This window comes from Cetorhinus maximus, chromosome 21 (assembly GCF_964194155.1).
Source record: "Cetorhinus maximus chromosome 21, sCetMax3.hap1.1, whole genome shotgun sequence".
Classification (NCBI taxonomy): domain Eukaryota; kingdom Metazoa; phylum Chordata; class Chondrichthyes; order Lamniformes; family Cetorhinidae; genus Cetorhinus; species Cetorhinus maximus.
Genome location: NC_135899.1, coordinates 25184665 through 25256347, shown reverse-complemented (window position 1 = coordinate 25256347; position 71683 = coordinate 25184665). Strand labels below are relative to the sequence as shown.

The window sequence follows — 71683 nt, the reverse complement described above, 5'->3', positions numbered from 1 at the left end:
TCACTGAGTAGGCGAGCAGTGGAGGTTTACACCTGAAAAGGTGGCAGTGATTTTAACAGGAGCCATTGAGCCTAATCCCACTCCAGGAACAGCTGGGAGATGTCAAGCACAGAAATATTCAACAAGCTTGTTACTGATCTTGTCACGCTATCTTACAGTTGGAGCGAAAACCTTTATCTTCCCATCACCAGTCACATCAATGTTCACTATATCACAACAGTCCCGGCCAAATTTTATGCAAGACACTTAAACAGAACACTCGTGAACTTTATACATTTTCATCTCTGAATGTAAAGAGTTTATTGTCTTATAATTTAGATGAAGGTCCATGATTACCAATCCATTTGAAAAGAGGCCTTTCAACCAAAAAGGTTTGAGAACAGTTGCTCTAGAGCTGATTGTCAGGATTGTAAATGGTATAGAAAATGATGGAAAGTACTGTTTTGAATTACCAACAAATGCACATGACAATGAAGAATGTTATTGAATGGTAATTGAAATGACACAAGTATGTAGGCTATTTATTCATACCAGGAATATCTTTGTCATAATTGTTTATTCTTGCAATATTTTATTCTTGAGAAGAGGGCATTTTTCAAGAATTTTGATGTTATGGGGTGAGATCAGCTCTGGATAAACCCATCCTGTTTAAGGTTGCGTAATGCTTTACTGGGAATTGAGAAACTTCAGTTTGTATTAGTACATTACTTGAGAAAGAACAAAATATATTCTCGCTACCTGAGTGATAATCTAGGAAGGAAACAACTGAAAGGGTCAAAGAGTACTGTATAAGGTGGTAACTCCCTACCTGCTACCAAATTATTGTCCACACGATGCGCATGACCATCTATTCCAGCAGTTAAGCCAATGTCTTCACATCTGACTTCAAAGTATTCATGGTGAGATGATGATTAACTGAAACCTCAGGCAACTGAACTAGGTGAAGCTGCATTCTCTCTCTATGACATCTGTCCTCAGACACTGAGTGTTCCTGGTATCAGTAGTGACTGTGCTTCCCACAGCACTGCAGTATGCTGACACTGAGGCTACTGGGTTTTAATGGAGCTAACCCTAAATTTGCACTTCAGGACTGTGGTAGGGGAACAAAATGATGGAATTTTCATAATCTGGAAGATTTTGTTTGTTCATCAAAGTAATTTAACCAGCTGCATTGTCATATTTAACTTTATTAATTCCTGGATGGCCTATTTATTGTATTTAAACTTGTTTGTATTTAAATTTGGCAGTTAGTGTGCCAGACTGTACTATTAAAATCAATAAATCATTGAGGCAAATGATGCTCATTGTTATTTAGGTACAAACTGAACAAACTCTGAGTGGAACTGCGGAAGTCTGGAAGTTGGGTGTCCAAGAAGCACTGCTTCTCCGTAAGTTACTCAGAAATGGCCTCTTGCCCTCTGACTCACACTGTTCAATGCATTTGAACCTTAACGTTCCTGTATTTGAGCCGTAGCTACAGACTAACCTAGCCACAGATACTTGGGGCTTTTCCACTTCAGTCTAAGTATGCTTTCTGTACAGCATGAGTCTTAATTACTGCCAAACAACTCCTTTGGAACTGAAAATTGTCCTTTTTACTATTAAGAGTTGAATGAATAAAATTTGAATATTTAAATAAAAATATAACATTTTACTTTTTCTCTTTCTCTCTCGCACTTTCAATCCAATCTTTCTTTCCTTCTCTTTCAAACCTGTGCCTCCTGGTTCAGACTCTGCACTGCTTATAAGCTTCTTTAATTTGATTGGTTAAAAGTGACACACTTGCTGGGTCCCAGATGCCCTGTAGAGGGCACCACACCATGCCATGTTGATGTCCCACTTCCCATCCAGAAGTTTGTGGTAATGGGCAAATTTGTTATTCATTTGCCAGTTACAGTAAATTCTGACCCATTAGGTATTTGACAAGAAGTGATTGACGTGGTTAGAAATTCACAATGGAATAGTTCATCCCCAAGTACTTATACAACATAATGGTGCGCCACAGTTGACTGACTTTAATGTGCCTATTTAAGAATCCCTTAAATGTTGTTTCCCACCTTACAGCAGTGAGTCTACTTCATTGGCTGTGAAGCGTTTTGGGACATCCTGAGGTGGCAAAAGATGTGGCATAAATAATTAAATTAAAAACAGAAAATGTTGGAAATGCTCAATTGGTCTGGCAGCGTCTGTGGGTAAATAAGCAGAGTTAATGTTTCTGGTAGATGTCCTTTCATCAGGACTGCATGCTTTCTTTCACCTGCAGGGGTGGAGTACATATGAATTAGGAGCAGAATAGGTCCCTTGAGCCTACTCTGCTATTCAATAAGATCATGGCTGACTGTTTGCAACCTCAATTCCACATTCCAACCTACCCCTGATAACCTTTCATCCCCTTCCTTATCAAGAATCTATCTACCTCTGCTTTAAAGACTCCACTTCCACTGCCTTTTGAGGAAGAGAATTCAAGACTCACAACCTTCAGAGAAAAAAAATTCTCCTCATCTCTGTCTTAAATGGGCAACCCTTATTTTTAGACTGTGACGCTGGTTCTAGATTCTCCCACAAGAGGAAACATCCTCTCCACATCCACTCTGTCAAGACTCCTCAGGATCTTATCTGTTTCAAACAAGTTGCCTCTTACACTTCTAAACTCCAGCGTATACAAGCCCAGCCTGTCCAATTATTTCTCATAAGACAACCTGTCCATTCTTGGTATTAGTCTAATAAACCTTCTCTGAACTGCTTCTAACATCATCATTCCTTAAATAAGACCAGTACTGTACACAGTATCACAATATCTTTACAGTGCAGAAGGAGGCCAATCGGCCCATCGAGTATGCACTGGGTCTCTGAAAGGGCATTCCACCTAGTCCCACTCCCCTGCCTTATCTCCGTAACCTTGCACATTCTCTCTTTTCAGGTAGCAATCCCATTCCCTTTTGAACACCTCGATCAAACCTGCCTCCTCCCCCTTTCAGGAAGTTTGTTCCAGACTCCAATCACCCTCTGGGTGAAAAAAAATTTCCTCACATCACATTTACTCCTTTTGTCAATTATTTTGAATCTGTGCCCTCTACTTCTTGATGTTCTCTTGAGTGGGAACAGTTTCTCACTATTTATCCTGTCCATACCCCTCAGGATCTTGAATACCTCCATCAAGTCTCCTCTCAGCCTTCTTTTCCCCAAGGAAAACAGTCCCAACCTCTCCAATCTATCTTTATAGTTACAGTTCTTATCCCAGGAATCATTCTTGTGAATCTCCTCTGTACTCTCTCCAATGCCTTCACAACCTTCCTCAAGTATGGTGCCCAGAACTGGATGCAGATGTGGATCTCATCAGTGCCTTGTACAACTGAAGCATAACTCCTACTTTTGTATTCAATTTCCCACGCAATAAACAATAACATTCCATTAGCTTTCCTAATGACTTGCTGTACCTGCATATGAGGCTTTTGTAATTCATGCACTTGGACACCCAGATCCCTCCACATCTCAGGGCTCTGCAATCTCTCACCAACTAGATAATATGCTTCTTTTTTATTCTTCCTGCCAAAATGGACAATTTCACATTTTGGCACATTATTCTCCATTTTCCAGGTCTTTGCCCACTCACTTAGTCTCTCTATATCCCTTTGTAGTCCCCTTATGTCCTCTTCACAACTTACTTTCCTACCTATCTTTGTGTCATCGGTAAATTTAGCAGCCATACCTTCAGCGCTTTCATCCAAGTCATTATATAAATTGTAAAAAGTTGAGGCTCCCGCACTGATCCCTGTGGCACACCACTCATTACATCTTGCCAACCAGAAATGATCCATTTATGCCTACTCTGTTTCCTGTTAGCTAGCCAATCTTCTATCCATGCCAATATGTTACCCCCTATACCATAATCTTTTATTTTCTGCAATAACTTTTGATGTGGCACCTTATCAAATACCTTCTGGAAATCTAAGTACAAAATATCCTCGGGTTCCCCTTTATCCACAGCGCATGTTACTTCTTCAAAGATCTCCAATAAATTGGTTAAACATGGTTTCCCTTTCACAAAACCATGTTGACTCTGCCTGATTGCCATGAATTTTTCTTGAGTGCCCTGCTAAAGCATCTTTAATAATAGCTTCTAGCATTTTCCCTATGACAGATATTAAGCTAACTGGCCTGTAGTTTCCTGCTTTCTGTCTTCCTCCCTTCTTGAATGAAAGAGTTACATTCGCTATTTCCCAATCTAATGGAACCTTCCCTGCATCTAGTGAAGTTTGGAAAATTAAAACCAAATGAGTACATGTAGCATTCCTGTATGAATTTTACCAACCTGAGTGTCTCTCCAGTTTGACATTGGTGTTAATGCAGCTTGTCTGTGGGATGTACAGGGCTGGGGAAAGGGAAAATGGTGATGATTGAATTTGGGCCATTTTACATGGTTGTCTTTGTGTCCTTGTGGGAAAGAAATCTGCTTTCTTTACTTGGTCTGGCCTACATGTGACAGACCCACAGCAATGTGGTTGACTTTTAACTACCTGCTGAAATGGCCCAAACAAGCCCAATTTCAAGGGCAATTAAGGATGGGCAACAAATTCTCGCCTTGCCAGTGACACGAACATCCATGAAATAATTTTTAAAATGTGGTTTCAGACAAGTGAAGTGCCAGAACTCCAAGAAAGAACGTTGATGCAATAATTTTCATTAAACGATTTATGAAATCCCTGTGAGCTGTGAAAATGTTAGTCAAAACAGTGTAGCATGACAGCCTCTAGAAGACATTTATGCATAGACCAAGCAACTCATAAAATTGAAGTCTGTGGGGATCGGGGAAAGCTCTCCACTGACTGGAGTCACGCAGAGCGCAAAGCAAGATAGTTGTGGTTGTTAGAGGCCAATCACCTCAGTCCCAGGGCATCACTGCAGGAGTTACTCAGGGTAGTGTCCTAGGCTCAGCACTGCTTCATTAATGACCTCCCACCATCAGAAGGTCAGAAGTGGGGATGTTCGCCAATGATTTCACAATGTTCAGCACCATTCATGACTCCTCAGATACTGATGCAATCTGTGTCCACTTGCAACAAGATTTGAACATTCAGGTTTGGGCTCATGTAAGCGTCAAGTAACATTCGTGCCACACAAGTACCTGGCAATGGCCATCTCCAACAAGATAGTGACTACCCCGCAGCCTCTTGATCTTCAATGGTATTACTATCACCAAAACAGTGTATTGAAGATCTGAGGGGGAATGCCTTGTCTCTGTCACTCAGCTTCTCTTTCCCCACCCCCACCCCCTTTCTATTTCTAGCGGTTTCTTTCTATACTTCATCTTTTAATATATTTCAAAAAACACCAATGTGATTTAGTGTGGGGAGATTGGGAGGGAAGGAGTGGGTATCATTTCCCACTGGATCCTTCCAGCCCTGTTTGTGAGGTTTGGTGTGAGCTGTGGATGGAGGGGATTGTTCTGTTCGACTGATGCCTGTTGCCTCTGAGGTTTAGTGCAGGGTTTATGTGTGGGATCAGCACCAACTAATGTTCCTCTCTTTCTGATATCCTGGGCCAATATTTATCCCTCTGGCAACGTCACCAAAACAAACAGATCTGAATAATATCACGTAGCTATTTGTGGGATCTTGCTGTGTACAAATGGCCTGCGAGCATTTCCCACATTACACCAGGGGCCTTTATATGTCCCCTTTTTCTAAAGCACAGCTTGCCAAACTTTGAGTCGGGGTCCCAGAAACAAGGTTTTCGGGTCGCTTGGACTGAATGCTAACAGCTGTGAGGCCCCTTTAAATCCTTGCTTTTTTTCCCCTTATGGGTATGGTCTAGCATACAGACCCTTGAAGACTGATCACTGCTGCAAAATAAAAGCCTGTGAAAAGGTTGATGTGTTTCTTTTTTTTAAAAAACCCTTCAGTTGAAACAATTCCCACTATGCTGAACTTTTCCACCCCTCCCCCAGCTCAGGAACTAAACCACCCCCTGGCCCAGCTCTGGAGCTTACAGCACCCCACCCCGGGGCCACATGAAGTCTGAGGCATTAAAAGCAATGTTGTTTGTACAGCTGCATCCCCGCTGTCAGCCACAGGGTGGCGGTGGATTGGAGTCCCTGGAGAAGTATGTCTCGCCACCATTTTCATAGGGGGCAGTGTGCAGCAGAAGGCATGTGCGGCTGCCATCTTTATGAGGGGCAATATGCAGCATAAAGTGTGTGGCCTATCATGGGCCAGGGTACTGGCTGAGTGGGCTTTATCACTGAATCTTCAGTCACTGGGTGGGGTGTATGGAGGGCTTGACTGAAATCAAGGAGGTGTCAGCTGTGGCTCAGTCCATAGCACCCTCGCCTTTGACTCAGAGGGTTGTGGGTTCATGTCTCACTCCCGGAAACCAAGAACTGTGATTGTACTCGAAAGAGTTGCAATCTGTGACTGTTGATAACTCGAAAGAGTTTCTGGTAAAACAGCCTGACAGCTGGTGACTTGCTTGACTGAAATCAACATAATTATATGAAATAAGTTTTACCAGATGCTTTAAGCCATAAATTTCACACTATGATATGTATCATATGGCTAAAAACAAAAAACTACTGCGGATGCTGGAAATCCAAAACAAAAACAGAATTACCTGGAAAAACTCAGCAGGACTGGCAGCATCGGTGCAGAAGAAAAGAGTTGACGTTTCGAGTCCTCATGACCCTTCAACAGAACTGTTCTGTTGAAGGGTCATGAGGACTCGAAACGTCAACTCTTTTCTTCTCCGCTGATGCTGCCAGGCCTGCTGAGTTTTTCCAGGTAATTCTGTTCTTGTTTTGTATCATATGGCCTTAGTTCAACCTAGCCCAGCCAAAATTGGGAGTGGGGGAGGGGGACAGAAAGTGAGAAAGGCAGGAAGAGGGAGGGAAAGAAAGCAGAGGAAAAGAGAGACGGAGAGAAACAGAGACAAATTCAGAGAGATAGGGAAAACCTGAGAGAAAGAAAAAGCCAGAGAGACAGAAGAGTGAGAGACAGAGTAAGAGATAGAGAAATAGAGTGAGACAGAGACAAATTTCAGATAGACAGACTGAGAGAGCGAGAGACAGAGTGAGAGAAAGCCAGAGAGAGAAATGCAGAGAAAGAGAGCACGAGATAAAGACAGAAAGAAAGAGAGACAGGAGGAACAGAAAGAGAGACAGAAAGAGACAAAGTGAAAGAAAGAGAGATTAAGAGAAAGCAGAGCGACCAACCATCCCAATTTTGCGGGACAGTCCTGTATTTGAGGCGGTTAACCCAAGTCTCGATTGTTTGCTGCAAAGATTTTAGATCTCTGATTTTCGTTGATGTGCAGCACGCACCTGTGGACCTGCTCCTGGTGGCCTGATCCCACTGCTCCGCCAGCACCCCCAATGCCCACCCCCCCACTCCCCCATCAGTCTCCCAGTGGGGATTGCACATCTCCAGCACCCACAGGATAGCACAACCAACCATTCCTTTCCCTCTGCTCCTGCAGTTCCCCATGCCAAATTGTCCCTTATTTCTTCCCCCCCCACACCAAGAGTTGGTCGTTCTGAAACAGAGAAAGACAGAAAGAGGGAGGAGAATTAGACAGAGAGTGTCAGAGAAAGATAGGGAGGCAGAGTGGGCGGAACAGCCTCCTCTTTTGCTATAACCAACCCTGACTGAATACAGAAAACAAACCCCCAAATCCCCTCGTAAAATAGAAATATGATGACCAAATCCCAGTTGCACTCTCAAAACTTGGTGTGCACTGAGCAGAAACATTGGCTGAGTTTTCCTGACTCTGTGATAGCAGATGTGGAGGTGTGGTTGGCAGGGGCGACAAAATGGGGGTGAGCTGCGTCAGGACAGCTCCTAGACACATTCCAATCCTGAGGAAGTTCCCCATGGATGGATGGGGAAGCTGCCCATACCACTGAGGCTGGCAGCCCAGTTAAGCTCATTACGGAGCCAATTATATCAGGCTTTGAGGGCACATCAGCATTGCCACCTGTGGACTGGCATACACCCTACCCCATTGGAGGTTTCCATAGGGGCAAATTCCCTGCTGCTTTCTGGGGGGGGGGGGGGGGGGAACATGCATCAGAGTTGGATACGGGTCCCCCAAAGTGGAAGCTGCCACCTGGAAGAGCCACATTCATGATCCAAACGATCCACCCGTAGGGGTTTCCCCACCCCTTTGAGGAGCCAGGTGGCTTTCACCCCTGATCATTTTAATACACGGCTTTGAGGGGGATGCCTTCATGTTGAGTTGCCCTCGTGGTCCCCCACCTCCCTCAGCTGTTGTCCCCCTCTCCCGGTGGGGCTGCCAATTCTTCAGTGCTGCCAGTTTAATGCCACCATCCCAAGTTTGATTCACCAACCCCCTGAAAAAAATTAGCTTATAACTACCATTTGTGTGTCTCTCTGTCTTTGAAAAGCCAACTGAAACAATCATCAGTGCCCCATGAAGCAGCAATCCCAAATACCCCAACATGCTCTCTTACCACTGTGCCTGCATGAGTCTCCCTTAACCAGTCTTCTTTCTGTCCCCTCACTCCAACCTCTACTGCCTTCCTGGACCTTAGCAGATCAATAATTATCATCATTTCTCGCATAACCCTCCGGAATATCCACTCACAAGACACTTGTCAACCCAACCAAACGACTGCATTCATATCTTGACTGATGGGAACACCACCACCTGGATGTTCCCCTCCAAGTAACTCGCCCTCCTGACTTGGAACTATATCACCGTTCCTTCACTGTCGCTGGGTCAAAATCCTGGAACTCCCTCCCTAACAACACTGTGGGTGTACCTACACCACAGGGCCTGCAGCGGTTCATGAAGGCTGCTCACCACCACCTTCTCAAGTGCAATTAGGGATGGGCAATAAATGCTGGCCTAGCCAGCGATGCCCACATCCCATGAATGAATTTTTTTTAAAGTGGCTGATATGTCAGCACTCTTATCACTGTGTCACACTTTTGACTCTCCCCTACTCCTTTGGTACCTTATGCATCTTGGAGCACCTCATCTTGTTCCACTCCTTTCCCAAACCTTTTAAGTCATCACTATCCAACTGGTGCTGGCAATCAATCCACTTGTGGGAGAGGCTAGAGCCAGGAGACAGAATTTAAGAATATGAGATCTTGCATTTAAGACTGAGATGAGGAGAATTTTTTTCTCTCAGAGGGTCGTTACTTTGTGGAATTCTTTTCCCCAGAGAGCAGTGGAGGCTGGGTCATTCAATTTATTCAAGGCTGAGTTATCGACAGATTTTTGATAGACAAGGGAGTCAAGGATTGCCGGGGCCGGGGTGGGTGAGGGGGGGTGGGGGGGGGAACAGATGACAAAGTGGAGTGGATTCCATGACCAGATCAGCCATGATCTCATCAAAAGACGGCGCAGGCTGGAAGGGCTGAATGGCCTACTCCTGCCAAGTCTTGTATTCCTAAGCCCATTGCCAATTAGCTCTGATGTCAATGGAGAAACCCAGGCTCCTCAACAAAGGTGAGAATTAAAGTTTGCTCAGACTTTTTTTGGGGGGGGCTGGGGGCGGGGTAGGGGGTTGGGAATAATGCCACTACTGTTCTACAGACAATGGATCATTTCCATCCGCTGAAATGAGCTCCATGCACCTCCACCTGCTTCCTGGTCTTCAGAAGGAATTGGCCAGGAATTTGCTCTGCCCTTGTCACATTATTCTGGGTGTGGCACTTCAACCAGCAAATCTAAACAAACAGATAAGTGGAACTGGACAACCTCAATGACATGCTACATGTGAAACTCGATAAGAGTGACTTCTAACTTCAAATACTTACAACAGGATTCTCCAGAACTCCAATGATGAAGGTGAGGCAGACAAAGTGGTTTGAGTGAGAGTGCAGTTGGCTATTGATATAATTTTGTGGTTGTTAATAAACACTTGTGGAAACAAATGTATTTTTAATATTTTCCAACAGAGGGAACGTAACCCAATATATATATACCCTTCGAAAATCTATAGTGGCTATATTTTTATTTCCTCCCTGCCAATATGCAGCCCCCATTATTTTCCTCCCTGCAATTATCACCGGGCAATTATTCCTTCGCTGTGTAATTGTCCTCCTGCCACTTGTTTTGTAGCCGGCAAATTCCATGTGTCACTTTTAACTCCGAATTTGCTCACTTAAATATTCTCTCAGACTCCCAAATAATACCCAACCCACCATGAAAACAGCCCCCGGACTCCTTCCAACACCAGCCACCACCTCCCACCCCACCCTGTATCTCTCTGGACTTCTGTATAAATCCAAACTCATATCATCAGTCAGCTATTAACTCATTTACGTTCAGCATTTAAAACATGTAGCAGTGACCCCTCAGTATTTCAAACATGTACAAACACCCTGTCCCCATGCTCATTCTAATTACCCCCATCTGAAACGAACAGCAGCCTCCCACCCCCTCTGTATAATCTCCCCCTTGATCAGCCCCCTTTGCGATTCCTACCTTCTGAAACTCCTGCCCCCTCTCCTGATGTGTAAAGTCTTTCCCTGCCCCTTGTGCAACTCACTTCCCCTGGCGTGGGTCTATCTCATGAACAGTCTTTCAATTCACTTGTGATTATTTCTTGAAGAGTCTGTGGGACTGGATCAGCCCAGACCTGCTAGAAGTGTACGAGAGTATGCTCCTGGCCGGCAGCATGTCAGAATCCATGTGGAAAGGCATCATCACCCTCATCTACAAGCACAAGGGGGAAAGGAAGGAAATTAGAAATTGGCAACCCATTTCACTGTTGAATGTGGACTATAAGATTCTGTCCAAGGTCATCGCCAATTGGGTCAAGTCCGCTCTGGAATTGGTGATCCACCCTGACCAGACCTGCACTGTGCCGGGCAGGAAGATCTCTGACAACCTTGCGCTGCTCAGGGATATGATTGCCTATGTGCGGGAGAGGGGTGTGGATACCTGCCTCATCAGCCTGGATCAGGAGAAGGTCTTTGACAGAATATCGCACACCTACATGGTGGATATGCTCTCCAAAATAGGGTTTGGGGAGGGAATCCACAACTGGATCCAACTGCTCTACACTAACATCAGTAGCGCAGTCTCAATCAATGGGTGGGAATCAGATAGCTTTCCTATTAAATCTGGAGTCATGCAAGGCTGTCCTCTCTTGCCTGTCCTGTTTGTGTGTTGCATAGAACCCTTTGCTGAATCCGTCAGGAAGGATCCGGGCATAAGAAGAGTGACAATCCCAGGCAGTGGAGGCACTCAGGTCAAAGCCTCCCTGCACATGGACGATTTCGCCGTCTTCTGCTCAGATCTGCTGTTGGTGCGCAGACTGATCCACATCTGCGACCAGTTCGAACTGGCCTCGGGAGCCAAGGTAAATTGTGGGAAGAGCGAGGCCATGATCTTTGGAAACTGGGCTGACCGATCCTTTGTCCCCTTCACCGTCAGGGCTGACGGTCTGAAGGTGCTGGGGATATGGTTCGGAGGGATCAGAGCATGCGTTAGAAACTGGAAGGAGCGAGTGGCTATGGTGGAAAGAAAACTGGGCATGTGGGAGCGACGCTCCCTCTCCATTGCGGGTAAGAACCTGGTCATCAGATGTGAGGCACTCTCGCTGTTGCTGTACGTGGCGCAGGTCTGGCCCATTCCAGACTCCAGTGCGAGGGTGATCACCCGAGCCGTCTTTCACTTTATCTGGAGGTTGAAAATGGATCGTGTCCGCAGGGACGCAATGTACAAGCCTCTAGATAAAGCGGGAAAAAAACGTGCCCAACATCGCCCTCATACTGATGGCCATCTTTGTGTGCGGCTGCATCAAGCTGTGCGTAGACCCTTGGTACGCAAACACCAAGTGTCACTACCTGACCCCGGTGTTGCGAAGGATGGGTCTGGTCACGCTGCCGCGGAACGCTCCAAGTAGTTGGACCGTGCCGTACCACCTGTCCCTCATGGAAAAATTTATGCAGAGAAACACCTTTGACCACAAGTCAATCAGGCAGTGGTTGGCACGAAACATTTTAGAGGCCCTGCGGGAAAAGGAGGGTGGATCCTGTGGGATGGTTCCCCGAGCAGACTGTCAAAAGTCATTTGGCAGAATGCCTCATCGCCAGAACTTTCCAACAAGCACCAAGATGTAGCTTGGCTGGTGGTGAGAAAGGCCCTCCCCGTCAGATCCTTCCAACACGCCAGGAATCTCACCCCCTCTGCACGTTGCCCTCGAGGTGGCTGTGGTGGGGACGAGACCGTTGTTCACCTCCTTGTGGATTGTGCCTTTGCAAAGAAGGTCTGGAGAGAGATGCAGTGGTTTCTGTCGAGGTTCATCCCGAGCAGTTCTGTGACACAGGACTCTGTGCTCTACGGGCTGTTCCCAGGGACACACACCGAGACAAACATCAACTGCAGCTGGAGGATCATCAACTCAGTGAAAGACGCTGTTTGGTCTGCCCGAAACTTGTTGGTCTTCCAGTGCAAAGAGTTGTCCCCGACTGAGTAGTGCAGACTGCCACATTCTAAGGTCCGGGACTACGTGCTGAGGGACGCACTAAAGTTTGGGGCAGCCGCCGCAAAGGCGCAATGGGGAAAGGTCGCTGTTTAAGACCTTTCTGCCATAGTGCACTGAGGGGCTGGGATTTGTATAGACCCCTTGGACTGTACGACTCACAAAGATTGCATGTAGCAAACACTAAATGTATCATAATTGTATTGAAGCACCTCAGAGTGCAACATGATGTATGCCGATAGTGCAATGGGATTGGAGTTGTCTGACTGCATTGACCATATTGAAATGACTAATAGTCATTGAATGTATTGATGCACCTCGTGATCTATGTGTAAAAGTTGAATCTGATTGCACTTTCTGTGAAAGCCATTTAGAAATGTTTTGTAATGTTCTTTCAGGTATTTTATGACTAAAGTGTATTTTTCCAAAAACAATGTCTTTAAAATATTAATTTTTTAAATTTCCATTGAGCAAGTTCTTTATACAACTTAAAAATCTCAAACGCATGTCACATTTCACAATGGAAAGTACAAATTCAGCAGTGGTTGCTTCTGTTAACGTCTTAAAAAGACTAAAAACACCTTGCTTATAACCCTTTAAGGGGCTAGTCCTTACTTTGTCACTTGTTTTCTTTAATTTAGTTTATTTGGTTGCTGAAAAGAATAAAAAAAACATTGCTGGTTGAAAGATAATTCCCGAATGATTATGAGCATTATGACAATTGGACTCCGCCTGATTAGCTCAAAGGTCACTCAAAACTTGAGAAGGCACAAAGATACGATATTTGCACAAAGATATGGTCTTCAAAAATGTCAATTTTAAGTGCATTTTCCAATGAACTGATCGCAGCAAGCATGCATGAAATAACAAACAGGTTTCTCAATTATCTGGCAAATAAACATACAATGAAAACATAGACACAACATAAAAGTGTTTTTTTGATTTTAAAGTTAAGAGTTTTTGGAAGAGTTTAGGAGTTTGGAGTCTCTGGAAGGTGAATTCTAAAATATGAGTTTACTTGATCAAATCCAGAGCATCAGCATTGAAAATTGCATTCTGTTTGGACCCTGGCAGCCACTTTCCATTTAGCACAAGGAACATCTTCCTTTTTGAAAGGCAGCATTGGCATAACATTAGTCACCTGGGGCCACCTCCACACAGAGGGATTCCATGAGGTGGAGCAGGGGTGGTGGAAGAGGTGGGGTGGAAGAGCTAAGCACCCAAGCTGCTGATACACAACCACTTCCTCAGAAGTAATTTTTTTTTTGTAAATTTGGCAGCAAGAATTCCTTTTAACAGCACCGAACAAACACGCAAAGTCTACTGCTTAGAAGGACCAGGGCAGCATTTGTTGCATATCTCTAACTACCCTTGAGCCTCCTTCTTGAGTTGCCCCAGTCCACCTGGTATTCCTGTTCAAATCACTACAGAAAAGTTGGCCAACTGAGTGGCTTGCTCGGCCATTTCAGTGGACTGTGTCTCCTGCCAAAATGGCTGCTGATACAGCAAGCCAATGACGTCATTTGCAGGAGTCACAATGCCAGTTGGATCTTAGTCTCACCCTGTTTGAGCACCACGGCTCAGGGCATGGCTTCCCCACAGCTTCTGGAGAGTAGGAGGGACAGGCCCAAGTCCAGAACACAAACTTCATTTTAAGGCCCGGATTAAGAGGCTCCAGAATGGGAGATTTAGAAACTGCGGGGACGCCACGGCTGCGCAATAACTCCTCCCACCCCCCACCCCTGCTGCCAATCAAGTGGGGCTGCTTTATCCTGGACGGTGTCAAGCTTCTTGAGTGCTGTGGGAGCTGCATTCATCTAAGCCAGTGGGGAGTATTCCATCACACTCCTGACTTGTGTCTTGTAGATGGTAGACAGGCATTGGGGAGTCAGGAAGTGAGTTACTCATCACATGATTCTTACCTCTGACCTGCTCTTGTAGCCACAGTATTTATATGGCTAGTCTAGTTCAGTTTCTGGTCAATGGTAACCCCCAGGATGTTGATAGTGGGGGATTTAGTGATGTACCAATGGTTGGATTCTCTCTTGTTGGAGATGGGCATTGCCTGGCACTTGTATGGTGCAAATGTTACTTGCCACTTGTCAGCCCAAGCCTGGATATTGTCCAGGTCTTGCTGTATTGGGACATGGACTGCTTCAGTATCTGAGTTGTCGCAAATGGTGAACATTGTGCAATCATCAACGAACATTCACATGGAGCGAATCAAATTGGCTGAAGGCTGGCATGTGTGATGCTGGGGACCTATGGTGGAGGCTGACATGGATCATCCACTCAGCACTTCTGACTGAAGATTGTTGCAAATGCTTCAGCCTCATCGTTTGCATTGATGTGCTGGGCTCCTCCAACATTGAGGATATAGAGACACTTGGAGCCGTTGGCCAGTTAGCTCAGATGGTAGAGCATGCTTCTAATAATGCCAAGGTCACGGGCTCAACCCTTACCCTGGCCAGCATGCCTGTTCTGACAGAAATCATATAAAGAGATACTTAAGTGACACTGTGCTATGCTGGAAACTTAGGAGCTACATATTTGTAATGTTTCACTGTGTGAATCAATATAAAAACGGAGTGAAGGTTGACTTCTGCTCTTCTCCATCACTAACAGTCTCCAAGACGTTTTTAAACAGTCAATTCCCCAACGTAACAGGGGTTATTTTCAGTGGTTCCTGAGACCGCCATGGACAGAAGAACGGGTAAACTTTCTCTGTAAATTCAGTGAGAAACGTATAGAGGTGCTCTTTCGTATCTGCATTGTGAAACGAAACAATCTCTTCGTCATAGTTGAGAAAAATTCCGATCTTCCTGAGTTTCTCATTGAGGGTCAGCAACACCTTTTTCACGGTTTTCGCCTCATACTTATCCCAGTAACATCCAATGACCCAGTATCCGTACTCATCATTGAGGGTAATCCGTCCCTTCCGTTCCACTGACTCCTTGGCCACGCCCAGGTCCCAGTTACAGCTCTCTCCCACCTCCACTTCCCAGTAATGTTTCCCTGCAAGGAAGCCTGCGCTGGCAAAGACAAACGGATAACGTTCAAACCGGTTTGGGTTTTCAGTGACTTCCCGCCACCCTCCGCCATCCTTCACCATCGTCCGATCCTGCGATACATTGAGGTTTCCATTTGCTGTGTCGGGATCCAGACTAACTGAAACTGCAACAAGAGCACTATTAGGATCTTTAGTGATTGAATGCGTCATTCCTACACAAAGCAACAACATTGTAAAACATGCCCGTTCCAAAGGAGGCCAAGCCCAAGTCAAGGGAATCCTCATCACTGACCAGTGACACAGGAGACAGGAGTAGGAGTAGGCCATATGGCCCCTCGAGCCTGCTCCGCCATTTGATACGATCAGGGCTGATCTTGGGCTTCAACTCCACTTCCCCCCCACCCCCATAACCCTTAATTCCCCAAGACACCAAAAATCCATCTCGCCCAGCCTTAAACTTAGTCAATAATGGAGCACCCACAACTCTCTGGGGTAGAGAATTCCAAAGCTTCATAACCCTTTTTGAGTGAAGAAATTTCTCCTCAGCTCAGTCCGAAACGATCGGCCCCTTGTCCAGAGACTGTGACCCGTGTTCTAGATTCCCCAGCCAGTGTCTAACCTGTCAAGCCCCTTCAGTGTCTTGTATGTTTCAATGAGATCACCTCCCAATCTTAAGCACCATAGAACATAGGCCCAATTTACTTAACCTATTTTCAAAGGACAAGCCTCTCTGGTCAAATAGCGCACCAATATTCAACCTATCCCCCACGCTCCAAGCCCTCGGGCCCATTTATGAGCAATTCAACAGAACTTTACAAGAGAACAACTGAAGGAATACAAAACGTACTTTGTTACATCACAGCCCAGCAGCACACCACACAATTGCTAGCTAGTGGCAGTGCACTAGGAAACTGGATGGGTCAGAGTGAATGCACTTTGAATCCGCGTCCAGTAATTCCAGGCAATCTTTGGGTAAATGGTGAGACAGTGGACATCTTGCCAAATTTACAGATGTGATTTCAACAACAACAACAATTTGTACTTATTTCGAGCCTTTGAAGTAATAAAACGTTCACAGGAGTATTAGGAAACGGAATTAGACAAGGAAGCACATAAGGAGATATCAGGACTGATGGCCAAAAGCTTGGTCAAAGGAGATAAGAGGTTTTAAAGAGTGTCTTAAAGTTAAAAAAAAAGAGGTAGAGGGTTTTAGGGAGGGAATTCCAGAGCTTCAGGCCCAGGCAGCTAAAAGCACAACCGCCAATGGTAGAGCAATTAAAACCAGGGATGCAAAGGAGGCCAGAATTAGAGGAGTGCAGAGATATCGGAGGGTTGTGGGGCTGGAGGATATTATGGAAATATGGAGGGGTTTGAAAACAAGGGCAAGGATTTTAAAATTGAGGCGTTGCTTGACCGAGAGCTAGTGTAGGCCAGCGAGCACGTGGGGTGAGGTGAATAGGACTTGGCGTAAGTAAGGACACGAACAGCACTTTTGGAGGACCTCAAGTTTAGGGAGGCAAGAAAATAGGAGGCCAGCCAGGAATGTATCAGGATAGTCAAGCCTGAAGGTATTAAAAGGTATGGATGGAGGGTTTCAGCAACAGATGAGCTGAGGCAAGGGAGGAATCAGGTGACGTTATAGGGATGGAAATAGGTGGTCTTAGTGAGGGCATAAATATGTGGTTGGAAGCTTATGCTCGGGGTCCAAGATGACACCAAGGTTGGGATCAGTCAGGTTTAGCCTCAGACAGCTGTCAGGGAGAGGGATAGAGTTGATAGTTAAGAAAGAGAATATGAAGCAGGGACTGGAGAAAATGATTTCAACCTTACCGATATTTAATTGGGGTAGATTTGTGCCAGTCAAGCAGTCTAGTAATTGGAAGGCTATGGGGGAGTTTAGAGAGGTGGTGGTGAGGTAGAGCTGGGTGCTGTTAGCATACTCATGAAAACTAATGCTTAGTTTTCAGATAATGTCACTGAGGGGCAGTACGTAGATGAGGAATAGGAAGGGGCCAAGGACAGACTCTCGAGGGACGCAAGAGCACTGGTGCAGAAGCAAGAAGAGAAACCATTGCAAGTGATTCCCTGGCCACGATTAGATAGACAAGAGTGGAACCAAGTGAGAGCAGCCCCACCCAGCTGGGCGACAATGGAGAGGCTTTGGGGGAGGATGATGTGGTCAACCGTGTCAGAGGCTGCAATCAGGTCAAGGAGGACGAGATGGATAATTTACCTTTTGTCACAGTCAGGTAGGATATCACTTGTGACTTAACCAAGAGCCATTTTGGTACTGTGACAGGGGCAGAAACCCGACTGGAGAGATTCAAACATGGAGTTCTAGAAAAGATGGGCATGGATTTTGGAGACGACAACATGTTCATGGAGTTTGGAGAGAAAAGGAAGGTTGGTGATTGGATGGTAGTTTCCAAGGTCAGTGGGTCAAGGATTTTTTTTTAAGGAGAGTGGTGACAATGGCAAATGTAAAGAGAGGGACATCACCTGAAGAGAGAGAATCATTCACAATATCGGCTAACACGGAGAGCAGGAGGGGAATTTGGGTGCTCAGAGCAGTTTAGTGGGAATAGGACTGGAGGGAACAGGTAGTTGATCTCATGGACAAGAGGAGCTTGGAGTCGACAGGAGGGGGAGATAGGAGAGTCCATGTCCACACACAGTTCCTGTTCTGAAAGATTAATTCCCTGTTGCTACTCAGCACCAGTTCTATTAACCGAGTCACTTCCTTTCCTTCCCTTCTCATTGTGCAGTCTTGGTTTAATCAAGGTTTCTGACCCAGCTAAAATGCGCAAGGGCTTTGGCTTTTGTGGCATTTGCAAATGAAGGCAAGGGCTGGCTCGATAAACTGCTGCAATCGAAGGCAGTTTTCAGAGCTAATAAGACCCGATCCCCGGTGCCCCAGTCACCAGCTCAAAATCCTGCACAAGGAACTCGTACAGCTCACACCTTGTCTGCTGAAGCAGTGCCCGGCTGAAAGAAATGGAAGTTAAAAGGAATGGAAGTGCAAGTGGGCGCAAGGCTTATCCCAAGATCGCTACTTTGAATCTTTCATATTCACCAAGCAGTCCCAGCCCATTATTCAAGGGTCACTTTGTCACGTTATCTGCTCCAAGTATTTCAACGTGTTTCTAGAGGCTGGCAGCCAAAACAGAAGCAGATTCACATTCGTGATGTCCAATTGTTCCGCAGGAGGAGTTTTAAACCAATGCTCCTGATGCCTATTTTGCATTAACAATTCGGCGATCATTTCTCTTACCTGCGCATCTAAGCATCTTTTCCCAGTCTGAAAAGAAGAAGATCGCGTGTCATTAACGATAACCAGTGCATTTCATAGGTGACTCTGTCAACAAGATGGGACTAATGAAAGGACACCAGAAGCCAAGCACAAGCATTCCATTGGGAATATGGGCATAAATTCCGAAGCATATTTGAAGGAGAAGGGAATCACTGGATTACGGTGGTACATTTAGATGAGGTAAAGATGGAAGGAGGCTTGAGGGGTGGCATAAACACAGGTAAGGACTGGCTGGGCAGAATGGCCTGTTTCTCAGTATACTCGAAGTGAACCTCACATTCGAAAGTTCAAGATGTGTAAAAGTGCAGCGGGCTCAGCGAACCACTCAACAACTGAACTTCAACAGCACTTTCCAGCAAAGTTAACAATAATCTTAAGCTCATTCCCCTTCTAGTATTGAGTCAAAGGGATTCAATAGTCCTGCCTTTAATCTCTGTTCCGCACCATTTATGTTGACCTCAATGAGGGTGCTTCGTTTCGGCTAAATGTTCCGAACTTAACGAGGGGAGAGGAAATCAAAACCCACCCCTTTCCTGATGACTATCCAGTAGCTCCTTATTAGAAGTGCTTGTGGCAACTTTGGATGTTCTGGAGCCAGTCTGACAGCTAACAAGTGGGTAGAGATACTAAATGCTGGCAATCCTCACTAAACTGTGTCTGGCAGGAACATTAAAAAAAACTTTCCAATTCTATCTTCTTGCTTTTATGATGCCTTGTCAGTTTCTGCACAACTGCTCTGGAAATGGATTAGTGCAGCCTTTCGGCACAGTTACAGAGCAACAGACAGATACAGTGTCCCATAGGGATCAATTCTGTTCTACAATGAATCAAAATCACAAACCACAGCAAATCTATAGACACTTCTGGCTGGATTTTATGCTCTCCCGCGGGTGGGTGTGAAAGCGGGGTGGGGGTGAAAGCGGGGTGGGGAGGCCTGTAAAATCCAGCATGTAGCCTGCCCACTGCCTACCCGCCCACCCCCACCCCAGCCTGTCTCAAATTTTACAGGAGGCCCGCCCGCCCTTGGGACGAATAAGTAGCCTATGGAAAACAACTGATTTGTAAGTGCTTGAAAATGGCAAGAACACATTAATTAATGCGTAGTCTTCAGGCAGAACGGGATGAGAGAGAAGTTGAAGGTTGGATTGGAACACACAAATATATTTAAGTCTCTATTTTAAAGTCATATGTTGTGTCTTTATTATTCTGTCATAGTTTCATTTGATATTACTTGTAGTAGAATAGCAATACAACGCTGTTAGCTCTGGAATCATCGTAAGGAGTCAGGCAGGAGGTTTGGAAAGAGGAGGTTATAATGGATAAATAGCCTCTATCTGCTCTGTGCTGTGTTATTATGTGTTACAAATGTTCTGGCTAAATTGGATTGTATCCGTGTTCTTCAATTCAAATACTCAGTTGAAAGCTGTAAGGACTGGGTTTTACGGGGTGCCGTAGTGTATGACCCCCCGGCTGGCTAAAAGTTAATGGCCACTTAAGTGCTTCACCCTGCCCCCACCATTATTTTACCCATAGCAGGGGGAGGCCCACACCATGCCGGAAGCTGGCAGCTTTAGCTACGCAGACAAGGCACAGGGAGCTCCTTTGCGGGTTCCCTGGGCTATGGGTGCCCACCCCCCACAAAACAAGGTCATCCTTCACCCTTAACCCTCTTCTCCTTCTGGCCACTCGAAGCCAGCCCCTTCCACACCCCCAACCCCTTTGACCAGGATCCGGGCTTACCTTAAACCGGATTCCTCTTGGTCAGGACTCGCTGTAATCCCATCAGTGGCCGCCACTCCTGCCTGGCTCTGCCAGGACTCTAGATCCCAGGCCATCTGATTAGCCGGCAGCTCGCTTAAGGCGGAACCTGCACCCAAGCTAGAGGCAAAAGTCTCACCTTAAAGCAATTGACACTGCTCCCAGCATTAAATTGCTGAGGGACATCCGTCACTACGGTGGGTGGGCACCCTGTAAAACCTGGCTCTTAGTGCTTGCGGCAGACAGCATTTGATTTGCAGAACCTGGATACAATCCAATTTAGCTAGAAGGTTTCTAACACATGATAACCTTTACCTACCCTGTGCTGTATTAGTTATCCATTATAACCTCCCCTTTCCAAACCTTCCGACTGAATCAAAAGCTAACTGCATCGTGTTGCTATTCAACAAATAATATCAAACATTATGACAGAATAATAAAGGCAAAACATATGACTTTAAAATAGAGACTTAAATAGGTCTGCGTTTTCTTACCATTTTTAATATTTACAAATCAATTGTTTTCCGTAGCCAGCTGATTAACAGCTACGAGTAACACTCAAATCTCTGACTTCAGTCCCACAACATTACACTAGAATCTTACGATGCTAAAATAAAAACTGGCTTTAGCGAAACAAAAAACATTAAGATGCAAGTGCTTCTGACAGAGCATCTTACCTATAAGATGGATAAGCTTCTTACATTCTGCAAGAGAATATGTTTGAGATATAATTTCATGTTTTAAAATTACAAATTAGAAATTACATTTATCTAGCATCTTTCACAACCTCAAAGTATTTTACAGTCAGTGAAGTACTTCTAAAGGGCAGGACGGGATTTTACAGTCGAGGACAAATGGGGGTCCTTGAGCCCCCACTTGCTGGGAGCTGAACTGGCATAGGAGATATTGCCAGAAGCTGCTTCTTAATTGGCTGTCTTCGAGCTCACCATCTTTAATAGACGTCAATGCTGACATCCCAGAGGAAGCCTTGGCAACCCCACCAGAAGCTGCTCAGAGTGCATGAGGGGGCCTCAAAATGGAGACACCCTTCATGTAATTTTAAAATATTGGATGGCTCGGGGTTGAGCAGGCCACTGAATGGAGGGAGGAAAACTCTCCAGTGGGGAATGCTTGGGCCAGGGCGCCACCCACTCCACTACCCCCACCCCTTTCCCTCACAGGCCTCATCAGTGAAGCTGGTGGGGTGGCCTCCACATGTTGAGGTAGACCACTCCAACCTCTGTCAAAATGCCAGTGGGTCCTCTGAATTTTCCCCAGAGAGGGGCCTTAATAATTTAAACTGGCTGCCCACCTCTCTTCAGCAGTCAGCTGATCAGCATCTGGTCCCACCCCTGTAAAGTTTTCCTAAAGTCAGGAATGCATCGGGAAGCCATCCTGACATGCTCCCCACTATTTTCACAGCAACGCGCCCCCCCACCCCCATCATAGTCTGCCGCCCCAGCACCAGGAAAGCCTTATCAATAATCACTGTTTGCAACCAACATTGCACACAGCCTACAACAACGAGATAAATAAGTAGATAATCTATTTTCTGGTGCCATTTGATGAGGCAGATAAGTTGACCAGGACACCAGGAGAATGCCCCTGCAGCTTATTGAATAGTGTTGCGGAATCTTTTTACCCAACAGAGGGAATAGGGGCCCTTCAGTTTAATGTCTTATCTGAAAGATGACACCTCTGACAATGCAGCACTCCCCTCAGTACTGCACTGGGAGTATCAGCCTAGGTTATTTTTCTGGAGTAGGAGGCTGAGCCCATGAACTTTTGGCTCAGGAGGAGTGTGTTGTGTTGCTACGAAGCTATGCTGACATCCGGAAGTCTGGGAAACTCTCAAACAATACTGATTCTTATTATAATGCTTTCATACCCAATTCAGCCGCAAGTTTTTCATTTTCTGAAAGAAAACAAATACAAATTAATGTTATTTCCATCCCAAGCCAAATGGTGAAGCATGAAACTAGACACTTAATACTTTTCTCGATCATGGGTTTATTCACAGATTGCAGCATTACATATCTGCTTCCTACCTACCAACCCAGTGTCCCAGCAGGCTCTCTTTGCAAGTGCTCCAAGTACTTAATTAAACAATGCCCTTCACCTGTGTATCTTAACAATATAATTAATGTACCATTAACAATTAACACCAAGGAGCTCAGTTTCAGAGATTGGATAAAGAGGTGTCAGCTGTGGCTCAGTTCATAGCACCCTCGCCTTTGAATCAGAGGGTTGTGGGTTCGTGTCCCACTCCCGGAAACCAAGAACTGTGATTGTACTCGAACGAGTTGCAATCTGTGACTGTTGATAACTCGAAAGAGTTTCCACCACCACCACACCCTCAACCCCCCATGAAAATAGCAGAATATTGGTTCCAGATTCATGCCTCTACAATCATTTTTGAGGTGTCAGCTGTGGCTCAGTTCATAGCACCCTCGCCTTTGAATCAGAAGGTTGTGGGTTCATGTCCCACTCCCGGAAAACCAATAACTGTGAATGTACTCGAAAGAGTTACATGCGATCTGTTGATAACTCAAAAGAGTTACACTCCCTTCAATTTGACAACACAGAAAATACCTTCAGAGATTGGATACTTTCACCAAGTCCAGGTGGGGATATATTCTCTGCCCATCACTCAGTATTTAGGCCCTGGAAGAAGTACAGCCCAGGAGATGTTTTTCCCTTCAATTTTTCTATTCAAACAGGCTTGCTTCATCTGTCTGTCAACAGGGTATATGCCTGCGTGCTGCATTACAAGTGAGTCTAACCCTGAGCACCCACGCACTTCCATGAGGAGCAGGATACCACCCAGTTTATATCTTCTCAGAAGCCAAAGGCATTAAAATAAGAAGTTACAGACTCTTCTGCTGTCTTGTTACAACTGGCAAGACCAGTGACTGAATCATCAGATTTAGCTAATGCTCCACACAAAGAACAATGATACAAAGAAATTGAAGTGCTTTTGGCAGGTCCATATGCTTGTAGTGGACAATTTAGGGGAGAAGAGGAACAGGTGACAGAGCATGGAGAAGGAGAGGTAGTGAGGGTAGAAAATGAATTAATTAAGATTATGGCATGGAGGTGCAATTTTAACTTAGCCTGCCCATCAAAGTTAGGTGCAAAGCTGAATGTACATCCTGCACATGTTTAACTCTCGAAGTCAATGGAAAATGATTTGGGCAGGTTGTCAAAACAGTGTCTGCCCCTCCCCTCCACCAGCCCTGACCTTGTGGGATTCCTGGTAAGTGAGTTAAGATAGTTAGCCCCATGAAGCGACACAATTTCTATTTATCTTCACCTGTAGCTCCTATCATAAGAATAACAACACTGCGGTGTGATGCAGTACCTTACCTATCTCATTTAACAGCTTCTCCTTTTCTGTAAGGAAAGAGATGATGAAGATGATTAGGCAGCTCATTTGCAAACTTAAAAATTATACTGTGCATGTCTAAACATTCTTTCAGGCAAAATTAAGTTAATATTCATGAGATAACATATTGGGCATGACCCACCTTGTTTTGCTTGTTCTTGCTGCATATCTGTAAGAGGGAGAAAACACAAATGTTAACAACACTGTTAGTGTCAAAAACCTTAGGAACTTGCTCAGCATGACAAAAATGCAACTATTGAAAATCTATATATTTTTTTTAAATTATACACGTTTTGTTGAACAGCCAAATTGAGATATGGAAACACTTGTTGATAAGAGTTAGCACCAAGAGTTTACAGACCCAATATTAAAGAATCATTGAATGATACAGATGGAGGCCATTGCTGGCTTTTGGTAGAGTTATCCGATTAGTCCCACTCCCTGCTCTTTTTATACTGTCCTGTAAATTTTGTTCCCCTTCATGTAGTTATCAAATTATCTTTTGGATGTTACCATTGAATCTGCTTCCACCGCCCTTTCAGATCACAACAGCAATTGCTTCCTCATGTCGTCTCTGGGTTTATAAATAAGAAAGAAGAGGCAGAAGAATATAGCTTGCACCATACTGCACTCAAATTCTCTCAGGTAAAGCACAGGATAACAACAATGTATCGGAACTCCAGTCTCATCCTGCGTCAAGGCTGAAGCACTTCCATTGTTAACACAAGTCAATCCCATTGTCCAGCTTGAATAACCCAAGCTGAGTTCCAATAAATGTCACATATTTTTATTTTGTTTATTCTTTCATGGAATGTGGGCATCACAAGCAAGGTCAGCATTGGTTGTCCATCCCCATCTACCCTTGAGAAGGTGATGGTGGGCCACTACAGTCCATCTGCTTTGACTTTTCTGCAAGTAGTTTGGTACAACTGAGCTTGCGAGGTCATTGCAGAGGGAGTTAAGAATCAACCACAATGCTGTGGGTCTGGAGTCACATGTAGGCAAAACTAGGTAAGGGTGGCAGATTTCCTTCCCTAAAGGGAAGGATGAGTTTTATGACAATCGATGATAGTTTCATGGTCCACCATTACTGAGATTACTTTTCACTGCCAGATTTATTGATTAACTGAGTTTATTAATTAATTGAGTTTAAATTCCACTCACTGCCATGGTGGGATTTGAACTGGTGTCCCCAGAGCATTAGCTCAGGCCTCTGGATTACTAAGGTGAAAGCAAAAAACTGCGGATGCTGGAAATCCAAAACAAAAACACTGGTGAAGAGTCATACGGACTCAAAACGTTAACTGTATTCCTCCCCGCAGATGCTGTCAGACCTGCTGAGTTTTTCCAGGTATTTTTGTTTTTGCTCTGGATTACTAGCCCAGTGACAATACCACTACGCCATATTGTGAGGTGTCCAAGAGGCGGCAGGTTCCAAGGTGATACTTGCATGCAAACCCCTTTGCCCTCCACTCGAAATAAAAAAATCAGGGAGCTCTGGAAAGCTCTTCAAAGTTTCCAGGGCAAGAGGAATACGCAGCCAATTTGTCACAAACCACCAATTAACAAGCTGCATTTTGCAGTTCTCCAGGCCAGCATCTGCAAAGGGCCGATGTTTCCAAGGTGGCAGACTTTGGAAGAGGAAAGAATGAGGGGTAGAAAGGAGTGGGGAGGGGTGTAGCTCTGGCTTTTATTTTTATGTGGAGGGTCTCATGTTATATCCATGGGTTCTCGTTCTTTGTGCAATTTTTAGGTCCTTTGCAGTATGACAGTAATAAGTGATTACATTTGAAATATAGTATTACTGCTCCTTGATGGTGCAGCCAATTTTGCACATGTTACATTCACTCATTAAACCCCATCAAAAAATCATTCTGCATTCACAAATTGGAGACAGGATTGTGAAGTAGGAAAATGGGTTTGGAGCCCTTCAGCGTTTATACCAAATGGTGTGTCAGTGCATAAAGGATGATGTGGTACTAAACCATTCCAGTTAGAAAAGTCCAGGAGTTAATTTCTGGCCTGTACTTTATCAGAAGTTATGCAGCACACCAACAACAATCTACATGGTAGCTTAAAATTTAAGAAAAGCCATGCATGTATCAGTAGTATGTTGTATTGAAAATATATTTCCTATAGGCAAGATTAATTGCTTCAAGGTGTTTACTTCACTATTCGGTGAAGAAATAAGTTAGTTCAAAGCTTATGCAAGAGTCTAACATATGGTTCACGAATGTCTTTAGGGAAGGAAATCTGCTGGCTTTACCTGGTCTGGCCCACATGTGACTCCAGACCCACAGCAATGTGGTTGACTCTTAATAGGGATGGGCAATAAATGCTGGCCGAGCTAGCATCACCCAATCCCATGAAAAAATTTTTTTTAAATCCACCGTCAAATTCAGCTCTTTCTTACTTCTGCACTAAATGCTTTATTAAACTAATTTCTCATCTCTTTTGCGTAAAGTGTTAATTGATGACAGACTTAAAATGGAACATCAAAACTCTTATTTATTTTGAATCAGTGTGAACTCTTAATCCCATCATTTTTTAAAATGATGGGATGTGGGTGTCACTGGCAAGGCTAAACAAGTTGCAAAAAATGTTTTGGATTGGGAGAGCGCAGATTTTAGTAAAATAAGGCAGGATCTGTCCAAGGAAGACTGGGAACAGCTACTTGTGGGGAAATCTACAGAGGAGCAGTGGGGGCGTTCAAAAAGGAAATGGGGAGGGTACAGGCTCAACATGTTCCCTCTAGGGTGATAGGAAGGAGTAACAAGCCCAGAGAACCATGGATGGCCAGAGATATTCAGGTTACAATGAGAAGGAAAAGAGAGGCTTTTAGCAGGTACAAGGGAAGCAAATCAGCGGAGGCATCAGTGGAGTACAGAAAGTGCAGGGTGGAGCTTAAGAAAGCAATTAGGAGAGCAAAGAGGGGATATGAGAAAGCTTTGGCTGGTAAAAACCCAAGATATTCTCTAAGTATATCAATGGGGAGAGGATAACCAAGGAAAGAGTAGGGCCCATTAGGGACTAAGGGGGCAATCGATGGGTGGAGCCAGAGGACATCGGTAGAGTGTTGAATGAATACTCACATCTGTCTTCACCCAAGAGAATGAAGATGAAGGTATGGAACTCGGGGAGAGAGACCGTGAGGTTCTTGAGCAAATTGATATAAGGAGTGACAAGGTATAGGTGGTGTTAGCAGGCTTAAAAGTGGACAAATCTCCAGGTCTGGATGATTTTTGTCCCAGACTGATGAGGGAGGCAAAGGAGGAGATCGCAGGAGGTCTGACCCAAATGTTTAATTCCTCTCTGGCCACAGGGGAGGTGCCAGAGGACTGGAGAACAGCTAATGTGGTTCCGCTATTTAAGAAGGGTTGTAGAGATAAGCCAGGGAACTACAGGCCAGTGAGTCTCACATCAGTGGTAGGGAAACTATTGGAGAAAATTCTGAAGGAGAATATCTATCTCCACTTGGAGGGGCAAGGTTTGATCAGGGATAGTCAGCATAGGTATGACCTCCCTCTGACAAAGCTAACAAATTTGATTGAATTTTTTGAGGAGGTGACCAGGTGTGTAGATGAGGGAAGTGCAGTTGATGTAGTTTATATGGATTTCAGCAAAGCCTTTGACAAGATCCCACATGGGAGACTTATAAACAAGACAAATGGGATACAGGGTAATTTGATAAGGTGGATTCAAAATTGGCTTAGTTGTGGGAGACAGAGGGTGATGACAGAAGGATGCTTTAGTGACTGGAAGTCAGTGTCCAGTGGCGTACCACAGGGATCTGTGCTGGGTCCCCTATTATTCGTCATTTATATAAACGACATAGATGACTATGTGGGGGGTAGGATTAGTAAGTTTGCAGATGATACAAAGATTGGCCGGGTGGTTAACAGTGAGGTTGAGTGTCTTGGGCTACAGGAAGATATAGACAGGACAGTCAATTGGGCAGATAAGTGGCAGATGAAATTTAAACCTGAAAAGTGTGAGGTGATACACTTTGGAAGAAGTAATTTGACAAGAAAGTATTCAATGAATGGTATGATACTAGGAAGCTCTGAGGAACAAAGGGACCTTGGCGTGTGTGTCCATAGATCTCTGAAGGCAGAGGAGCATGTTAGTGGAGTGGTGAAAAAGGCATATGGGACACTTGCCTTTATCAATTGAGGCATAGATTACAAAAGTAGGGAGGTCATGTTGGAGTTATATAGAACCTTGGTGAGGCCACAGCTGGAGTACTGTGTGCAGTTCTGGTCGCCACATGATAGGAAGGATATGATTGCTCTGGAGGGGGTGCAGAGGAGATTCACCAGGATGTTGCCTGGGATGAAACATTTAAGTTATGAAGAGAGGTTGGATAGACTTAGGTTGTTTTCGTTGGAGCAGAGAAGACTGAGGGGCGACCTGATCGAGGTGTAGAAGATTATGAGGGGCACAGACAGGGTGGATAGGGAGCAGCTGTTCCCCTTAGTTGAAGGGTCAGTCACAAGGGGACATAAGTTCAAGGTGAGGGGCAGAAGGTTTAGGGGGGATGTGAGGAAAAACATTTTTACCCAAAGGGTGGTGACAGTCTGGAATGCACTGCCTGACAGGTTGGTGGAGGCGGGTTGCCTCACATCCTTTAAAAAGTACCTGGATGAGCACTTGGAACATCATAACATTCAAGGCTATGGACCAAGTGCTGGTAAATGGGATTAGGTAGGTAGGTCAGGTGTTTCTCACGTGTTGGTGCAGACTCGATGGGCCGAAGGGCCTCTTCTGCACTGAGAGATTCTGTGATTTGCTGCCCATCCCTAATTGCCCTTGAGAAGGTGGTGGTGAGCCGCCTCCTTCGGCCGCTGCAGTCCATCTGGTTCCCCAAATCTGTGGACAGGGACTGCAAGAGTTCTGACTTACAGTTCAAGTTTCAATTAGGGAAAAATAACTCGCCGCATCAATGCTGTTTTCATTTATTTTATGTGAAACAACAAATTTGACAAATGGGCTAAGAATGTGCTTGTCTTCTGTTTAAATGCTCAAATGGAAATCAGCAATATCAATCTGTGCCCACAACTGCACATTTATGTAAGCAGTATTGCAAGAGACCCCCATAAGAATTACGCCCATTCTTTAAGATTTTGACTGGAAAACAATGCCAAGATATGTTTTAGTACAATTGCTTTGTATGCTTTGGTGAGGAGTCACTTACGGAGCTTTGCTGCCAAGGCTTCGTACTCTGAAATAAAAGAACATAGAAGATTTATTTCAGCAATATCCATGTTCAGTAAAACCACCTGAAAGCTTGAAGCGAGTTTTAAGTTTTATAAAACATTAAGCAATTGTTGCTGTATTTAAAAGGACAAGTTTTAAAGATTGGGTTTCACTATTGACTGTCTATGAGAAATGCTGTTCAAGTTCCCGCACTCCCATCATTTTAAGTGTGGAATATTTCAATTGCTAAATATGAGACTTACCAACGATTGTAGGTCGCATTTTCAATTCTAAAAAATAAAACACATATAGTTAGTTGGGCCGCAACAGAACTATAGAAAAGTTACGGCACAGAAAGAGGCCATTCAACCTATCATGTCTGTGCCGGCCCGAAAAAGTTGAAAAAGAAATTAGCCGCTCATTTTAATCCCACTTTCCAACAACTGGTCTGTAGCCTTGCAGGTTAGAGTGTTTCAGGCGCAGATTCAAGTACCTTTAGATGAGTTGAGCGTTTCAGCCTCAACCACTGATTTAGGCAGTGAATTCCAGACGCCCACCTCTCTCTGGCTGTAAAAGTTATTCCTTGTGTCCCCTCTAATCCTTTTACCAATCACATTAAGTCTATGCCCCTGGTAATGGACCCCTCAGCTTAGGGAACAAGTCCTTCCTGTCTAGGCCCCTCATAATTTTGTACACCTCAATTAGGTCTCCACTCAGCCTCCTCTGTTCTAAGGAAAACAACCATCGCCTATCCAATCTTTCCTCATAGCTGCAATTTTCAAGCCCTGACAGCATTCTTGTAAGTCTTCTCTGTACTCCCTGTAGAGCAATTTTGTCCTTCCAGTAATGTGGTGGCCAGAACTGTACTCAAAATTCCACCTGTGGCCCAACCAGCATTTTATACAGTTTCATCATTACGTTTTTTGTATTCAGAAACTCGTCCAATAAAGGAAAGCACTCCATATGCTTTCTTTACTACCTTATCCACCTGTCCTGCCATCTTCAGGGACCTGTGGACATGCACTGCAATTTCTATCACTTCCTCAATCCCTCTCAATATCCTCCCGTTTACTGAGAATTCCCTTATTTTGTTTGCCCCCCCCAACCCCCGGAAATCATTACCTCTCACTTTTCCGGATTGAATTCCATTACTCAATCATGCCTCCCACATTTAAGTCTAAATCATTAATATATACAACAAGGGCCCTAAAGCTGAGCCCTGTGGAATGTCACTGGAAACTGTTTTCCATTCACAAAAAAATATCCATTGACCATTACCCTTTGTTTCCTTTTGCTGAGCCAATTTTGGATCCAACCTGCCACCTTCCCCTGTATCCCATGGGATCTCACTTTTCTGACTAGTCCGCCAAGTGGGACCTTGTCAAACGCCTGACCAAAATCCATGTAGACAACATCCACTGTACTACCCTTATCAATCCTCCTTGATACTTCCTCAAAATATTCAATTAAGTTATTAAGACACGATCTTCCCCTAACAAAACTATACTGACTATCCCTGATCAATCCATGCCTTTCCAACTGACAGTTTATCCTGCCTCTCAGAATTGATATCAATAATTTTCCCGCCACTGAAGTCAGACTAACCGGTCTATAATTTTCTGATCTATCCCTTGCACTTTTTTAAAAATAATGGTACAACATTTGCAGACCTCCAGTTCTCTGGTACCTCACCTGTATCTAGTGAGGATTGGAAAATGATCCTCAGGGCATCCACCATTTCTTCCCTGGCTTCCTTCAACACCCTGAGATGCAATCCATCCAGCCTTAGTGACTTATCCACCTTCAAGGATGTCAGTCGCTCCAGTACTTCCTCTCTCAATATGCTTATTGTATCTAATGTTTCACACTCCTCCTCTTTAACTAGAATGTCTGCATCATCCCTCTCCTTAGTGAATACGGAGGCAAAGTACACTCATTGTGAACCCTGCCCACATCTTCAGCATCAACGTAAAAGTTACCATGTACATCTATGATAGGCCCTGCCCTTTCCTTAGTTATTCTCTTGCTCTTAATGTACTGATAAAACATCTTTGGGTTTTCATTGATTTTACCTGCCAATATTTTTTCAAATCCTCTCTTGGCTTTCCTAATTTCCATTTTTACTTCACCCCTGTACTTTCTATACTCCTCTAGGCTTTCTGTAGTATTAATCTTTTGTGACCGTCATAAGCTTTCTTTTTCTGCTTTATCTTGGACTGCATGCTTCTGGATAACCAGGAGGCTCTAGATTTGGCAGTACCGCTTTTTTTTTGTGGGAACATGTCTACACTATGCTGTAGAATCTTGCTTTTGAATGCTTCCCACTATTTTTGACACCTTTTCCCCTTCTAATAGCTGTAATAGGAGTGAAAGTTCTATCTTTGCTCTTTTCCATAGTGATGCTAAATCTAACCGTATTATGGTCACTATCTCCAAAATAGTCCCCCACTGCCATTTCATCCCCAGTTTCATTTCCTGAGACTAAATCTAGAATTGCACGTTGGGCTCATTACATGCTGGCTAAAAAAGTTCTCTTGAATGCAGTTCGAGAATTTTGCGCCCACTGTGTCCTTCACACTGTTTGTATCCCAACTGATCTTCAGGTAGTCCCCCAACTATTACTGCCCTATTGTTTTTGCACTCAGAAATCTGTCTACATATTTGCTCTTCTAACTCTCTTCCACTATTTGGGGGTCTACAGTACACTTCTAGCAGTGTGGCTGCCTTTTTTTATTTCTGAGCTCAACCTATATGGCCTCATTTGATGCCTCATTTAGTAAATCGTCTTCCACACAGCTGTAATTGATTCTTTAACTAATAATGCTACACCCCCACCCCATCCTGTCTGAAAACTCTATACCCAGAGATGTTGAGCTGCCATTTTTTCCCCTCCTTTTGCCAAGTTTCCGTCATAGCAACAATATCATGTCGCCATGTGTCTATGTGTGCCCTGAGCTCATCGGCTTTATTTGCTATACCCCTTGCATTTACATATATATCTTTCAATACTGCCAAATTCCTGTGCTGTACACTTTTTAACCTGTGCTTCTTCTTGTCTTGCATTGCAGAGTCACTGACTAATTCTCCGTCTCCCGTTCCCTGCTGACTTTGCCCTCAGGTTCCCATGCCACCTTCCCCAGAACCAGTCCCAATGCCCCAGAAATCTGATGCCCTCCCTCCTACACCAGCTTTCCAGCCACGTGTTTAATCACTCAATTCTCCTATTTCTATTCTCACTTGCACATGGGACTGGGAGTAATCCTGTGGTTCCTGCTTTAGAGATCCTGCTTTTCAATCTCCTTCCTAACTCCCTAAAATCTGCTTTCAGGACCTCATCCCCTTTCCAACCTAAGTCATTGCTACCAACGTGGACCATGACCTCTGGCTGATCACCCTCCCCCATCACATAAGCTATAACAAATAAGATATGAAACTACTGCTGGGTGTGTGCTCTTACTTTATTGATACTGAGGCACTAATTATGGCAGAGACAAGGACAAATCAATTCTAATTTCACCCACAATGTGAAAAATTTAAGAATATCTATTAGTACAGTGGGGAGTTACCTGCTGTTGGATAGTGCGATACAAGTGGATTTGTTGCTTTTTGATAGGGAAGTTGGAGGTGGAATGGTGGGGAGGGGGGAGGAGTCAAACAGTGAAGGCTCTTGTTGCCGGTCGCTATTACCCCTGACCCCTGCTGGAAACTTGTGGAGTACAGGCGTCATGGGTGAGGATAGGGTCGCATTTTGCTGAGCCGGCTATTTAAAGTATGTAACGTCAGAACAAAGGGAGGGTTCCCGCTCTCCTCCATCCATTCCTACCTTTTCACAGTACCTAGCTTACAAAAACAAAGAAATAATGGTGCATTTGAATTCTAAGCTTTGCCCAACGAAAGAATAACTGCTCCTTACTTTTTAGTTCACGGTCTTGCAGGCTCTGCTTCCTATAGAGGCAAAAAACGACACCAAATCCCGCCAGGACAGCACAGAATATAATCCAGAAAGCCACAAGCCAGCCAGAGGCATGAGGGAAGAATTCATCTGTAAGGCAGGTTTCAGAGGTACAACCGCATTAGTAAGGTGCTGGCAACTGATTTTCAGAAAGTGCACAATGTGAAACATTCAGGCAGTACTTCTTCCAATAAAGATACCAGTAAAGGAAGCCTCGACAATAGCTCCTGCAACCCCAAGAGTAACGAGAACTGAAACATGTTGTGCAGTTGCTTTAGAACAAGTGGCTTTGTAATGTAAATGTGGAACAAGAGCATCATTGACAAAAACATATTGAAATAAGTACAATTCCTACGAACCAAATCGATACCACCATGTTGTTTATTGGGTTCAAGAGGACATTGTTGCTACTTAAATAATCATCCAACGTGCAGGGTCACGGGGAAAAGGCAGGAGATTGGCACTAAGTTAAAATGCCCAGAGAGCCGGTACAGACACGACGGGCTGAATAGTCTCCTTCTACACTGTATCTATTTGATTCTGATTCTGCGATTCTGGTTTAGAGACAATTGTGATGACACGTAGAATTTTAGCTTCAAGCCAAATCAGTTACAAGTCTTGTTTATTCTACATCAGAATGAATGTCTTTCACACTGCAAAATAAATTCTATACTTACATATCAAACTATTGAACAAACAGATTGAGCACCTCCATAATTCCACTATTAAAAAAATCTCTTGTGGTAACCTGATGGGTTGCAAGGAAGGAACATGCCAGAAAGAGAAAAAGAGCTGGATTTTGTTACAGAATCTGATAGCTCAAGTCAGGAAATCTCCCAATTCACTGGACACATCTTGGTAAAAAGTTATCGATGAACACAATTTTCCTCTTGGATGTGGTGGGGAGGTTGGAAGGGTTAGGGGGTGGTGGGAGTGGTGGGGGGCAGAGGCAGAATTGAGTCAAGCCCACCAACCCCAGAAGCAGATCCTAAGTAGCCATGGGAGTGGGCGGGTGCCAAGGTGGCCTGGTTAGAAGGACCATCTTGGTTCTCTGAGTCTGCATCCCAATTGTTTTACAAGCTATTAGGCCCTCACCACCACCACCCTGCACCCCCATCCACCCACCTTGGCCCCACAGCACTCATGGCCACTCACCCAGTGTCCACCATAGGCAGATCTCAGGAACCATGTGGAGATGAAAAAAACGCTTCTAATAATCTAATACAGCACTCACTTATACACACCTGAGAATGAAAAAACTCCCATTCATGAAATCCATTCAAAGCTTTTAAATCTTTAAGTGGTTAATCTCTTAAAAACAACATACACACTTCTATTCAGGTCTCACATCAAAGACAGCTGATCCTTTCATGGTCTTTTTAAACTATCAAAATGTGAACTCAGAACACCCTGCTGAGATAATTGTAGCTTTTGAAACTCAGCCAATAATAGCCCTTGGGGAAATGTCAGCAAAGGCTTCTACTGAAAATTCCTGAACAGACATCAGTCCAGCAGAGGATGTTTTTTTTTAATCCCCTGAAATTTGCAGGTTATTTTCTTTGTTAAAAGAGCAGGGTATTTAAAAAAAATTCAGAACATGATAATTAAACAACCCTTATCTGCCCTTCAAGAGTGCTTATGTCTACTCCATCAATTTGTGACTCTCACAACTGTAGGTTAAGGCCCATGGAGCAGCCAAAATGGGGTGTGCTTGAACACAGCACTAAGTTCAAATGGCTGCAGAGTTCGGGTTTCCCATCTGTTTCAATCACACTCTGCCCCCTTCCCCCTGAAGGCAAAAACCGGATCTGTCAGAAATGGGGGTGGGACTTCCTCATCCACGTCCCGCCTGCCATTTTCAAAGGTCCAGCCCAAAGCGCACAATGCAATTGTCTCCGCATATTCCAAAAATGAGATTTACCAACCTGATATTTGTATATTGCTTTCTTGTTGTTTGCTCAATAGTGTGTTAATGACGGTACATGTATATCTGTTGTTGGAATCATCTGTAACATCAAGACTGCTCTCCACTTTAAAGAGTCCTCTGGAGTCCCATTTTGGTTTCTCAAGTACTCCAGTCAACTCCTCTCCATTTCCATTCTGCCATTTTATGCTCGGTTCTGGATACCAGTCATTGGACACACACGTCAGCTTTATCCCATTGCCTTGGTAGCCAGCCATCTTCACCACAGGTTCAAGGCCCACCTCTATTATTTAAAACAGATTTTGTTTGCTTAAAAAAGGGTTCTGTGAACAATTAAAATCTTATTCTCCTCAAACCTCTTCCGACCATTCAGTCAGAACACAGGCAACCTGCACCTCAACTCCTGACATATCTCGTAACCGAGCAACGTTCAACCAAAATAATAAAAGCAAAATACTGCGGATATTGGAAAGCTGAAATAAAAACAGAAGGTTCTGGAAATACTCAGCAGACCTAGCAGCATCTGTGGAGAGAGAAACAGAGTTAACATCTCAAGTCCAATATGACTTCTCTTCACCAGTGCTATTGGGGAAGATCTAAACTAAATTGACAGAGATGTGGGAGCCAGAAGGAAATACCAGGAAGGCACACAAAAGCTGCACATAATACTGGAACAGGCAGCACTAGAGTAGGAAATAGTAAGTTATTACGCGAGGTCAGGGTAAGGAAGTAATAAAGTCTAAATCAAGGTTACAGTGCATGTATGTGAATGCACAGAGTGCGGTAAATAAAAATGGTGAGTTACAGGTGCAGATTACCATGTGGAAATATGATGTCATGATTATAACAGAGACCTGACTCAAAGGCGGCCAGGACTGGGTGTTAAATAGTCCTGGATATAAGCTATTCAGGGGAAATAGGAAAGGAAAAAGGGGGAGGGGAGTGGCAGTATTGATTAAGGAGAATATTGTAGGGCTGGAGAGCGAGAGAGAATATCCCAGAGGGGCCAAGGACAGAATCTATTTGGCTAGAGCTAAGGAGCAAAAAAAAAAGGTGCAATTACATTGCTTGGTATAGCCTATAGGTCATCGGCCAGTGGAAAGGATGTAAACAAACAAATTTGCAAGGAATTTATAAAGAGGCGCAAGACTTACAGAATAGTTTTAATGGGGGACTTTAATTATCTAAATATACACTGGGATAGTAGTACTGTAAAGGACAGAAAGGGGCAAGAGTTCCTACAGTGCGTTTAGGAACTTTTCCACAGCAGTATGTTTCCAGTCAAATGAGAAACGAGGCACTGCTAGACCTGGTTCTTGAGAATGAAGTGGGGCAAGTGGATCAAGTGCCAGTGGGAGACATTTAGGGGACAGTGATCATTGTATCATAAGGTTTAGGCTGGCTATAGAAAAGGACAAAGAACAATCCCAAGTAAGGATAATAAAGAATAAGAGAATTAACTGAGGAAATGTCAACTTCAATGAGGTAGGAACATATCTGGGCAGAAGAAATTGGAGTCAAAGGCTGGCAGGAAAAACAATGGCTGAACAATTCAAAGAAGAGATAGCTCGGGCACAGTCAAAGTATATTCCCTCAAAAGGGGAAGGTGGGGCAAACAAATCCTGAGCTCCCTGGATGACAAAAGAGACAGAAATTAAGATAAAGAAGAAAAAGTGCAGTTATGATGGATGTCAGGTTGAACACACAATTGAAAACCTGGCTGAATATAGAAGGTTCAGAGGGGAAGTGAAAAAGCAAATATGAGAAGCAAAGAGAGAGTATGAAAAGATATTGGCAGCTAACAACAAAAGGAATCCAAGAGTCTTCTATAGGCATATAAATAGTAAAAAGGTGGTAGAAGGAGAAGGGCTGATTAGGGATGAAAAAGGGGATTTACGCATAGAGGCAGAGGGCATCGCTGAGGCATTAAATTAATATTTTTGCATTTATCTTTACTAAGGAAAAAGATGCCAAGATGCTATCCAGGCAACGGTGAAACAGAAGGTAATCCAGGTACTAGAAGAGTTTAAAATTGATCACAAGGAGATATTTGATAGGCTGTCTGTACTTAAAAGTTGATAAGACACCAGGACCACATGAGATACATCCAAGGATACTGAGCGAAGCGACAGTCAAAATGGTGAAGGTGCTGGCGATAATTTTCCAAAACTTCCTGAGTCTCAGGGGTAGTACCAGAGGGCTGGATGCAAACATGTTCAAAAAAAATGTAAAAATAAGCCCAGCAACTACAGGCCAGTCAATTTAAGTTTGGTGGTGGGGAAATTTCTAGAAACAATAATTCGGGACAAAATGAATAGTCACGTTGTCAAATGCAGGTTAATTAAGAAATCTGTGCTGGCTTTCTGAAGGTAAAATCGGGTAAACTAACTTGCTGGAATCTTTTGAAGAGGTAACAGAGTGGGTTGATGAGGGCAATGCAGTTGATGTGGTGTACATGGACTTCCAAAAGGCATTTGATACAGTGCCGCACAACAGGCTTGTGAGCAAACAAGGGACAATAGCAGCATGGATCTGAAACTGGCTGAGTGACAGGGAAGAGAATGTAGTGGGTAATGGATGTTTTTTTGGGCTGGAGGAAGGTTCGTAGCAGAGTGCCCAGGGGTCAGTGTTGTTTTTCCTGATACATGTTAAAGACCCAGACCTTGGTGCACAGGGCACAATTTCAACATTTGCGGATGAAAACCTGGACATTGTAATTGTGAGGGGGATGCTGTAGAACTTCAAAAGGACATAGACAAGTTGGTGGAATGGGTGGAAAGGTGGTAGATGGAGTTCAATATGGAGTGATTCATTTTGATAGGAAGAAAATGGAGAAACAGTGTAAAATAGAGAGTACAACTCTAAAAAGGGTGCAGAGGGACATGGGTGTATACATGCATGTCACTGAATGACAGGAAAGGTTGAGAGAGTATTCAACAACAAAGTATACAGTATCCTAGGCTTTATTAGTAGAGCACAAGAGCAAGAAGGTCATGTTGAACACGTTTAAGACACAGTTTGGTCTCGGCTGGAATATTGCATCCAGTTTTGACGCCGCACTTTAGGAAGGATGTGAAGGCATTGGAGAGAGAGGGCAGAAAAGATTCACGAGAATGGTTCCAGGGAATCATTCAGAACCATCCATCTTCAGTTACGAAGAAAGATTGGAAAGTTTTTTTTAATTCATTCATGGAATGTGGGAGTCGCTGGCTAGGCTGGTGTTTATTGCTCATCCCCAATTGCCCATGAGAAGATGATGGTGAGCCACCTTCTTGAACCACTGCAGTCCACAATGCTGTTAGGGATTGAGTTCCAGGGTTTTGACCCAGTGGCAGTGAAGGAACTGCAATATATTTCCAAGTCAGGATGGTGTGTGCCTTGGAGGGGAACTTCTAGGTAGTGGTGTTCCCATGTATCTGCTGTCTTTGTCCTTCTAGATGGTCGTAGGTTTGGAAGGTGTTGTCTAAGGAGCCTTGGTGAGTTCCTGCAGTGCATCTTGTTGATGGTACACACTGCTGCTACTGTGCGTTGGTGGTGAAGGGAGTGTATGTTCGCGGATGGGGTGCCAATCAAGCGGACTGCTTTGTCCTGGATGGTGTTGAGTTTCTTGAGTGTTGTTGGAGCTGCACTCACCCAGGCAAGTGGAGAGTATTCCATCACACTCCTGACTTGTGCCTTGTAGACAGTGAACAGGCTTTGGAAGTCAGGTGGTGACTTACTCGCCATAGGATTCCTAGCCTCTGACCTGCACTTATAGCCACAGTATTTATATGGCTGGTCCAGTTCCGTTTCTGGTCAATGGTAAACCCCAGGATGTTGATAGTGGGGGATTCAGCGATGGTCATTTCTTTTTTATTCGTTCATGGGATGTGGACATCACTGGCTCGGCCAGCATTTATTGCTCATCCTTAATTGCCCTTGTTCAGAGGGCATTGTTAGGATTGCTGTGGGTCTGGAGTCACATGTAGGCCAGACTAGGTAAGGATGGTAGATATCGTCCCCTAAAGGACATTAGTGAACCAGATGGTTTTTTATGACAATCGACAGTGGTTTCAATGTCATCATTAGACTTTGAATTCTAGATTGCCATTGAATGTCATGGGGTGATGGTTAGATTCTCTCTTGTTGGAGGTGGTCATTGCCTGGCACTTGTGCAACGCTAATCTTATTTGCCACTTGTCAGCCCAAGCCTGGATATTGTGCAGGTCTTGCTGCATTTGGACATGGACTGCTTCAATCCTTGAGGAGTCGCGAATGGTGCAATCATCAGCAAACATCCCCACTTCTGACCTTATGATGGAAGAAAGGTCATTGATAAAGCAGCTGGATATGGTTGGGCCTAGTTAGGACTGTTTTTCTTGGTGAAGAGAGGTCCGAGAGGTATTCAAAATCATGAGGGGTCTGGACAGAGTAGAAAGGGAGAAACTGTTACCAGTCATGAAAGGATCGAGAACGAGAGGGCACAGATTTAAAATAATCGGTAAGAGGAGGAAAGTAATATGAGAAAAAACTTTTACAAGCAGCGAGTGGTTAAGGTCTAGAATGCACTGCTTGAGAGCGGGGTGGACAAATACAGTCGAGGCATTCAAGAGGGAATTAGACTATTATCTGAATAGGAAGAACTTGCAGGGTTACAGGGAGAAGGTGGGAGAATAGAACTAAGTGAGGAGGGAAGGGTGACCATTATCCCTGGTCATAAAAAACTCACAATAGGAATGGGTGCAGGAATCCCAGAATTGGGTTCCCACTACAATTTTTAAATCCTGCCCCACCCTCCACGACCAGCCTCTGTTCTGACACTGACAGAGGCATGAAAATCCAGGCCTGAGTATCTGACCATCGAATAGAAACTTTACTCACGTCCAACTTTCAGACTAACTGTTCCCTCTGCATCCAGAGCTTTGGAGACGACAAAACATGTGTACAATCCGCCATCTTTCACAGTGACTTTCTTCAACAGGAGGGAGACATTCCCATTGCCAAAGAGTCCGTGAAACAGTTCTGTTCTCCCAGAATAATCCTTATTTTGCAACTCAGGTCGATCTTCTCCTTGTCTGTATAAATGTACCACATTGGCCCACTCTTTTCGAAACCATCTCACTTCCATCTCTTCAGGAGCCTCTGCTGGTATCAACTGACAATCCAGAACAGTGTCTTCACCAGCTATGACAATTACTGGCTCTCTGGCAGTGGTAACGATAAACTTTCCTAGAAATGATCAAGGACAAAAAAACAGATCAAAACAAATCAACTTGTACTTCTACAACTCTCCCGTCACAAAGGCAGGCCAGTGACAGCCAAAGCTCAGTTGGCAACTCTCTTGCCTCGGAGTCAGAAGGTTACAGATGCAAAAATCCAGATCAACTCTCCAGTGCAGAGCTGAGGGAGTGCCGTACTGTTGATGGTGCTGCCTTTTCGACCAGGCATTAAACCAAGACCTCATCTGCTCTCTCAGGTGGATGTAAAAGATCCTAAGGCATTGGGTGGAATCTGGTGCCCTCTCACTTGGCTAGTTTTGGCAATTAATGCCAACTTAAGGGCCGCATACTGCCGTGGCTGGCATTAACCCAGCAGCAGGTGAGGCACTCGCAATGTGGGGAGCACCACAAGCAAACCCTGGTGTGTTTGCTTGCAAGCTTCCTGTATTTTGGAGTGGGGGCTCCTTGTTCAAAGGCACTCAGTACCTGATCAAGGGACCCAGCATCGAGAAGTGGGGAGTGGGGCTGGGGGAGCGCTGAAATCCATCCCCCTGCCCTTGCTGCCGACCCCACTCTGCCCCTACAATAGCCCTCCTACCATCACTCACCCATGCCTGTGCCCCTCCTCGATCTGAGGCCTTGGGAGGGTGTTGTACCGACAGTAGCCACTGCTGAGTACAAAAGAACTGCCGGCCTCTGATTGGCTGGGAGTTCTCAGTGGGCAGGACTTCTGCCCCCGGGGTCCTTGATGCCGGCTGGGCCAGGGAGGAGACCTGCCAAATGCCTGAGTGGCACAAGATGCAGCGGACCTCTTTGAAAAGAGGCAACATCAGGGTCTCATGTTGCCTCCATTGACTGGAAAAGAACCAGAGGTGGCACGAGGAAAAAGAAATGAGCAGTGAGTTGTTGTGATCTGGAATACGCTGCCTGAAAGGTCGGTGGAAGCAGATTCAATTATAACTTAGAAAAAGGCAATTAAATAAATTCCTGGAAATGAAACAATTTCAGGGCTCCAAAAAAAAGGGCAGCGGGATAATTGAATAATTCTTTCGAAGAACCTGCACAGGCACAACGATCAAATGGTCTCTTTCTACGAAGCATCAATCCATGATTCTGTAGATATAGAAATATGTTGCTTCTTACCAAGAGTTGAAGGTACTAGCAGCAGAAGAATTGGAGTAAAATATTTCCACTTCATCTTTCACAGGATCAGCGAAGCTAATCATCAAAACCACTAGCATATTGGCATTTTTATTAGAATCTGCAAGAAATATTTCAGACTTGAGTTGTACTGTCGTTAAATAGCAATATTAATTCAAAACACTGCACTGATTTTACATAAATCTACCAAGGACCAAATGAAAAGGTTACAATTTCAGTGTGACTTTTTGCAGAAACAAATATACTCAAATTGTAGCAAAATAACATACCTAGCAAACGTTGCAATATCTTTGGATGAAGTGATACCGCTTCTCTGTCTGGGAACTGGGAACAATGGGTCAGTTCTAGCACAATGGGGAGCAACCATGCCTCTGAGTCACAAGATTCGCTCAAGTCTCATTCCAGGACCGGAGCACAAAATTCCAGGCTGACACTCCAGTGCAGTGCTGAGGGAGTGCCGAACTGTCTAAGAGTCAGTACTGAGGGGAGGGAGTGCCGAGCTGTCGGAGGGCCAGTGCTGAGGGGAGGGAGTGCCGAGCTGTCGGAGGGCCAGTGCTGAGGGGAGGGAGTGCCGAGCTGTCGGAGGGCCAGTGCTGAGGGGAGGGAGTGCCGAGCTGTCGGAGGGCCAGTGCTGAGGGGAGGGAGTGCCGAGCTGTCGGAGGGCCAGTGCTGAGGGGAGGGAGTGCCGAGCTGTCGGAGGGCCAGTGCTGAGGGGAGGGAGTGCCGAGCTGTCGGAGGGCCAGTGCTGAGGGGAGGGAGTGCCGAGCTGTCGGAGGGCCAGTGCTGAGGGGAGGGAGTGCCGAGCTGTCGGAGGGCCAGTGCTGAGGGGAGTGCCGAGCTGTCGGGGGGCCAGTGCTGAGGGGAGGGAGTGCCGAGCTGTCGGAGGGCCAGTGCTGAGGGGAGGGAGTGCCGAGCTGTCGGAGGGCCAGTGCTGAGGGGAGGGAGTGCCGAGCTGTCGGAGGGCCAGCGCTGAGGGAGTGCCGAGCTGTCGGAGGGCCAGCGCTGAGGGAGTGCCGAGCTGTCGGAGGGCCAGCGCTGAGGGAGTGCCGAGCTGTCGGAGGGCCAGCGCTGAGGGAGCGCCGAGCTGTCGGAGGGCCAGCGCTGAGGGAGTGCCGAGCTGTCGGAGGGCCAGCGCTGAGGGAGTGCCGAGCTGTCGGAGGGCCAGCGCTGAGGGAGTGCCGAACTGCCGGAGGGCCAGTGCTGAGGGAGTGCCGAACTGTCGGATGGCCAGTACTGAGGGAGTGCCGAACTGTTGGATGGCCAGTACTGAGGGAGTGCTGCACTGTCGGATGGCCAGTACTGAGGGAGTGCCATCTTGTCATAGGATCAGTGCTGAGGAAGTGCCATGCTCTCAGAGGGTCAATACTGAGGGAGAGCTGTGCTATTGGAGGGTCAGCACTTAAGGAGGGTCGCGCTGTGGGAGTAAGTCTTTCTTTATTTTGATCACCAGTTGATACAGCCCCACCATCAGGTCCCCCATCATGGGGATGCTGGGGGAGGGGGTGTTGTTAGTGTGGGTTGGGACTGCTGGTCTGTCACCGAAGCAGAGGGTGGGCTGCAGATTAAAAAGAAATGGACCTTTGCAGAGGAAGAATCTTTTCCCTTCCCTCCCTCGGCATCTGATCAACTTGCCCGCTCCTCATCTTCCTCCTTCCCCAGGTGCCATAATTGAGAACATTTTTTTAAAAATAATTTTTAACAAATTAATCGTGTATGCGTTGCCTCATATGTGCTCCTGCCAACCTTCAATAGTAACTTTCAAAAGCAAACTGTTAATATACTGTACTTAAAGGAAAAAATGGCAGGACAGTGGTGAAAGAGCAAGGGAGAGGACTAATTGGAATCTTCTTTCAAGGAGGCAGCACAGGCACAATGGACTGAATGGCCACCTTCGTGCAGAATCTTTGCGTTTTGAATGCAGAAGTCATGGGTCCAATGCTCGGAGATAAACTTCAGGAGAATGGCAACGGGCCTTGGAAAAGACAATTGGATGATGAATACCCTTCCAGGAATAGAACCTGCCACTTCAGCCAGGCCTGGTCTCCAATACTTCCAGTGCCCCAAGGTCGGTGCCTGCTGCAGACTCTGCTCTGTGTAAAAACATTTGTGATGAACTGTTCAAGGCGAGTAGCATGGAAGCACTTTATGGGAAGCTGGATAAGTACATTATGGAGAAAGGAATTGAAGGATATGGTGATGGGGTGAGATGAAGAGGAGATGCGAGGAGGCTTGTGTGCAGAGGGGTGGGTAGAACATGGATCTGATGCCTGGAAGTAAGCCTTTCCTGCACATCCTGCCAAATTAATGGCAGGATAACTTTTACATCTTTTCAATAAATTTCCTGCCTGACAGTCAACTAAATTGACAGGCTGACTGCCTGATGTGTGGAAAAGTAGTTCAGGATTGAACTGGGAGTGAGTGTTATACCACACTGGAGCGCTGGAATACTGGTTGGACATTGGAAAGGGAATCTGGACATCACAGTGGTATTGTCATGTGGAGGATCCCACCCAGAAGTCAGGTTCAGCTTCCAGTTGGGCAGGGATTACCCTGAAGCAGGCTGCAGCTGTCAGCAGTGGAAGTGGGGTGGGTTCAATCGTTAACCTGCCTTCCTCCCATCAACTTCCATTAAACTGTTTTCTTCGCACATGAAATAAACATATTTGACAATTAAGATAAAAACAAACACCAGCATGTACCAGTTGGGCAGAATGGCCTGTTACTCTGCTGTACATTCCATCTAAAAACAACTTGCATTTATAAAGGATCTTTAAAATAGTTATACGTTTAAGGCACTTCACAGCTGCATCATCAAACAGAATTTGACACCAAGCCGCATCAGGATCTGAGGTCAGGTGACCAAAATTCTGGACAAAATAGAAGGTTCGAAAAGGCATCTTTAAAGAGGAGAGAGGGGCAGAGAACTTAGGGTGCAGGCATAAGAACTAAGGAACATATGAAATAGGAGGAGTAGATCATTCAGCACTTCAAACCCGCTCCATCATTCAATGAGATCATGGCCAATCTTCCACTTTAACAGCATTTTCCTGCACTATCCCCACACCTCTTGATGTTTTTAATATGTAGAAATCTATTGATCTCAGTTTCAAATATACCCAACGACTGAGCCTCCACGGTCCTCTGGGGTAGAGAATTCCAAAGATTTGCCACCCTCTGACTGAAGAAATTCCTCCTCATCCCAGTCCTAAATGGCCTGCCTCTTAGTCTGAGATTCTGTCCCCTGGTTCCAGATTTAAGGCACGGCCGCCAATGGTAGAGCAAAGGAAATTGGGGGTGTTCAAGAGGCCAGATTGGAGGAAGGCAGATATCTCAGAGGGTCCTGGGGTTGGAGGAGGTCACAGAGATAGGGAAGGATATGAACACAAAAGATGAGAATTTTTACAATGGAGGCGTTGCTCAATCCGATTCCAGTGCAGGTCAGCCAGCACGGAGGTGATGGGCAGACTGGACCTTGTAGCGAGTTAAAGACATGGACAGCAGAGTTTTGGATGAGCTCAAGTGCGGGGGTAGAATATGGGAGACCAGCCGGGAGTGTTTTAAAGTCGAATCTAGGAGGTAACGAAGGCAAAAATGGTGGTTTCCACAGCGGATCGGCTGAAAACGAAAGTAAATTTGAAACTAACAAACTCTCAGGGCGGGGTTCAAATTCCACAGATATGATACAATATCAAATTCATTCTGAAATATTAACTTAAAAACGTATCTAGAACTATGATATCAAATACTTCAACACAAAATAGTATATTAGAGAGTAAGGCTGAGTCGCTCAAACCGAAAGAGTGCCGAACTCTTCCCTGTCCAGATATACTTTATAACTTTGACTTTTTCACTGTTACATTCAATCTTTCACCCTCTCCTGTTATTAAGTAGCGCTCGGAGACTCTGTGGAGTGTGAGGCTGAGGTTACGAGCATGTTCCTCTAGTTCACGCCGTGACCATTAGATCCTGAAAACACCACCAGAAAGCGATCCTCAACAGCCACTCTTCACTTTTAATAAAGCAAACCGACTAAATGTGAAACCCACCTTTCACATCTGATATTCCTCAGGCCGCCTCATCCCGAAAACTGCTGGAAAACCTTTTCCTATCAGTGTCCAAGGTGGGTTTTTGCTACATGTGAAAATGGCGCTTAACTCTTGTGAAACCGACAAAAAAATTCACTCCGTGATAATTTCACATGATCAAGAGAGGGAGCCCAGATAGGCTGCTCAGTCAGTAACTTCCTCACTGAAGCCGAGGCCTTTGAAACAGGGCGTTTCCCTCCCTGTAAAATTTATATCACTGGTTTAGTCATTCCGGAGAATTGTAAAAATAATCCAGTGAAAGTGTGTTAAAATTCCAACAGGGCAGTTTGACAATTAGAATTCAGTTAAAATATTTAGTCCAAAACTGCAATCGGGATTGAAAGAGAGTTGTGGCTAGATAGCGGGTCAGTGGGATTCGTTTGGAGATTGATAAAGGGCTATGGGGAGAGTGCGGGGCAATGGGAGTAGTTTGAGATTGATATAGGGCTTTGGGATGACAGCGGGACAATGGGATTAGTTTGGGATTGATGACTATAAAGAGAGTTGAAGAGTGGGATTAGATTGGAATTGCTAGGGTCTCTGGGGAGAATGTGGGTAGTGGGATTAGTTTGGGATTGATAGGGGACTATGAAGACAGTGGAGAGGTGGGATTAGATTGGAATTGATACATGGCTTTGGGGAGAGAGCAGGGCAGTGGGATTAGTTGGGGATTGATACACAGCTATGGAAAGTGAGTGGAGCAGTGGGATTAGTTTGGGATTGATACAGGGCATTTGGGAAGAGAGTGGGGCAATGGAATTAGTTTGCAATTCATACAGGGCTATGGACAGAGAGAGCAGCACTGCGATTAGTTTGGAATTGACACATGCCAATGGGGGTGAGAAGGGAAGTGAGATTAGTTTGGGATTGATAGAGTTATGGGGAGAGAGGGAGTAGTGGGACTAGTTTGGAATTGACAGCGGCTCTGGGGAGAGAGTGGGGTAGTGGGATTAGTTGGGATTGATACAGGGCTATGGTGAGAGTACAGGGCAGTGGGATTAGATTGGAATTGATACAGGGCTATGGGGAAAGAGAGGTAGTGGGATTAGTTGGGATTGATAGAGGGCCATGGGGAGAGCAAGGGACAATGGCATTAATTTGGGATTTATACAGGGCTATGGGAAGAGAGTGAGGCAGTGGGATTAGTTTGGTATTTTTCTGATGTGGCAGGTGATGTGTGCCAGGGGGAGCAAATCCACATGGGAAACTTGGAAACTATCGCAATGGTTTTGCAATTTATACTTATTATGAGAAGATTTGTGCACTGAATTCAGAAGTGCTGTTGGTGGGGTTTAAATTAATTTGGCAGGGGGATGGGATACCAAGTGGAGGTATAGTAGGGGGTGATGTACAGACAAGTACAGAAGAAAAACCAAGTAATTCTGGAAGGCAGAGCATATATAGTCAAGTTAAGGCACATGGGAGCATAGCAAGGCTGGATGGCGTTTATTTTAATGCAAGGAGTCTTGCGAATAAGGCAGATGAGTTGAGGGCATTGATTAACACATGGGGATATGATATCATTGCTACCACATGGTTGAGGGAGGGGCAGGACTGCAGCTCAATATTCCGGGGTATAGAATCTTCAGGTGAGATGGGGGGGGTGGGGTGGTGGGGGTGGGGTGGTGGGGGTGGTGGGGGTGGGGTGGGGTGGTGGGGGTGGTGGGGGTGGTGGGGGTGGGGTGGGGTGGGGGTGGTGGGGGGGTGGGGGTGGTGGGGGGGTGGGGGTGGGTGGGGGTGGGGTGGGGTGGGGGTGGTGGGGGGGTGGGGGGGGGGGGTGGGGGGGGGGGGTGGTGGGGGGGGGGGTGGTGGTGGGGTGGGGGGGGGGTGGGGGGGGGGGTGGTGGGGGGGGGGGGTGGTGGTGGGGTGGGGTGGGGGGGGTGGGGTGGGGTGGGGGGGTGGGGTGGGGGTGGGGTGGGGTGGGGGGGGGTTCTAAAAGAGGAGGGTGTGTCGCAGTATTGATCAAGGAGTCAATTACTGCAAAAAGGAGGGACGATATCTTAGAAGATTCGTCAAATGAGGCCAAATGGGTAGAACTTAAAATCAAAAAGGGGACAATCACATTGCTGGGAGTGAACTATAAACCCCCAAACAGTCAGGGAGAGATAGAAGGGCAGATATGTGGCCAAATCTCAGAAGTGTAAAAACATTAGGGTAACAATAGTAGGGGATTTCAACTTCCCCAATATTAACTGGAATAGACAAAGTGTGAAAGGCTTAGAGGGGCGGAATTCTTAAAATGTATCTAGGAGAGCTTTTTGAGCCAGCACATAGAACGTCCAACAAAACAGGGGGCGGTGCTGGACCTAATTTTGGGGAACGAAGCTGGGCAAGTGGTAAGAGTGTCAGTGGGGGAGCATTTCGGTGATAGTGACCATTACTCAGTAAGCTTAGTAAGGTAGTTATGGAAAAGAACAATGATGGACTGGAAATAAGGGTTCTGAATTGGGGGAAGGCCAATTTTAAGATGATAAGACAGGATCTGGCCAAAATGGACTGGGAACAGCTACTTGTAGGAGAATCTACATCAGAGCAGTGGGAATCATTCAAAAAGGAAATAGTGAGAGTGCAGTGCCAGTATGTTCCCGTAAAGGTGAAGGGTAGGACCAACAAGTCCAGAGAACCCTGGATGTCAAGGAATGTACAGGATTGGATAAGGAAAGAAAGGGAAGCTTATGGTAGATACTGAGTGCTCAGCAGAAGCCTTAGATGAGTATAGAAAGCGCAGGGGGTTACTTAAAAAAAATTTTTTTTTTTTTTTTTTTAAGGAGTGCGAAGACGGGGTATGAAAAATCACTAGTGGGTAAATTAAAGAAAAACCCAAAGGCATTTTATAAGTATGTTGGGGGCAAAAGGATAACCAGGGAAAGAGTAGGGCCCATTAGGGGTCAAAGTGGCAATCTGTTTGAGGAGCCGGAAGACATAGGTTAGGTTTTATATGAGTACTTTGCATCTGTAATCACTATAGAGAAGCACGATATAGGTATAGAAATCAGGGAGGGGTACTGTGATATACTTGAACAAATTAGCATTAAGAGGTATTAACAGTTTTAGGAGGCTTAAAAGTGGATAAATCCGCAGGCCCAGATGAGGTGTATGTGGGAGGCAAGAGAGAAGATTGCAGGGGCCGTGACATTAATTTTTAAATCCTCTCTGGCCACAGGAGACGTGCCAGAGGACTGGAGGACAGCAAATGTGGTACCGTTATTCAAGAAGGGTGGTAGGGATAAACAGGGGAACTATAGGCCAGTGAGCCTGACATCAGTGGTAGGGAGACTTTTGGAAAAGATTCTGAGGGACAGAATTAATCTCCACTTGGACAGGCAAGGATTAATCAGGGATAGTCAGCATGGCTTTGTCAGGCGGAGAACATTTCTAACAAATTTGATTGAATTTTTCGAGGGGGTGACTAGGTGTGTAGATGAGGGTAGTGCAGTTGATGTAGTCTACATGGACTTCAGTAAGGATTTTGACAAGGTCTCGCATGGGAGACTGGTCAAGAATGTAAGAACCCATGGGATCAAGGGCAATTTGGCAAACTGGATCTAAAATTGGCTTAGTGGCAGGAGGCAGAGGTTGTTTTTGTGACTGGAAGCCTGTGTCCAGTGGCGTACCGCAGGGTTCGGTGCTGGGTCCCTTGCTGTTTTTAGTGTACATTAACGTCTAGACATGAATGTAAGAGGTATGATCAGTAGGTCCGTAGATGACACGAAAATTGGTGGTATGATAAATAGTGAGGAGGAAAGCCTTAGACTACAGGATGATATAAATGGGCTGGTCAGATGGGCAGAATAGTGGCAAATGGAATTTAATCCTGAAATGTATGAGGTGATGCGTTTTGGGAAAACTAACAAGGCAAGGGAGTACACAATGAATGGTAGGACCCTTGGAAGTACAGAGGATCGAGGGACCTTGGTGTGCATGTCTATTGATCCTTGAAGGCAGCAGGACAGGTAGATAAAGTGGTTAAGAAGGCAAATGGGATACTTGCCTTTATTAGTCGATGCATTGAATACAAGAGCAGGGAGGTTATGATGGAGCTGTTTAAAACGTTAGTTAGACCAAATCTGCAGTACTGTGTGCAGTTCAGGTCGCCACACTACAGGAAGGCTGTGATTGCACTGTAGAGGAGATTCACCAGGATGTTGCCTGGGCTGGAGCATTTCAGCTATGAAGAGAGACTGGATAGGCAGGGGTCGTTTTCCTTAGAGCAAAAAAGGCTGAGGAGGGACCTGATTGAGATGTACAAAATTATGAGGGGCATAGATAGGGTAGATAGGAAGAAACTTTTCCCTTTAGTGGAGGAGTCAATAACCAGGGGGCATAGATTTAAGGTAAGGGGCAGGAGGTTTAGAGAGGATTTGATGAAAAATTGTTTCTTCCAGAGTGGGGAACTCATTGCCTTAAAGGGTGGTAGAGTTGGGAACCCTCACAACATTTAAGAAGTATTTAGATGAACACTTGAAATGCCATAGCATACAAGGCTATGGGCCAAGTACTGGAAAATGGGATTAGAGCAGATAGAAGCTTGATGACCAGCGTGGACACAATGGGCCTCTTTCCGTGTTAGTCGAGGCATTGACTCTCAGTAGTGAGTCCATTAACACCTTTAGAGACTTGAAAAATTAAATTAAAACAATTAACAAAAAAATAATTCAAACACACAAAGAAGATTGCAGTTACTGGATATTATAACAAATCTGGAAGTTCCCAATTAACCTGACTCCCAATTACATACCCACTTTAAGACAACAATCCAAATTAGATGTTAAATTTAAAGAAGAAACCAGCAAGGTTACCACAGCACCCATTCGACAGTGGAATTCCAATGTTTCTTAACACAACTTTAGTTACTGGACACAGCAGACTTCTGAAAAAATGGCTGCAGGCTTTTCCCCAAGGCTGCTTTACATGATGTACTTTTTTAAGATGTTACACGGCCACAATCACATAGCCTTCCATCCTTCTTTATATATGTTTCTATTTCTACAATGTGTAAAATCCCATTGTTCCACATGTCTTTGAAAATTTACTTTTCCTATAATATAAAAATTTTTCACGTTGTCAATATCATCCCTTCCCTTTTGGGAAAAATACACATAATAACCTTGCCCTATTTATCTTGTTAATTATAAATATCCTACCTTCCCTTCTAAAATCAAACAACCCCTTCACTTATCTAAAAATGAAAATTTCATTCACAATTTATCTGTGGAACTCTCATCCTTGCTTGTCCTTCTCCATTTCAAAAGCCTGCTTTACACCTAACTCTTTTGATAATTTCAACCTTGCAGTCTATGAGTTTAATTCAATTAAATCAGTCACACAGACAGAACCATCCACACTCACAACTGTAAACCTACCTTACAACATCCCACAGTACTATTATGAAAAATATGATCGTTTCTTAACAGTATTGATATAGGGCTCTGGCAAAAGAGTGGGGCAGGATTGATACAGGGCTATGGGAAGAGAGATGAGCAGTGGGATTATTTTGGAATTGCTGAGGGCTATGGAAAGAGTGGAGCTATGGGATTAATTTGAAATTGATAGGGGATTATGGGGAGAGTGTGAGCAATGGGGTTAGTTTGGGATTGTGCAGGGCTATGGGGAGAGCACGGGGCAGTGGGATTGGATTGGAATTGATAGGGGCTCTGAGGAGAGAGTAGGGCCGTGAGATTAGCTTGTGATTGACATCGAGTTATGGGGGGGAGTGGTCAGTGGGATTCGGTTAGGATTGATACAGGGCTATGGAGAGAGGGGCAGTTGGATCAGTTTGGGAGTGATACAGTTATGGGGAGAGAGGGGGGAAGTGGGTTTAGTTTGGAATTTTTACAGGGTTATGGAGTGAGAGGGGGCTCTGGGATCAGTTTGGAATTGATGTTTGCCTATGGGGCAAACGCAGTGAAGTGAGATTAGTTTAGGATTGATACAGTTATAGAGAGAAAGGGGCAGTAGGATTAATTTGGGATTGACACAGGGCTATGGGGAGAGGGGGTTGTGGGATTGACACAGGGCTATGGGGAGAGAGAGGGGGTTGTGGGATTGACACAGGGATATGGGGAGAGGGGGTTGTGGGATTGACACAGGGCTATGGGGAGAGAGAGGGGGTTGTGGGATTGACACAGGGATATGGGGAGAGGGGGTTGTGGGATTGACACAGGGCTATGGGGGGAGAGAGGGGGTTGTGGGATTGACACAGGGCTATGGGGAGAGAGAGGGGGTTGTGGGATTGACACAGGGCTATGGGGGGAGAGAGGGGGTTGTGGGATTGACACAGGGCTATGGGGAGAGAGAGGGGGTTGTGGGATTGACACAGGGCTATGGGGGAGAGAGGGGGTTGTGGGATTGACACAGGGCTATGGGGAGAGAGAGGGGGTTGTGGGATTGACACAGGGCTATGGGGGGAGAGAGGGGGTTGTGGGATTGACACAGGGATATGGGGAGAGGGAGGGGGTTGTGGGGTTGACACAGGGATATGGGGAGAGAGAGGGGGTTGTGGGATTGACACAGGGCTATGGGGGGAGAGAGGGGGTTGTGGGATTGACACAGGGCTATGGGGAGAGAGAGGGGGTTGTGGGATTGACACAGGGCTATGGGGGGAGAGAGGGGGTTGTGGGATTGACACAGGGCTATGGGGAGAGAAAGGGGGTTGTGGGATTGACACAGGGCTATGGGGGGAGAGAGGGGGTTGTGGGATTGACACAGGGATATGGGGAGAGGGAGGGGGTTGTGGGATTGACACAGGGATATGGGGAGAGAGAGGGGGTTGTGGGATTGACACAGGGCTATGGGGAGAGAGAGGGGGTTGTGGGATTGACACAGGGCTATGGGGGGAGAAAGGGGGTTGTGGGATTGACACAGGGATATGGGGAGAGGGAGGGGGTTGTGGGATTGACACAGGGATATGGGGAGAGGGAGGGGGTTGTGGGATTGACACAGGGATATGGGGAGAGAGAGGGGGTTGTTGGATTGACACAGGGCTATGGGGGGAGAGAGGGGGTTGTGGGATTGACACAGGGATATGGGGGGAGAGAGGGGGTTGTGGGATTGACACAGGGCTATGGGGGGAGAAAGGGGGTTGTGGGATTGACACAGGGCTATGGGGGGAGAGAGGGGGTTGTGGGATTGACACAGGGATATGGGGAGAGGGAGGGGGTTGTGGGATTGACACAGGGCTATGGGGGGAGAGAAGGGGCTGTGGGATTAGTTTGGGATGGATACAGTGCTAAGGAGAGAGAGAGTGTGCGCGTAAATGTAACGTGCGCCTTTAACTCCTGCGCAATCGCAGTGACAGATCAGGAAGTTCGAATTGGGTAATTTTTTTGACTGTGTTGTGTTTGTTATTTTACAGAGAAACGTCGCACTGGGCTCGACATTCGAAGCGCAAGCACTTTTCAAGCAGCCCGACAGCCTGCATGGCGACCAGGCGCCAGCTGGAGTATTTGACAGAGGAGTTAAAATGCTCCATTTGCCTGGAATTGCTCAGCGACCCGGTGGTGCTAGATTGCGGCCACGATTTCTGCCGCCCCTGCATCACCCGGAGCTGGGCAAAGCAGGAGACCCACTGCTGCCCGCAGTGTCGAGCCGTCTCCCCGCCGAGGAGCCTCCTGGCCAGTCGGTCACTGGCCAGTTTGGCTGAGAAGGTGCGGGAGCTGAGCCTGAGCGCGGACTGGAAAGAAGGCAGAGCTCACTGTGAGGAACACGGGGGCGAGGAGCTGAAACTGCTGTGTGAAACTGACGGCAAACTCAGCTGCCTGCTCTGCAGAGACTCGGAGAGCCACAGATACCACCGCTTCCTGGTGTTGGACGAAGCCGTTGAGACCTACAAGGTAAAAAAAAAGAAAGAAGGCTTCAATCAGAAAAGCAAAACAAAAAAAAACACCGCGGACGCTGGAAATCTGCAATAAAAACACCAAGTGCTGGAAACACTCAGCAGGTCCGCCAGTTTCCGAGGAGAGAAAACCCGAGTTAAAGTTTCAGTTCTCAATGCAAACTCGAGGGACAGCACCTTATCTTTCCGGCTGTGCATGCTGGAGTCAACGTCGAGTTCAACAAGTTTAGATCATGACCCCTATTGTTCTATTTGTTTTTTTTTAACATTTATTTTATTTGTTTTACTGGGTTAATTGTCTTTCTTTATCCCTTCAAGTTGCATTCAGGTGGTTGCTGGGTTGTCATTCACGCCTCATTTGGAAACAACCTTTGTTTCTGTACTATTCCCAATAAACGCACTCCATGGATGTTCCATGTTGAAATCTTTTGTTGGTTAATTTCCCCTGTCCTATCACAGACTTTCTTCTTTGCCCCTCCCCCTCTCCCCTCCTGACCTGTTGCGTATACTTCCAACATTATTTTTTTTAAATTTTATTTTAGATTTCCAACAGCTTCAGTATTTTGCTTTTGTAAAGTTTAGGGTCTGTGGTGACCTTTCATCAGAACTGAGGATAGTTAATGATGTAATTAAGATAGAAAGTGCTTGAAAAACTCAGCTGATCTGGCAGTATCTGTGGAGAGAGAAACAAGAGTTAAGGCTTGGAGTCCAAAATGTCGCCTCTTCAGAACCGAGTTCCCAGACTCAAAACATTGACTCCGTTTCTCTCTCCACAGATGCTGCCAGATCTGCTGAGTTTTTCCAGCACCCTTTTTATTTCAGATCTCCGGGATACCCAGTATTTTGTTTTTAGTTAGAAATATCATTGGTTTTGAGCAAGTGAAAGGGGCAAGGGGGGGGGTGGGTGGAAAGAATCACAAAAGGGATAGGGTGGAGGGCAGGAGAGATTAAATGACAAAAGGTTTTCATGGTTGAAAAGCCAAAGGGACTGTCCACCCACCCCCCTTGCCCCTTTCACTTGCTCAAAACCAATGATATTTCTAATTAAAAACAAAACACTGGGTATCCCGGAGATCTGAAATAAAAAGGGTGCTTTAAAAACTCAGCAGATCTGGCAGCATCTGTGGAGAGAGAAACGGAGTCAATGTTTTGAGTCTGGGAACTCAGTTCTGAAGAGGCGACATTTTGGACTCCAAGCCTTAACTCTTGTTTCTCTCTCCACAGATACTGCCAGATCAGCTGAGTTTTTCAAGCACTTTCTATCTTAATACAGCACAGGTCTGCAGCACAGAAAAAGGCCCTTTGGCCCATCGAGTCTGCGCCAGTCAAACAAGTACCTAACGTATGGATGAAATAAAGAAACAAAAGATATGCCTAGATGAGGTGTGAATGGCAGGATAGAAGCCATCCAAATGCAAAGTAAAGGAAATAAGGAAGAAACATTGGGAAATCAAACTGGAAAGAAGGGAATAAAGAAACATTGGAAAAACCAAACTGGCAAAAAAGGGGGAAAAACACACACGCGCGTGCGCGTGCACACAAGATGGGGGCAAAGGTTCTTCTCTAAAATTGTTGAACTCAAATGTTGAGTCCAGAAGGCTGTAGAGTGCCCAATTGTAAATTGCTGCATGACAGCCTTTATCAGCTTGTCTGCTCGTCACATTCCTAGATGTCCGCTTTGGCTCAGTTGGTATATCTCGTCTGTAAGTCATGAGGTCCTGGATTCAAGTGTCACTCCGGAGAGCTGAACACAAAATTCCAAGCTGATGCTTTGGTGCCGGCACTGAGGAGTGCTGAATTGTCAGAGATGCTGTGTATAGGATGAGATGTTAAATCAAGGCCCCATTTTCCATCTTAAGCGGATGTAAAAGATTCCATGGCGTCATTTTGTAAACGAGTGGGGGAGGTATTCCTGGTGTCCTGGACAATATTTATCCCCTCGAGCAACATGACCAAAAAAATCAGACTATCTAGTCGTTAATTTATTCTTTTGTGGGATGTGGGCATCACTGGCAAGGCCAGAATTTGCTGACTATTCGTAGTTGCTCTGCTAGGCTATTTCAGAGGGAAGTTAAGAGTCAACCACATTGCTGTGGATCTGGAGTCACATGTAGGCCGAGCTGGGTAAGGACGGCATATTTCCTTCCCTAAAAGGCATTAGTGAATCAGATGGGTTTTTAATGACAATCCATGATAGTTTCGTGGTCACCATTATTGATGCTCGCTTTACACTCTAGATTTATTTGTTGGATTTAAATTCCACCAGCTGCTATGATGGGATATCAATCCATGTTCCCCAGGGTATAAACCTGGGGAAATTAGTAATCTAGTGACATTAGCATAATGCCACATTCTTCCCCCTAAACATATTGCTGTCTGTGAGAGTTTGCTGTGTGTAAATTGGCTGCTGTCTTTCCTACATTATAACAGTGACTACACTTCAAAAAAAAAAGTATTCTGTTGGCTGTAAAATGCTTTGAGATGGCCCGAGATCATGAGAGGTGCCTATATAATGCAAGTCTTTTTTTTTCCCCTCAGTCTTCCATTTAAACAAGTTTTCGGTATTGAATTGATTCTCTGTTTCCAGGAGAAATTGAAATTATCGTTGAATTCGGCTACCAGAAGGAAGATGCGAGTGCTAAAGGCTAAACTGAAGCAGAAGCAACAGATTTCCAAAGTTAGGGTAAGGTCTCCCCATGCTGATTTTCTGGGACCTTGGTAGGTTTTGTTCCCTTTCACCATGGTGCATTAATTATGTTTCACATTTCACTTGGTAGGAACAGTCAAGCAATCTGAAAACCCACATCACATCCGAGTTCTCTAAAATGCACCAGATTCTCACCGAGAAAGAGCAGCGTTTACACTCAGATCTCGGGGAAGAAGAGGAGAGGATTCTAGACACAATGGCGAAAAACCTCCGTGTCATCCAGCAGGCGTTAGACTGTGTTGAGCGAGACATATCAGACTTACAGGGACGAATGAATCAAGAAGACACGGTTGCTTTTCTGAAGGCAAGCGGTTGTTTAATTGGACTGAATTGCACAGGCAGTTGGGGGAAAGTAATTTTACTGTAAAATAGAAAAGTCTGCTCAAAATTAAAACACAGAAGAAGCTCAAAATGCTCTGCAGGTCAGGCAGCATTTGTGGAGAGAGAGAGCAAGGAAAACAGAGGTAGCGTTTCAGGCCTTATTTTTCTCAGTCTCCACCCATTTCACGTTTTGTGAGGGAAATTTTTTTTTGTCTCTGTGACAGCTCAGGGTAGTCTGAATCAGAAGGATGTGGGTTCATGTCCCACTGCAGGACATGAGCAGAAAAATCCAGGCTGACACTCCCAGTGCAGTACTGAGGGAGTGCTGCAATGTTGGAGGTGCCACCTCTTGGATGAGACATTAAACCGAGGCCCCATCCACCCTCTCGGGTGGACATAAAAGATTCCAAGGCGCTATTTCAAAGAAGAGGGGGGGAGTTAATTATCTTTGGTGTCCTGGCCAATATATATCTCTCAAATCATCATCACAAAAAATGATAGCAAAATACTGCGGCTGATGGAGATCTGAAATAAAATCAGAAAGTGCTGGAGAAACTCAACAGGTCTGGCAGCATCTGTGGAGAGAGAAACAGAGTTAACGTTTCCAGTCCAATATGACTCTGCTTCGGAACATCATCTCAAAAGCACAAATTATCCGGTTATTATCACATTGCTGTTTGTGGGAGCTTGATGTACACACACTGGCTACCGTGTGGAACAGCGACTACGCTTTAAAAAGTATTTAATTGGCTGGAAGGTACAACGGGATATCCTGAGGTTGTGAAAGGTGCAAGTTCCCCTCCAAGCCACACAACACCCTGACTTGGAGCTACATGGCTGTTCCTTCACTCTCACTAGGTCAAAATCTGGAGCTCCCTCTGAAACAGCATTGTGGGTGTACCTACAGCACGTGGCCTGCAGCGATTCAAGAAGGTCACCACCTTCTCAAGGGCAATTAGGGATGGGCAATAAAAAATGCTGCCCTAGCCAGCGATGCCCATGTCCCATAAAATAATTTTTAAAGAGTGCAAACCTTTCTTTTTACTTTCATTGGGTAGAAGGCAGGAGGGATTAAATGACAAAAGGAATGATAGTGCAAGGCCAAGAGATAAGTGAAGAAACAAAAGATGGGTCTGGGCGAGGTGGGTCATCATCAACGGTATCTAAGAGTGTGATTATTCCAGAACTTTGAAACCACATTAGGTGTTGTTCTGGTGTACTGTACTGTCACAACTGATTTAAGAATGGCGAGGGGACAGAGGGACAGACGATGTGGGTCACTTACCTGGACTGGGTTTCCAGACACCAGATGTACCCAACCAAGCTCTGACAGCTGAGATGTATAGTGGATTTGCACAGAGACAACACTGAGTTCTCTGAGCTGCCTTCTTGAAGCGCTGAATCCAACTTGAATTGGAGGCAGTTAAGAGAAGGCTCACTAGGCTGAATCCTGTGATGAAGGGGTTTGTCTTGTGAGGAAAAGTTGAGCAGGTTGGGCCTGTACTCATTGGGGTTTAGAAGAATGAGGGGTGATCTTAATGAAACATATAAAATTCTGAGGGAGCTCAACAGGGTAGATTCTGAGAGGATGTTTCCCCTCATGTGGGATTCTAGAACTAGGGGGCGCAGTTTAAGAATAAAGGGTTTTTTACTTCAGGTCGTTAATCTTTTGAAAACTCTTCCCCAGAGAGCAGTGGAGGCTGGGTCATTGAATATATTCAAGGCCGTGTTAGACAGATTTTTGACTTAAAGGGTTATTGGTGGGGGGGCATGCAGGAAAGTGGAGTTAGATCTGCCATGATCTTATTGAATGGCTCGGGGGTCAAATAGGCTATTACTGTTCCTATTTCTTGTGTTCATATCTTATTTTCATCATGCAGTAGGCTTTTTAATGGAGTGAATTGTGGAATTTCTCTGCCGCTCAGCCTGAGCTTATTGCTTTTGTTATTATTTAGGTGGAAGTGTCTCACAAGAATGGGTAAGACATGCTCTAATCTCTTTTAAATGACAAAGATTGCATTAGACATTTTTACTTAATTAACTTGTGCTACAAGAACTTTGCCCTAATATTAAAAAATTCACTTTCCAGCATTATGTACAAGAAGCACTCTACTTTGCCACCTATAGATGAAGGTCTAACACTCGGTATGTTCAAAGGTCCTTTACAGTACATAACTTGGAGAGAGATGATAGACAGCATCAACCCAGGTAAATCTATTGTATAATTCTGGTGAAAAACTTATCATGTTTGACTTGTAGAATAAAACATTAAACAAGGTGGTCAAGATACTTGTTTTAAAAACTGTTCTAATAAAGCTATTAAATGCGGCAGCTTTAGTTGCATATTGACGGGGAAAATCCCTCCGGATCCTGTCTTGGTTCAGGAACTCACGGAAGGTAAAATGACATGGATAGTGTTAATCACTTAGACAGTTTATGTCACGTAACTTGGGATTGATATTACCTGGAGCATAACAATATCAAGCTATAAAATAGTTGTCAAGACTTCCGTGGAGGTGAGTGGGGAGGGATTGGGAGCTTTTCACATCTGTTGAGGATTTTAACGAGCTAGATTTATAAGAATGGTTCCGGGGATGGTAAGCTTCATTTAGGTGGATAGATTGGAGAAGCTGAGGCTATTCTCCTTGGAGAAGAGAAGGTTGAGAGGAGATCTGATAGAGGTGTTCAAAATCATGAGGGGTAAAGACAGAGTAGATGGGGAGAAATTGTCCCCACTGGCAGAAGGATCAAGAACCAGAGAGCACAGACTTAAGGAGGTTGGCAAAAGAAGCAATGGCAACATGACTTTTTCACGCAGTTAGAATCTGGAGTCCACTGCCTGAGGTGGAAGCAGGTTCAATCAAGGCTTTCAAAAAAGGGAGTTAAATAAGGAGCTGGAGAGAGAGAAATTTCAGAGCTGCTGGAAAAGGCGGGGGAGTGGGATGAGGTGAGTTGCTCTTGCAGAGAGCCAGCAGAGACACAATGGGCTGAATGGCTTCCTCCTGTGCTGGAACTTGTCTAATAAGTAAACATTTCTGTTTCCTGCTCTGTGGAAATGGTGTGTCTCTCTGTTCAGCCACTTGGTGGTGCTGGCATCCTCCTCCTAACTGTAGCTGTTCCCATGCTACAAGTTACAGTGGTTTTGTTATGTTGCACGCAGCAGTAATTCTGTGTAGAACTTGTGGATACACAGGACTGTAATGTGTGTTGCCCTGTGCGTGAAGTTAAAGAATATTACTTTGTTGAATTTCCAATGTATTTATAATCCTTAAATTCTCTTTGTATCGTATTCAACAGTAAATGCTCAAGCGGCAGAATGACCTGCTCCTGCTCCTAATTTTTAATCCTTGGTCCCTGCTGAATTATATTGAGCCCCAGTCTGAATGTCGAATATTTAAATTCTTCTTCTTGCCTTTAAATCCCTCCATAGCCTTGCGTCTCCCTATGGAGGTAATCATTCTCAAAGTAAAAATATGCCAATTGTTAAGGGAATTTTAAAAAAAAATTTATTCATTCATGGGATGTGGGCGTCGCTGCTTAATTGCCCATCCCTAACTGCCCCTGTTCAGAGGGCATTTAAGAGTCAACCACATTGCTGAGTCACATGTAGGCTTGACTAGGTGAGGATGGCAGATTTCCTTCCCTAAAGGACATTAGTGAACCAGATGGGTCATTAGACTTTTAATTCCAAATATTTTTAAATTGAATTCAAATTTCACCATCTGGCATGGTGGGATTCAAACCTGGGTCCCCCAGAGCATTACCCTGGGCCTCTGGAATACCAGTACAGTGACAAGACCACTGCCTCTGCAGACACGCCCCCCCCCCCCCACCCCAGGTCAGTCTAGAGGTAAGTAGCAACACGTAAGGACCTGGAATGGCACCCTCTCCATATCTGTACCCTCTACTCTAAATATGTACATACTTCAGTATTGTTTATGAAGACTTCTTTGTAACTTCAACAAGACTGCTTCATGGTGTCCAAGCAATACCACATCACAGGTAGCAACAACAGAACAGATCACCTTCAAATCACTTGTCTCTGAGGAATGATGTTACATTTTGGAGAGGCAATATAAAATAAAAAGTACAATTCCAAATGGGGTGCAGGAGCAGAGGGACCTGGGGGTATATGTGCACAAATCGTTGTTGGTGGCAGGGCGGGTTGAGAAAGTGGCTAATGAGGCTTACGGGACCCAGGCTTTATAAATAGGGTATGAAAGCAAGGAATTTATAATGAAACTTTATAAAGCACTGTTTTGGCCTCAACTGGAGTATTGTATCCAGTTCTGGGAACCACACTTTAGGAAGGATGTGAAGGTATTAGAGAGAGTGCAGAAAAGATTCTTGAGAATGATTCCAGGCATAAGGAGCTTCAGTTACATAGATATATTGGAGAAGCAGGGGCTGTTTTCCCTGGAGAAAGATGGCTGAGAGGAGATTTGACAGAGGTGTTCAAAATCATGAGCAGCATGGACAGAGTCGATAGGGAGGAACTGTTCCCATTGGCAGAAGGATTAAGAACCAGAGGACACTAATTAGAGGTGACTGGCTAAAGAACTAAAGGCGACATGAGGAGAAACTTTTTAATGCAGCAAATGGCTATGATCAGGAAAGCACTGCCTTAGGGTGTGGTAGAAGCAAATTAAATCATGGCTTTCAAAAGAGAATTGGTTAAGGACCTGTAGAGAGAAAATATGCAGGGCTACAGGGAAAAGGCACAGAAATGGGACTAGGCGAGTTACTCTTGCAGAGAGCTGGTGCGGATAATAGGCCAAATGGCTGCAGCACCGATGGAGGCCATTTTATGATTCTATTCTATGATTTCGAGAAATGTTTTATCCAGAAGGCTGTTAGCACTGAGCTGAGAGGGCGCTAACACAGAAGCTGCAGTTATAGTGTGGTACCAGTGTGAGTGAGGTCAGTAACTGTTCAGTGCCAGTGAGAGCTGTTTTATACTGTGGATAATGATTCCACTCCAGTGTTTGCTTGTATACCTTTTTTATATATTTGTTCATGGGATCTAGGTGTCGCTGGCTAGGCCAGCATTTATTTCCCATCACTAATTGTCCTCGAAGTTGCTGATGAGCCGACGCCTTAAACCTCTACAGTCTATGTGGTGTAGGTGCACCCACAGTGCTGTTAGGGAAGGACGTCCAGGATTTTGACCCAGTGACAATGAAGGAACGGCGATATAGTCCCAAGTCAGGATGGTGTGTGTCTTGGAGGGGAACTTGCAGGTGGTGCTGTTCCCATGCATCTGCTGCCCTTGTCCTTCTAGGTGGTAGACGTCATGGATTTGGAAGAGATCCATTCCATTAAGTATATTTGGAATATTCTGAAAATATTTCTAAACATTATTTTTTAAATGCTCTCCTTGAGCTTATCGATTTCACAAGTGGAGTCCCCAGGCGCAATTTAAACTTGGCTTGCCCTGACAAGGTCTGGGAGTAGTGGCCAACCTAAGCCCCACAAGATCCCCTTCCTGAAGGGCCCATCTCTGATTTCTTGGATCATACAAGGGCCTGATTTCAGAATTATAAACTCACATCCACAATCATATTAGCAATGCAGAATAAATTCAACTGAACCTACATCCGAAGAGTCAGTTAGCTCAGTTGACTAGATGGATGCAGAATAATGGCAACAGCATGGGATCAATCCACATCCTGGCTGAGGTATCTCTTGGAGACTGCCTTCTTGCCTTTCCCCTTGGCAATTCATGGCATAATCCATGATAGAGCAACTGCCGGGTAAAGGGGACTGTACATAAAGAGGGGAGAGAGAGAGAGAATCTACATCCAGCCACTTGCACGTCAACACATCTCAATCACACTATTCCAAAGACTCAGATTTTATGTAAGGGTAGAGACTATACCTTTTATGAACAGAAGCTATACCTTTAATTGTATTTTATAAGATTTGATGTGATTTGTCTCATTCCATGAAATGGTAGACCGTGGTGTCACAGGACTGATAATTCCGAGGCCTGGGTTAATTCCTTGGGGACATGATTCAATCTCACCAAGGCAGCTGGTGGAATTTAAACTCAGTTAATTAAATTGAAAACTAGTCATGTTTTCCATGGAACAATTGTCGTAAAAACCCATCTGGTTCACTTAAGGAAGGAAATCTGGCCTACATGTGACTCCACACCCACAATAATGTGGTTGACTCTTAACTGCCCTCTTTACTTGGAATTTGTCTGGGCCCCAGGACAAATTTGTCTTTGGACCCTGAGCAAGCTGAGAGATGCCCTGGGAATGATAACTTTATTTAAAGTGCAACAGAGAATCATAATTTGCTTAGGTATATCAACACACCTTTATAAAGGGAACTTGTGTTTGACCAGTTTATTATAGAGTCTTTTGAAGTTCTGAAGAAGCAGGCTGGATAAGGTGTAGCATATTTGGATTTTCGAAAAGGTTTTGATAAGGTGTCATGTGAGAGGTTATTAATGTGCACAGAATTAAGTTTCATGGGTTTGGGTAATAGCGAGGATTGAGGATTAGTTAATGAGCAGAAAGCAGGAATAAAAAAGTTATTTTCAGGTTGGCTGGGTGTAATTAGTGAGGTACCACAAGGATCAGTGCTTGGATCTGAGCCATTTATAATCTATATCAGAGACTTAGATAGGGGAGTGGCCAAGTTTGTTGACTATACAAAGTTAGGTGGGAACAAAAGCTGTGAGTAGGCTGCAAGAACTATAGGCAGATAAAGTGAGTGGGCAGGAGCATGGCAGGTGGAATGCAATGTGGGAAAATGCAAAGTTATCCACTATGGAAGAAAAATTGGAAAACAGAGTATTTTTTAAATGGCGGCAGACTGGGAAATATTGTGCACAGAGGGACCTGTGTGTCTGAGTACACAAATCACAGAAAGTTAAAAGCAGGTGCAGCAAACTATTAGGAAAGCAAATTGTATATTAGTCTTAATTACAAAGGGATTTGAGTATGAGAGCAAAGAAGTCGTGTTGCAATTGTATAGGATCTTGGTGAGATGATCCCTGGAGTACTGTGTCCAATTTTGGTCCCCTTACCTAAGGAAGGATGTACATGCCTTGGAGGGAATGCATTGAAAGTTCACTTAACTGAATCCTGGGATGAGGAAAGATGGGTAGACTAGGCTTATATGTCCAAGAATTTCGAAGAATGAGAGGTGATCTCACTGAAACCTTCTTAAGGGGCTTGACAGGGATGATGCTGGGAGGATGTTTCTCCTGACTGGGGAATCTAGAACATGGGGTCTCAGTTCCAGAATTAGGGAATGGCCACTTAGGATTGAGATGAGGAGAAATTTCTTCACTGAGGGTTTTGGATTTTCAGAATTCTCTACCCCAGAGAGCTCTGGTTGCTCAGTCATTGAGTATATTCAAGACAGAGGTTGATAGATGTTTTTGGTACTAAGGGAATAGAAGGGTATGGGGATAGTAAGCGAGGGTGGAATTGAAGCAAATCAGTCATGGTTTTATTGAAAGACAGAACAAGCTCAAGGGGCTGAGTGGCCTCCTCCTGCTCCTATTTATTATGTTCTTATGTAAAGAATTGCTGAATCTCCTTGAAATCGAGCTTTTAGTCTCCAGTACTCCAAACTGTAGGTGTACCTACTTACAGCTCATGGACTCCAGTGATTCAAGAAGGTGGCTCGTTGCCACCTTCTCGAGGGCAATTAGGGATGGACAACAAATGTTGACCTAGCCAGCAATGCCCACATCCTGTGAAAGGGAAAAAACACTATTATGCATGTAGGGATTATTCAATGAATCAAATCACTATTTTTATTCTTGTTTCCTTTGTCCCTAGCTCCAGCCTCTCTGACTCTGGATCCTAACACAGCGAATCCCTGGCTCATCCTGTCTGAGGACCGGACCAGTGTGAAACAGGGAGACGAATGGCAGGATCTCTCTGACAGCCCTGAGAGATTTGATCAATGCGTCAGCATCCTGGGATCAGAGGGATTCACATCAGGGAGACATTACTGGGAGGTGGAGGTGGGGGAGAAGTCTGAGTGGGACGTGGGAGTGGTCACAGAGTCTGCCAACAGGAAGGGTGACATCACTGCAGCACCCGAAGATGGATATTGGATTATGTGGCTGACAGACCAGACGGATTATCTGGCTTGTACATCGTCTCCGACCCGTCTGACTGTACCTACCAAACCCCTAAAACTCGGGGTGTACCTGGACTACGAGGGTGGACAAGTTTCATTTTACAATGCGGACAACATGTCCCATCTCCACACTTTCACCCACACTTTCACTGAGAAACTCTTCCCTTATTTCAGCCCAGGACTGATCGATGGAGGAAAAAACTCCGAAGCACTGAGAATCTGCCCAGTTAACGGTCAATGTTCAGAGTAAACCCATGCGATAAATCACATTTCCATTAACCTTGAACCGTATTCCCTGTCCAGAAATTTTATTTTGTGTGACATAAAGGAATAATCTCGCAGGAATTGAAAGTGATCATAGGTCAGTGTTGCAAAGGGAGATTATTTTATTGGGATTTAATACAATCTCCATTTAAAGCAGCAATGCCAATAGATGCTGAATTATAAATGTAATGTAAGGATTACTCAAATAGGGGCAAACTCTCATATTACAGCAAACATTAATAAACATCAGATGCTACCTGGGTTAAAGAAATGTCATTTTAAGCATGAATATGTAAATTGTCTGAATGAAAACTGAATCTTTGTCAGTATAATTCATGTCCACGTTAGATATCTCAGCAGGAGGCTGTTAAGATTGCCCCTCACTCCTGTCTGAATCATACAACCTTAATATACATAGATTTATAAGGATACTTCTAGTCAGGGGAAGCCTCAACCCTTGGATTAAAATCACTGTTGCAGGATATGCTCCCTCCTGCCCAGTTTCCACAAGGTGAGAAAATGTCATCCTGCCTGTTTTGTGTCCTCAGTCAAGTCCATTTTCACCCTCACATCATGTACTGGGCACAACACAAAGAAAGAGAATAATTTACCATTTGCATCTCCACTGAAGCTTAGCTCAAATAAGCAGTAGTGGGAGGAGTGGGGAGAATTTCATAGAAAGATACTCGAAAAGAGACCAGTTCCTTTATCCCCATCTATGAGGACGTATAACCTGGGGTTGTTATTGAAGGAAAAGTGCATGCCGAAGGTTTTGGAATAGACTATGAGGGGAGAAGGTGGTGGATGCAATGGTAGCATTTAATTCAGGCCAGCGGTCATGGAATAAAAAAGAACAGTAACAAGACCAGTGACCAAGGAAACATACAGGCTGATCAGGGGTGGTTGAAGGTGACCAAAGTCCAGGTTTGTGATATTTGTTGAAGGAGCTGTTCAAGGTGGGCAGAGAATAAGCAGGGTAGAAGAGCTTATCCAGGAAGTTTCATACTGCAGAGCAAAACCCCACAAGTTAATGCAGAGCCCAGCAACACTACAAAGTAGTAACATTCATGCCACATAGGTACCAGGCAATGACCACCTCTAACAAGACAGAGAATTCAACCATCTTCCCTTGACATTCCACAAGCATTACCATCACTTGAACACACCCACCATCAGCAACCTGGGGTCACCATTGACCAGAAGCTTAACTGGGCCAACCATATAAATACTGTGACTACAAGAGCAGGTCAGAAGCTGGGACTTCTGCGGTGAGTAACTCATTTCCTTCTTAAGGATCTGACTCAGTCTATGAAAGGGTTAAAAATTTAACTGAAATAAAATACAGCTTAAAAAATCCTTTGCGAAATTCATACACATTAATTTCTCTCACACATACACAGATGCAAAGGTCTTGAGAACAGGCTTCTGTAGACAGGGAGCCATGTTTAAGTTCATAACATTGCAGCTGTGTTTTTTTTGATTTTCAAGATTTCTCACTCAAAGTGGTTTAACAGTAAAACAAACAAAATTCATGTTATTCAAACACAACGGATTTTCTTTATATTACAAACTTAGGTAAACAAGTGAGTCAGATTTCATGGGTACAGCATTGAGTCGAGACATTGGACAGGTTTCCTCATAATTTCTACTGTCTTTGTCTCTATGCATTATACTTTTTATTGTGAGTACAACATTAGTTATTGTTTGTTTGAATATCCTACTCTTATTCTCTAAGTGGATTTGAAGCATGCATTTACTATATTTGGATGAATTAGTTTATCTTGCATTTGTACTCTGTAACATTCAAACCATTACCATAATGTAAACCAAGATTTAAGCTTACAATAAAGTATAAAGTAACCATTATAAAAGGTTGTAGTCTCACTCTGTAAACCTCATGGACCCTAACTCTTCTATAATTCTTCATTATAAGATTCTTAGTTCTCAGAGAGGTTATCTTTAAGAGAGATAATTCTGCTATACTATGTACTGTGCATGCTTTATTCTGAGATATCTTTGTTTAGTTGAGATACTCCAGTTAGAGAGAGCATTTTATCTTAAGACCACATCAAATGCTAGCATAGCTGATTTAAGCTCCTATGATGATAAAATTTCTTTCGGTTGAGGATTTAAGCTAACAACAAGTTTGACTGAATGAATGTATCTTCCTGGAGGGTAAAGGTAACAGAACCCTAACATCCTAACTCCCAAAGCCTGTCCACCATCTACAAGGTACAAGTCAGGAGTGTGATGGAATACTCTCCACTTGTCTGGATAAGTGGGGCACTAACAACAATCAAGAAGCTTGACACCATCCAGGACAAAGCAGCCCACTTGATAGGCAATCCATCCAACACCTTCAACATTCACTCCCTCCAACACCGGTGCACAGTGTCAGCAATGTGTACCATCTACAAGATGCACTGCAGCAACTCACCAACAATCTTTCAACAACTCTCTCCAAGCCCGTGATCTCTACCATCTAGAAGGACAATGAGGCATGGGAGCACTACCAGCTGCAAGTTCCCTTCCAAACCACACATCACCCTGACATGGAACTATATCTCAATTCCTTCACTGTCACTGGGGCTCCCTAACAGCACTGTGGGTGTACCTACACCACATGGACTGGAGCGGTTCAAGAATGCGGCCCACCACCACCTTCTCAAATTAGGGATAGGACATAAGTGATGGCCTTGCCAGTGATGCTCACATCCCAGGAACGAATGGAAAAAGAGACAAAAGTTAAAAGAATGGTGTGCAAAAGTGCTGCCTATAGAACTGAATGAGTAAGCAGATAAGTGGAAAATGAAGTTCAATGGGGAGAAGTGTGAGATGATGCATTTTGGTAGGAAGAACATGGACAGACAATATCAAATAAAGGGTGAAATTTTGAAGGGGGTGCAGGAGCAGAAAGACTCGGGTGTTAAAGTGCATAGATCATTGAAGGTGGCAGGATGTGGAGAGAGCAGTTAATAAAGCATATAGTATCCTGGGCTTTATTAATAGGAGCATAGAGTACAAGAGCATGGAGGTTATGCTGAATTTATATAAGAGACTAGGTAGGCCTCAGCTGGAGTATTGTATACAGTTCTGGGCACCATATTATGGAAAGGATATGAACACATTGGAGAGAGTGCAGAAGAGGTTTACAAGAATGTTTCCAGGGATGAGAAACTTCAGCTATGAGGATAGATTGGAAATGTTGGTACTGTTCTCCTTGGAGAGAAGAAGACTGAGAGAAGATTTAATGGAGACGTTCAAAATCATGAGGGGGCTGAACGGGGTAAATAGGGAGAAGTTGTTCCCACTCGTAAAAGGATAAAGAACGAGAGGGCACAGATTTAAAGTGATTTGCAAAAGAAGCAAGTGTGACGTGAGAAAAAACTTTTTCACACAACGAGTGGTTCGGACCTGGAATGCACTGCCTGGATGCGTGGTGGAGACAGGCTCAATTGAGGCATTCAAAAGGGCATTAGATGATTATTTGAATAGAAACAATGTGCAAGGGTACGGGGGAAAAGCAGGGCAATGGCACTAGGTCATAATGCTCGTTTGGAGAGCCAGTGCAGACATGATAAGCTAAATGGCCTCCTTCCTGTCATTATGATTCTATAAAAATTCTGTAAACCATTGAGTAATTCCCAAGAAAAACGAAGTTGCATTTGAAGCCATGTTCCAAAGTCTTCCTCATAATGAATCCCTAATTGAGCATTATTGGAGTGGAAACACATCGGGATCCAACCTGATGTCCTTACCTGCGATCTTGCTCCTAGTCATGTTTTCAAATGTACGTCTGAGGGACCGGGAAGATTCTGTCCGGTGGATCAATTAAAATTGATGATGGAGAAGAGGCCAGAATTAGAACAATGCAGATATCTCAGAGGGTTCTGGTTCTGGAGGCGATTAGAGAGTTAGGACATTAAGGCTATGGAGGGATTTGAAAACAAGGATGGGCATTTTAAAATCAAGACTTTGTTTAACTGGGAGCCAATGTCAGTCAGCGAACCAGGGGTGATGGGTGAATGGGACTTTGCAGCAGCAGCGTTTCGGATGATCTCAAGTTGTGGAAGTTTATCTAACCCATAAATGCCAAAAGGAAAGCAACTGTTAGCAGTAACATAGTCACCAGTAGCATCAAGTTCACTTGGGAAAGAGAACTCCAAGAGAAAGTTTAAAGGTCTCCAGTCTGCATAATACACATATACAGTTCAGTAAGAAAACCTCATCACAAAATGAATCTCCAGTGGAGGAATGACGAGTAGTTCAACCATTTTAGCATCGGAGAGCCCTCTTGCATTGTAGCGCCTCACTTTGACTACTGCATCAGTACCCTGCGCTCCAAATGCTTCTGAGACTTGGACAAGGTACCTCAAAATGTTGGAGAAGTAACACCAGCAGTGCCTTCCTTAAAATCAAGTGGTAAGAGAGGTGGTCTAACAGCAGTGCCCTGTCCTAAGCCAACATGCCCAGCATCGAGGCAGTAATCACTCAAAATGAACTCTATTGGGCGGGACATGTCATTCGTATGTCTGACACCAGATTTGAAGCAACTGCTCTACTTGAAACTCGGTTGTGGCAGGAAATTCCCAAGAGGACATCAGAAATGCTTTCAGGAGGTTCTCAAAACATCCCTGAAGAGGTCAAACATCCTGACCAACTCACGGGAGTCCCTGGCTTGTGACTGACCAAAATGGAGAAGGCTCATTCGGGAAGAACTGAACGCATCGAGAGACTTCATCAAAAACAGAGATGAAGTTGAGGCTTCGGAGGGAGCACAGAAAATTCCAAACAGCTCATCTGCCCGACCCTTCAAGTATAACTTGCTCCACATATGGCACAGTCTGCAGATTGCACATTGGACTTATCAGCCATCTCAGAACCAATCAAACTGGAGTGGAAGCGAGTCATCCTTTTAAGGAAGGATGTAAATGTATTGGAGGTAGTTCAGAGGAGGTTTACTGGATTGATACCTGGAATGAGCGGGTTGCCTTATGAGGTAAGGTTGGATAGACTTGGCCTGTTTCCACTGGAGCTTAGAAGAGTGAGGGGCGATTTGATTGAAGTATACAAAATCTTGAATGGTCTTGAGAAAGTGGAAATGGAAAGAATGTTTCCTTTTGTGGGTGAGTCCAGAACTAGGGGGCACTGTTTTAAAATTAGGGGTTGCCCTTTTAGGACAGAGATGAGAAATCTTTTCACTCAGAGGGTTGTACGACTTTGGAACTCTCTGCCTCTGAAGGCGGTGGAGGTGGAGTCATTGAATATTTTTAAGGCAGAGGTAGATAGATTCCCATTAGGCAGGGAATCAAAGGTTATTGGGGGTAGATGAGAATGTGGATTTCGAAACACAAGCAGATAAGCCATGATCTTGAATGGCAGAGCAGGCTTGAGGTGCCAAATGGTCTACTCCTGTTCCTATTTCTTGTGTTTCTTACGCATTCCCTGCCTAAGGGACTGCCTAAGAGAGAGAATCGCTTTCTCTCAGACTCTCCCTCAGCTTAGGATTCTGGACTACATGGTCTCTCAGCGCGTAGAATTTATCAAGTTGGATTAGGAAGTTGACAATAATGAATTGCCCGCCAGTTATACCAGCCTCCAAAAAGGAAAAGGGGGCAAGAATTGGATCCCCTGTCACCCATCTATTGTATGTTAGTGTAATGCTGATGTCTTAGATAAATTTCACGCACTGGAGGGAAGCTTTTAAACCGGGAGAGCAAAATGGGCTGTAGCAGATTGGCTGCCAGTTACACGTCACACCTATTCCATATCCAGCACCCATCCTGTGCCCTGTTGAAGTGGAACTTCCTTCCTTTCATTCCTTATGTTTAAAGGCGGCAAGCATGAAAATAAGTGATCCCACCTTTCACCAATATTCTGTGATAAAGCTGTTCATATCGCTGAACTTTGATCTCTGCAAACCACATTATGGATGCAGCAATCAATCAGCAATGAGGCGACACTAAGAACATAAGAACATAAGAATTAGGAGCAGCAGTAGGCGATTCAGCTCCTCAAGCCTGCCCTGCCATTCAATACAATCATGGCTGATCTCATTTCAGCCTCAACTTCAATTTCCCACCCTCTCCCCATAACCTGTTACTAATTAAAAATATGTCTATCTCCTCCTCAAATTTATTCAGCATCCCAGCATCCACTGCACTCTGAGGTAGTGAATTCCATGGATTCATGACCCTTTGAGATAAGTAATTACTCCTCATCTCTGATTTAAATTTACCGCCCCTTAGCCTAAAACTATGGCCTCTCGTTCTAGAATGCCCCACAAAGGGAAACATCTGCTCCACATCTACTTTATCTATCCCCTTTAGCATCTTATATACCTCAATTGGATCTCCTCTCATCCTTCTAAACTCTAGCGAGTATAGGCCTAAACTGCTCAATCTCTCCCCATAATACAAGCCCTGCATCTCTGGAATCAATCTACTGAACCTCCTCTGAACAGCCTCCAATGCAACTACATCCTTCCTCAAGTAAGGGGACCAAAACTGTGCACAGTACTCCAGGTGCAGTCTCACCAATGCCTTGCACAGTTACAACAACACTTCCCTCTATTTATACTCTATTCCTCTAGCAATAAATGCCAAAATTCCATTTGCCTTCCTTATTACCTGCTGTACCTGCATACTAGCTTTCAGCGATTCATGCACGAGGACACCCAGATCCCTCTGCACTGAAGCATTCTGAAGTTTCTCTCCATTTAAATAATAAGTCACCTTTTTATTCTTCCGACCAAAATGGATAACCTCACACTTATCCACGTTAAACTCCATCTGCCAAATTTTGGCATATTCACCTAACCTGTCCATATCTATTTGTAAAGTTCTTATTTCTTCATTGCAACTTACTTTCCCACCTATTTTGGTGTCATCTGCAAATTTAGCTATAGTACCTTCTATTCCTGAATCCAAGTTATTAATAAAGATTGTAAATAGTTGGGGCCCAAGGACCAAACCCTGTGGCACCCCACTAATTACAGCTTGCCATCCAGAAA

The 71683-nt window shown here is 44.7% G+C and overlaps 2 protein-coding genes and 1 pseudogene across 2 annotated transcripts; 1 reads left to right on the top strand and 2 right to left on the bottom strand.

The window, feature by feature from the left end:
• Positions 1-12893: 12893 nt before the first annotated feature.
• On the bottom strand, positions 12894-45612 carry LOC144695775 (butyrophilin subfamily 2 member A1-like). The gene is made up of 13 exons (XM_078566759.1): positions 45398-45612; positions 41334-41451; positions 39853-40200; positions 34994-35275; positions 33030-33158; positions 29380-29406; positions 29115-29141; positions 24063-24089; positions 23902-23928; positions 22424-22450; positions 21213-21239; positions 18739-18765; positions 12894-15631 (listed from the first exon to the last, which is right to left on the bottom strand). The coding sequence occupies exons 2-13, from the start codon at positions 41386-41388 to the stop codon at positions 15105-15107; spliced, it is 1530 nt and encodes a 509-aa protein (XP_078422885.1). The 5' UTR covers positions 41389-41451; positions 45398-45612; the 3' UTR covers positions 12894-15104.
• LOC144695774 (zinc-binding protein A33-like) lies at positions 44805-66001 on the top strand. Its single transcript, XM_078566758.1, has 7 exons — positions 44805-44927; positions 52791-53268; positions 55858-55953; positions 56048-56281; positions 58254-58276; positions 58388-58506; positions 64101-66001. Exons 1-7 carry the CDS (start codon positions 44842-44844, stop codon positions 64655-64657), a joined length of 1593 nt encoding a protein of 530 aa, XP_078422884.1. The 5' UTR covers positions 44805-44841; the 3' UTR covers positions 64658-66001.
• A 4611-nt stretch (positions 66002-70612) lies between these two features.
• The window catches only part of LOC144695538 (cytochrome P450 2K1-like), a 9606-nt pseudogene continuing 8535 nt past the window's right edge, over positions 70613-71683 (bottom strand).

Excerpts from the sequence above, each read along its gene's own strand:
- LOC144695774 (XM_078566758.1), top strand. The coding sequence starts at position 44,842 with ATGGACAGCAGAGTTTTGGATGAGCTCAAGTGCGGGGGTAGAATATGG. Across the intron at positions 44,928-52,790 it reads TTTAAAGTCGAATCTAGGAG|AGAAACGTCGCACTGGGCTC; the intron begins GTAACGAAGGCA and ends GTTATTTTACAG. Across the intron at positions 58,277-58,387 it reads GAAGTGTCTCACAAGAATGG|CATTATGTACAAGAAGCACT; the intron begins GTAAGACATGCT and ends TTCACTTTCCAG.
- LOC144695775 (XM_078566759.1), bottom strand. The coding sequence starts at position 41,388 with ATGAAGTGGAAATATTTTACTCCAATTCTTCTGCTGCTAGTACCTTCA. Across the intron at positions 23,929-24,062 it reads GCAAGAACAAGCAAAACAAG|AAAAGGAGAAGCTGTTAAAT; the intron begins GTGGGTCATGCC and ends CTTTCCTTACAG. Across the intron at positions 18,766-21,212 it reads GAAGCTTATCCATCTTATAG|ACTGGGAAAAGATGCTTAGA; the intron begins GTAAGATGCTCT and ends TCTTCTTTTCAG.